The 62,742-nt window shown below is 49.0% G+C and overlaps 3 protein-coding genes across 3 annotated transcripts; 2 read left to right on the top strand and 1 right to left on the bottom strand.

Annotated features, from left to right (window-relative positions):
- Positions 1-12,448: 12,448 nt before the first annotated feature.
- IL2RB (interleukin 2 receptor subunit beta) lies at positions 12,449-23,597 on the top strand. The gene is made up of 9 exons (XM_086468787.1): positions 12,449-12,530; positions 12,862-12,988; positions 14,484-14,619; positions 15,818-15,926; positions 16,897-17,045; positions 17,467-17,650; positions 19,422-19,518; positions 21,311-21,395; positions 22,770-23,597. Exons 1-9 carry the CDS (start codon positions 12,449-12,451, stop codon positions 23,595-23,597), a joined length of 1,797 nt encoding a protein of 598 aa, XP_086324913.1.
- A 6,004-nt stretch (positions 23,598-29,601) lies between these two features.
- Positions 29,602-47,568, top strand: TMPRSS6 (transmembrane serine protease 6). The gene is made up of 17 exons (XM_009947996.2): positions 29,602-29,767; positions 29,941-30,083; positions 30,278-30,345; positions 31,573-31,757; positions 34,507-34,548; positions 35,508-35,712; positions 36,063-36,199; positions 36,776-36,888; positions 37,353-37,462; positions 38,507-38,652; positions 39,584-39,682; positions 41,683-41,796; positions 42,094-42,210; positions 43,000-43,168; positions 45,034-45,305; positions 46,557-46,693; positions 47,410-47,568. Exons 1-17 carry the CDS (start codon positions 29,611-29,613, stop codon positions 47,566-47,568), a joined length of 2,373 nt encoding a protein of 790 aa, XP_009946298.2. The 5' UTR covers positions 29,602-29,610.
- A 3,037-nt stretch (positions 47,569-50,605) lies between these two features.
- KCTD17 (potassium channel tetramerization domain containing 17) lies at positions 50,606-56,101 on the bottom strand. The gene is given in 9 exon segments (XM_009947997.2): positions 50,606-50,643; positions 50,646-50,832; positions 50,835-50,863; positions 51,107-51,179; positions 51,908-52,033; positions 52,394-52,489; positions 53,446-53,537; positions 55,288-55,396; positions 55,895-56,101. Coding segments are annotated over 9 exon segments (957 nt in total).
- Positions 56,102-62,742: the final 6,641 nt, after the last annotated feature.

Genomic DNA, 62,742 nt, shown 5'->3' with positions numbered 1-62,742 from the left:
GCATGTACCTGGCCCCTTGAGGTGAGATGCTGGTAGATTGGAGATGACTTTGTCACGCTTACAGAAGGTGAGGAGTGAGGGAGGAAGGAGGAGCGGAAATGTGTAGCCAGACCCTCTAGAAAAGTTTTCTGCAATTCAGTCCTTCAGCCTGCCTACTTGGAGAGGAAAGTGCCCCCTGAAGAGTCTCTTCAGCCAAATCCCTTGGGACTAAGATGCATGGTGACAGGCAGGGTCTGTAGCCGATGCCACCCATCACACCATGGATGCATGACTAGGGAGTTGCTGTAGGTTAGGCTCAGCTCAGGTAAGGTGGACCCTGCAATGCTGTTGAAGGAACGAGGGCTAGACTGAGTCAGACCAGCCCTGCTGCCCTGCCATTGGGTGCAGCTGTGCCCTGAAGGCCATGAGACCACCATTCACTTCGTTCACCCTGGGACTGGGTCCTTTTCTATGCAGTGGGGCTGCCCTGTGAATGTGAACCTTAGGTTGGTGACAGCCAGTACCTCTCTCCCCGGCAAAGCAAGAAGCATGCCCTGGGGTGAGCTGCTACAGCACTAACCCTGAGGCCATGCCTCTCTTTTCCCCTGAAAGACAGGTCCAAGCTCTGCTACAAAGGGCTCAGCAGCTGGGTCTCAAGCTTGTTCAAGGTATCTGCCAAGGGGTTGGCCCTTTAAACAGTCTTCCTGCAGGTTTGTGGTCTTGCAGGTATGAAAGTGGGGAGAGATATGGGCAGGATATGGTGCTGTCTGTGGGGAAGAAAGCCCATGTCAGGGCCAGCTCAGGAGAAGTTGAAGGCCCTGCAATAGCTCTTTGCCCTGTGACAGCTGTGGGAAAGGGGAAGAAAGAAGCAGGGCAAGAAAGGGAATCTAAAAGGGGACGTTTGACCCTACTGGGTGCACTCAGATGGGCACAGGTGGACATGGCTGCACCTGCAGCACCAGGGAGAGCAGGACTGCAGCATAGCAGGACCTGGCTCTGCATCTCCCCTGACCCTTTGTCACAAGTGGGGCAGCCATGGGAAAGGTCTCGGGCAGCCCCTCGAGCCTCGCCCCAGCTGCCAGCTGCCAGCAGCCAGCCATGGTGCAATGTCTGCCCCCCTGTCAGGGATTTGTGCACCATTCAGGGGGCTGTCGCACCATACCATAGCAGGTTTCCCCTCTGCTCCAGCCTGCTGTCCCTCCTCCGCTCCCAAACCACCCAGACAACCTGCTTCACTCACACTTCAGCCTTGTTTATCTCCCAGAGTCCAGGGAGGGAGAGTGGGAGAGGCAATGCCCCAGCCAGCATCGCCCAGGGCTGCAAGCAGAGCCCCTACCTTCCTCCATCCAGTGCATTGCAGCCACATGCCAGCGATGGGTGGAACCTGCCCCAGATCTCATTTTTCTCACCTTCCCTTTCCCATTGCTAGTTGGTAGCTGCTGTTTGGCCCAAAGGTCTGGATGTGGACCCTGCCCATGGCTGCCTGGATGATGGAGCACAGCTGCATTGCCAAGGGTGATCGTTTCACCGTCTTGCATGGCATGGCCCTCCTCTGACCACAGTGGGAAAACCACTCGGCAGATGCCGAGCCATGCTGGGCTTCAGAGGCCAGCTCAGTGCGCAGTCTGCTATGACACCCACACATGTATACACACGCACATACCAACCCCATATGGACATCTCTCACCTTCCTGCCAACGGAAACTGTTGCCCTTTGCAAGCCTGGCTCGCTCTGAAGATGCTATCAGGAGGTGTGTAGAGGGGGGCTGAGCCTCCAGGCCTCTTCAGTACAAGCACAGCTCCCCCACTTCATGACATGCCTCCCCCTTCTCCCACAAGCCCTCTGTGATCTCTCTCCCTGCAGTTATACCATGGTGAGTTCCAGGGCAGAAGGTTTAAATCAAAGGGTTCTGACAGTTTCTCAACCCACAGACCGTCTCGTCTCTTGAGTTTGTGTCACTTAACTCACAAATGACCAGGGAATTATTGCAAAATCTCACACCTTTCCCAGTCTCTGTTTGCAATGGCTAAAATGGGAGGGAGCAGGATGGAGTGCTCTTGGGCTGAAGAAGCTAAGGAGTAGGGGGCTCGCCATCCACCTGGGAAGGCTGGGATTCCAGTCCAGGGTGAGTAGGAGGTGAGGGGCTAGGATGTTTCTTGATTCATTTTAACTTAATTACATCCATGCCTTCGAGAAGTGAGGCTGACCTGCATCAACCTCAAAGCTGCTGAGGTGCCTCAGCTGCCAGGGAGCCCAGACAATACAGACTGCAGTGCACTTCTGAAGTGGGAGATGTGTCCAAACCTCACTGGTTGCTACTGAGGACAGTTGCAATGGTTCAATGGGGAAGAAAATGCTCAAGGAGAGGAAGGAAGACAACAGGTCTCCTGCCTAACTGACACTCATCCTGCAGGCATCATTTTCACTGTTCTGGTCCCCTGCTCTGAAGTCTTGACTACCCTCCAGGTGTTTGACACAACGATGTCCTAGAGCAAGACTTGGGCAAAGCATCTTCCATGGGGTGCCTGAGGCTCGCTGCATTCTCCTGTTTGCTTCACACACGTTTTTCTGGGCTCATGTTATTCTTTCATTCACCCCTACAGACACTTTTTTTCCCCCAAGTGCCCTCAATTCTTCCACTGAAGTAGTGGGATGGGGCAGATCACTAGAAAGGAATTCCCAGGCAACCGAGCCCTGTCCCCTGCAGACACGGGCAGCAATTCAGCAGATCTCTTTGGCCAAGGGCCCACAGAATTACCATTCCACACACAGTCCAAAATACCTCCCAAGCCTTTGCTTCGTCCCAATTCCCACTTCTCTCCAAGTGGTGTGCTGGTGGCATTGTTTGACTCTTTAGAAAACTGATGCAGGCTTTTACAGTTGTACCATGTTTCAAGCTTCGTCCAAAGTTTGTTTTTTTTTTTTTTTTCAATTCTGTTTGTTTTAAATTCTATTTGTTCATGATAGGCCAGAATCTAAAGCACTCCCCTGACCCTAGAACAGGGTTGCGTCTCCTCCCTCATCTCCAGCCCTTCCAGCTGTGGAGGCAGAACAGCTACGCCTTCATTACAATAGCTAGACCAGGCAGGGACAGTGGTGTGTTGGCTCAGCCATGACTCTTGTCCTGCAGGGTGGCAACTTGAGCTCTGGCAAATGGAGAATCAATGCATTACCTTCTCTTTGCTGCAGGGCTTTTTTTTTCCACTCCCCCCCTCCTTTACATTCCTATGCCAGCCCTCCTCACCATTTTGAAGCACTGTGCAGAGAGCTCTCTGAGTGCAAAGTGCAGGGGAAGCGGTGGGAGAGTCGGGTGAGGACTGAGAAGGGCGAAAGGAAAAGGTCAGTGACGCAAGCCCAAAGCGATGGCTCTCAGCTGAGCCGCTCTGCTGTTTGTCCGTAGTGTGCTATTTCTACTCGGCAACAATTCACACATCTGGGGACCACAACTCCTTCCACCGCCCACGCTCTTCCTCCCCCCTCACAGGGGCTGAGGCAGGGGAGGGGGGAAGGAGGGAGAGATACTGCACCAAACTGCCAGCATCATTTCCAAGACCAAAGGAGAAAAAGAACCCCGAGCAGTCCTTTTCAACAGCCACCTTCCCTCCAGACACTGAGCATTGATGATGAAGGAACCTGCTGTCTGCAAAGGGGGTGGAGAGAGTAGGAAGAAAGGGGGCATCCTTTCTTTTGGGGTGCAGGGATGATCATCACTGGGGAAATGTACTAACACCCTCATCCTTGAAACATAAAAGCAACAGTGCAAGTTTCCCCTTAGAGTTAAGGTCTCACCTGGGTAGATCAAGGCTAAGGGAAGGGACCCTGGTGCCTGCAGACACGTGTTGTCCTTGGCCTGTTTCCAGGGTAAGCATCCGAGTGGAGCCAAGCTCTTGATCCTCTCTGTGTTTCCCTACTCAGCTGCAAGTGTGTGCGTGTGTGTGTGCGCGTGTGTGGGTGTTTGTGTGTGCACAGGTGCAGGCAGAGGGCATGCATCCCCATGCCTTCTCCACAGCCTGCTCCCAACTGTGGGGCATGGCACCCTGCCTAAAATAGCCCTCCTAGCCTTGCGCTGCCTGCGAGGGCTGCAATTGCTCTTTTGAGCTGCAGGGAGAGGGAGGATGAAATTAAAAACAGCTTCAATGCTCTGTGCCCTTTCCTGTTTCTTATGCAGGAGGTACTGGAGCAGTGATATTCAAAAAGCCATTCCCCTCCTGTCCATGCATGCCACTCTCAGGAACAAAAGAGTCCCATTTCCACTGAGATCTCTGCTTCCCGTTTCCCAAGTACAGGCACAGTCAATGGGGCAGATGTGGTGAGATGTATCTTGGGCTTTGTGTTACAGCAATGAACGTGAAACATATCACATATAAAGGGTTGTGTGTCACATCTCTCAAGGAGCACCATCAGGCTTCTCAGAGACCGTAGTGGGGAAAGTAGTAATTTCCACACTGGTTGTTTTTTCTCCAAGTGGTCGACTTGCAGTGTTCACCAGGATCTGCTTAGTAGTCTCCAGTAACAAGCAGCCTTTCCTACTCCAGACTCCCTAGCCAGAAAACAGGCTCTTCAATTGATGCAGCCATACCTGAAAGCCTCATCAAGCTTCAGAGCTGCTCTGCTACAGGCAGTTCACCTCAGAGGAGGGCTCGCTAGAAGGAAAAGTGATCAGAGGAGCAAACCCACAGCTGAAACCCTGACAGAGATGGGCTCCCAAGAGGGATGAGGAGCCCTTTGGGATGACCTGTTTCACAAGGCAGTACATCACATGGGGAAGCGAAATGCCCTGAAGTCCTTGGGTCAGGTTGCGGACCTGGTCTTCACCCTTCCATTCCTTCCATCCAGGCACACTGGTTGTGGCTATTGCCTTTCTCGTCGTATCTTCTGCCTCCCAAGGTGGGGAAGAAACAGTAAAGTGCTCATGAGCAATGACATTAGAGGGGTAAAATGGTGGGGGCTGAACCTGGGAAACCACAGAGCAGGGGAAAAAATAGCTCTCCTGGCTGAGGCCAGGGGAGAGGCAGGAGCACAATTCCTGAACACCGAGCTGTGGGGAGACAGACATCTGCCTCCAAACAAGTCATTTCTGTTCAGGCATTTTAATGACATGAAAGGTAATAATTGCCATAGTCACAAATCAGTAACCCTCAGAAGGGCTTAAGCGGGAGCAGGGGGTTTGCCTTTGGACAAGCATGACATCATCAAGCATATTTTAAAACAAAATAAACAATCTAATTACTCCCTTTCTAGAAACTGCTCAGGCACAGAGATGAAGAAAATGGAGAAGGAGCAAGGAGAGCTCTGAGCAGAACGGGGGTGGTTGTTTAATGATTTTTTCCTCTAGAGAAGGAAGGGAAATGTGATTAAATTGGAAGAAAGCCTCGCTAATCAAAGTACCTGAGGGTTTATTCTCAAGAATCTCCTTGCAGTATCATGTGTTGCCTTCAAGCAATTTTGAATGCACAATAAATCTCTGAATTCTTCTCAATTTATTAGGTCTGGAAGCCATCATTGCTTCATATTAGCCTTGTCAAGCATTTGCACACAAGTCCCTCTAACTTTAAATAGAGATGTAACACATTCGCAGGCTGCAAAACAGAGCAGGTCTTTATCTTTCCAAGACTGTCCAGGTAACAAGGTAATAATTTCCCTCAAGGACAAGAGCAGTCACTGGTGCTGAATAGCAAATTGGCCAGCGTTCAGCTCATTATTTTGCTAAGGAACAGATTTGATGTAAGGCTGGTATTTGAATCCAATGCTGCCCTCCTGTAGATCATATAACTTGCACAGGTACTCCCTTTTTAATACAGGTCTGTGAGCAAATTCAGTAGGCACTTTGGCTGTGCATCTTCAGCATTCAACACTGGGGGAACCCTTAAGGACTTGCATAGACAGGTTTTAATACTAGAAGTCAAAAATGTCCCTACAGACCTGGGCAGTGGACACCTGCGTGCAATGCAAGATCTAGTCCCGGGTCTGCAAATCTCAGTTCTTGAAGAAGATGGGAAGATGTCCTTTACGCCCCTTTCTCTGCTGCGAAAATTGAGACACAGAGAGGATGTGAGAGCTGTACAAATATGTCGATAGTCCCATGGGTATGCCACCTTCCTTCCAGTTCACATTGGTGAGTTTTCCATTGCAGGTGTGCACGCTAAGACCATCTGCATACACAGAGACCACGATTCAGCTGACAGAGATCACTTGCCACGCAGCTGTGGCTTAAATGCCTGCTGTGCCTCACACACTGTGTCCACAGGGTCAGACAAGGGCACAGGTACTGACCTTCCTTCATGTTGCAAAGCCCAATGATACTGAAGGACACAGAGTGCCAGACCCAGGGTTACGTCCCAGATCTTCCATGAGTGTCTCTAGGGAAGGACTCTGGGTCTGAGCAGCCCTTGTGGCACCACAAGCAGCCATCAGGATGGCAAGCATCCACAACTAGGAGCTCTCTTAAGCCTTGAGTCTGCTGCGTGGGCTCCAGCCCTTCAGACCAAAGTTCTGACGCTGTCTGGTTCAACCCAAACATAATGAGGAGCCAGGGCTCAGGTCCTGAGCAGGGCCATCTCGTGACGGTCCCACGCTTGTGCTCATGAGTTCATAGCTGTGTGTTCACAGCCAGGCAGGCTAAGAATGAAACTGCTCAAAAGTAGCATGCTTCCCCTCCCAGTCTTGTTTCCCCACTTCTCTGAGCCTGTGACCATCACCGTCAGGGAGTGAAAGTGAACACCTCCTCCATCCCCTCCCACCTATGTCCCCAGACTTGCCACGGGTGAAAGTGCCTGCAAATGCCTCAGCTTCCTGCTGCTTTTATCTGTGTCCTTCCATAGCCTGCAGGGCTAAGGAATCCCTACTTTTGAACATTTTGTGTATTTATGTGTATATTTGATGTCTTCTGTTTTTATCAGGCAGATCTACCAGGACACTTTCTGTGGGACAGAAGTTGGAAGGGAAGAAACAGGAATATTGCCTAGTGTGTGCGTGAGCTTAACACTTGCTGCCTGGCATGGTTACTCCATTGTGGTACCTGATCCCAGAACTTAAAATCCATTGCTTAAATGCCTCTCCACTTAAACACGGTGACGGAGATTAACCTGAGGGCAGTGTTTAGCCTATAGCAGCAATATCCCTAGGGATGGTGGAGCAGGAGGAAAAAAATCCTCTTTAACGTTGGCCCAAGGTTGCCATTATGATACAAAGCAAAGCCTCTTCTAGGCCAGTAATGCGAACAAATTCAATGAAGAGCTCACTGATACACTAAACAGTGGTTCCCCGTGGGGCCATTTTTACAGTCTTTTTTCGGAGTAGAACCACAATATAAGGGGAAAATAACGGCAGATGTAGAACAACATTGTAGTTTTAAGAAGCGCACATATACGAATGGCAGGAAATTCAATGTAAAGGTTAGAGTTAAAACAACATTATTTGGAAAGTACCAAAAATAATTTACTGAACGTCTACAGATCTTCACAGTGTATCCTGTCAGGAAGCAAACTTTGGTGGTCATCAAGGCACCTCTGCTCTCATCCCCTTACCTCCTGCTGGCCCTGCACCCTTCCCACTGCTCTGGTCTGGAGTGTCATGGGGACAGGACACTGAGACTGATCTACTGACCCCTCCACTGAGCTCGCTGCTGGTTAGCTGTGTGGTCTGTAAACCATAGGCAAGGCATCCCAGTTAACCTGGAACTCCAGTCCCAAATGGGATCCAGCAAAGGGAAGGGATGTGCCTAGCCTAACAACAGCTGAGTTGATGAATCGTGGGATAATTTGACGTCACGCAACACTTTTGTGCTTCACACTTCTTCACTCTCTCTGTTCTACTGTTCACCTCTGCCATTCTGCAGAGGCTCTCAGTGGACACGCAACTGAAAATGAGAAGTTTCAGCAGCACTGCTCTTCTCTGATGAAAGCAGGGCAAGGGGAAAAAAGATGAGCCTGTGTGTAAGCATCTGCGCCAGCCTTGAGGATTTTTAAACCTTACATTGCCCCTGAAACACCGATCTGGCCCAAATAATGCCTTTAACCAAACCTCCAACACCACACTTTTACCTGCTGCTTTAACGCTGAACAACAATGCTGACTAGTGAGTTCACTCGTCTCAGTCACCATTATGGGGACAGGAAGGTAATCACAAGAACACGTCGCATGTGTCGCTGACAATGTGGTTTTGTTTGCCTTCTCACATTACATATGGCACCATTCCTAACAATGTCAGTGTAAAGGAGACAAAAAGTGCCGAATTCTCAGTAGCACGACATCCTGGGCAATCAGGTCTGAAAACTCTGTACTTATGTGTATGAGATGGGATCTGGACACAATTATGGTATCATGCCTGTGTAGGAAACCATTTCTTACTTAAGCCACACAGTTGTTGCTTTAGTACATTTTAAACTGTGTTTCCAATGGAAATTAAACATGCTGAGACAGTCTGTGTCTCCACACATTGCTGTTTGTGTTTGGCTGTCTGTTAGCTGATCCGTTGGACCATTTCCTCTCCCTCCACAATTTTGTAAATGTCAGTCAATTCCAGTCACACTTGACAAAGAGTTATATCCCTTACTATTGCTAAGCAAAGGTAGCTGGATAGAGGAGAGCTGGCTCTCCATTAGGACCCTCATTGGGTACATCTTCAATGTGACGTGAGTCCTTACTAGATATCAAAAAATCTGCATGCGAATCTATTGTAGAGACCCAGATCTAGAAAGAAACATCTGCAGTGAATTGGCTGACCAGAAAAATCCTTGTTTTCAACTGTAGCAGCTGCTCTTCTTCTCTAGGGACTAACTACAATTTAAGTTTTCCTTTTCCACTATTTCAGGTACCACAGTGCTCAACCAACCTCATCTGATTCTTACGCATTAAAAAAAAATGGGGAAAAAAAAGGAAAAAAAAAAAGAAAGGGAATCAGTGGCATTTTTTTTCCCTTGTTAAGCTGAACAATAAAAAATGGGTGCTTTGTGCTCTTGCTTTCTCAAAGTGATCTCTGGTCTGAAGGAAGGTGTGGATTTCTCAGTCTGAAGGACAAACAAAAAAAATGATGGTTAACACAAATACTCCATTGCAGCTCCAGAGCCAGTGATACCAATGAAGTTACTCACAGAGCACTTCATTGCTTCAGCCAAGGCCTTCTGCACCAGAGTAAGCAGCATTCATTTTAAGAGTTCCTGGGAAAGGCGGGCTGTGCCCTGATGATACATGCCATTACAGCTCCACCCTGGTGGGAGCCTCCAAGGTGCAACTACCACAGTCAGTGATTACCAGAGTAGAAGAGCACGCACCCCATCCTCTCCTCTGCTTCTCTTCAACAGAGGCTGGCTGGTCAGATTCCTCAGTTGCCCTCACAAAGGGTGGCCATAACAGGAGTCTTCAGATGACTAGCAAGAGCATCCAAATGCATCAGACTCCTGGTCTGTGTCACACATGGTGAGGAAAGAGCTGCTGCACTCCAGGCCGCTGTGTGCTTGATGCTGGATTAACTGCAATGCTCTCCCAGAAATGGCCATGAGGATCCACTATTACAACGTACTTCAAAATGGCTCAAATCACTGATTTGCTCCAACACTATTTCTTTTTTAGGGCTAATATCTTCTGAGATCCAGTCTCTGGGCTGCGTTGCTTGTGACTAAAAATTCATCCTCCTCCCACGCCCTTTTTCCTCTACCTGAAACCAAGATCCTTTTGTTGTTAAAGAAGACCACATCCTCCAGGTTTATAGAGTCCTCAAAAAGGAACTGCCTGGAGATGGGATTAGCCTCTGGCAACTTTTGGTCAGCAAAACTGCTTGCTGGATGTGAGCTTGGGCCTTGAGCTGCTCTAGGAGCGAAATGGGAGGAGCATAGAGCATGGTGACCACTGTGTGTTTAAAAGGAGATTCTCATCATCTGGCCCCACACCAGCGGCCATATTCTTGCAGCCCAGACAGGAAACATGATGTGCTGTGCTTCAGAGAATTGTATTTATGTATGGAAAAAGAGAGGTGTGCAGGCATGTGTATGCACGTGAATGCCTATCTGTGAACCAGGCAAACATCGGGCTGTGGATTTGCATTTGTGTGTTTGTCTTGACTTGAGATGTGAAGGCAAAGTGTTCTGGGGAGGGTGCTTGCCTGTGGCAAAAGGATCTTCTAAAATTAAAAGTGCTCTGCAGGGCCTGTGAGGGGTTATCTGTCTGCAAAGGTGAGGGCACATGAATCTTTGGAAGAAGGTGGGCATATTTTTTGCATCCCTGTCTGGCCTGTTGAATGGACAAGCCATGCCAAACAGGCACTGCAGCTACTACGGGACGGTGTTGCCTGTCTGGACCATCTGCAAGGCTCAGGTCGGAGGGGGTGGTTCTTCCTTCTGTGGAGCGAGTCGGGTACTCAGCTGGGTAGGGAGGCTGCGGAATGGGTGTTCCTGTGGTGTCTGAGGGTTGTGCCTCAAGCTTGCTCACACTCAGCACTGCCCTTGTTCCACTCCCGCTCTGACCCAAGATGGATCCTCTGAAACTGGGGCACTGATGTGGAGGCTAGTTTCGTTCTGGTGTCGCTTAGATCAATGACTTGAGTTACTTTTCACAAAATGGTCCATGGTATTTATACCGCAGATTGACTCCTATCCCTAGTTTCAAAGTGATCTGTGCACGTGTGCAGACCCTGAGAGTGATAGGAGCGATCTGTTTGGGTGTCTGAAAGAGGAAGCTATGAGTGTCTTGCCAGCGTCCCAAGAGGATGGGTCCTTCTCTCTCTCTCTCTCTCTTGCTTCCCAGCAATGGTTACAAACTGGTCCCAGTATATCTGAGCACTGCAAGATAACACCTGATCCCTCCACCCTTGTTTCTGCACCTATTGCTTTACCAGCAGGAAGTAGGACGTGGTTTGGGGCTTTTTATTCTCGGCCTCGCTAGCCTTTTCGATACTTCGGGGCCTCGTCTCAGTCTGACAAGGCAAGCAAGCGGCAGCTTCCTGTGCAAAGGTGAGAGGGAGAAGATAGAGAGACCACGCTCATACGAGAGGAACGGCTCTGCAGCAGAACTGCTGGGCTGGAGGCACCTTTCTTCTCATACCAGCAGCACTGTTTGATACCTGGACATGCACTGAGCTACGATATTCGCCTCCATCTCTTTCCCCCCTCCCTGTTCCCCTCACTGTTTGACGTCCAGCACCTGCTTCCATCCAGCCCACAACCTGGTCCCTGGGGACTCCCTTCGTCTGGACCACTTGGTGCCTGGAGCTGGAAGGTAAAGGGGGCGATGCCAGTTCTCTCCTACACGGAGGTGGCTGATCTGAAAAGTGTCTTGGAAGGAGTTTCGGTCTGACAAACTGAATCTCGCCGTTGGGGAGGGCTGAGCATGTATTTATCTCTCTGTCTCTCCGCAGCCCTCTCAAATCATACTCCACATCTCATACAACCACGCTGCCTGCTTTCTTTCCCTCTTTCTCTCCTCTTTGTCTGTTAATGTGTTGTCATCATGTTTTTCTTCCTCTGAACCTAATCTTTTATCACAATGGGAACCGATATTATGCCTCATGCCAGCCCTTTATAAACTCTCTCTTCCTGATCCTCTGGCAGTCCCAGCAGGGTCCAGCAGGACTCTGTCTTCGTTTGCTTAGCTCTGCCTGGGCTCCAGGCTTGCTGAGAGGTGAGGGTTGTCCTTTTTCCTGTGGGCAGAGGTGTCCAGGTGGATGGGGACAAGGGGAGGCTTGGATGAGAAGGCCGTAAGCCCAGTCTGTCTATTGTGGAGCACGGCTGTACAGGCTTTGTAAGACAAGGAGTCTCCCTAGGTGCCACAGGTGGATGAGGGGTGCTGCAGATTTTCCTAAGTACAAAGCCCAAATTTTCTGCTACTCTAAAAGCATAACTGTTTCAAAGACAGTGCAGTGTCTACTTGGTGAGAATGTTGCCTGGTTTGTGTGTGACTGTAATGTTTTGTGATATGGTAAAGCCTTGACTTTCCAGAAACTGGTAAACTCCTCCCCGTTCCAAATAAGCCATTCAAAATCCACCTCCTAAGCCGGAGCTCTGCAACTAACTCTTGTCAGTTGCAGCCAGAGACCCCTTTACTCAGCAAGCACCTAGTTATTTCAGCCCTAGGGCTTACCAAAAAAAGAAACTCTTCATAGCACAAGCCGTGTGCAACCAAGGCAGCACTCTCTACCTGAGTCAGCAAGCAGCCTGAAACTCCACACGTGGACTGCTGTGCACTCACATGCACATTTCCAGAAGGCATTACTCCTGCAAACAGTCTATCTGTGCTGCACTGCGAACAGTTTCAGTGCTGAGCAAGCACCCAAGGCAGGAAAACAATGAGGTGCTGAGGGAAAAGCACAGACTCCAGAGTGGAAGGGGTATGAGTTTCTGAGCCTGGAAGACTGGCACTGGCTTTGAGCCCTGCCCTAGGACAGTGGATGCCTGCTGTGAGATGACATTTTCCTAATTTGCATTGCTGAGCTATGTTGGGGGGGCGTCTTCTCTCTTTCAGTGTGTCACCAGTACAGATGAAGCCCTCTTTGCTGATTCTGTGTCACCTCTGGGTGTTCAGCCTCATGCCTCTCTTGCGGGCATCAGACTCGGCACAAGGTAAGAAGTGATTTCCTTCACCCGTGCCAGTTGGGCAAGCCGGGAGGGGGTCAGCCAGAGTAGTATGTGTGCTACGGTGTGCTGTTGTGCAATGCTCGTATTGTAACATGCAGCCAGAGGAGGCTGCAAGAGTTACAGGTCTCTTATGAGCACATCAACCTCCAAGGATGTAGAGAAGTGAGTGGCTCTGCCTTTCTTACTTGGAGACACTTATCCAGCAGAGGATTCAATCTGTAGTTTGGGATGGGGCTGAATTGTCTGGGGTAATGATTAGTGCCAAACATCATTGCTAATTCAGCCACATTGCTGTCTGTCTCTTCTCTGCTGGCAGGTGCCTCCAGTCTAACTTGTTGGTATGACTCACGGGCGGCTCTGTTCTGTGACTGGAACCCAGGCAGGGACCTGGTTGAAGCACCATGCCATCTGGAGATTTTATCGAAGTTAGCTTTTTGTGACAGGTGGGTGACTGGAAAGGCTGAGGAAAGCCAATGCTTTGAATGAATAGTGTCCTGGAAGGTTTACCACTTAACAAAAATGTAGGCTCCCCTTCCCCAGGCCAGGTGTAGTGGAGTTACAGAGCCGAGGGGCTTTGTCTTGAACTCTGTCTCTAACCCCATGTCAGCTGAGATGCTGCCCACTGCTCAGTGTTTGTCATCTGATGGTCCCAAACTGTCTAGCACAGCCCATCTTCCATCTCCATAGCTCTGACTGTGCTTCATTTTTCAAATAATCCCTCTTCCTTGGTAGCAACCCTCCAGACTGAAAGGCATTTTCAATGGAGAAGAAGGATGTATACAGATGGGGGCATAGGAGAGTGGAATTAAAGTTATACAGAGGCCATTTGCCCATTGCCAGGATGAGCTGGGATGTTGCACCCTGAGTAACAATAAATGAGGGAAAATACTGTTCCACTTATCTCCCCTGGCCCTTCTCGGCTCATGCTGTTTTCCTCTCCCAGCAGAGGGGTGGGTGTGTGGCCAGTACTGCCTTGGCTGAGTCTCTGTGGTTTCCAAGTATGACATCTCCAGCCAAGAGACCTACCAGCCTACCCCAGGGCTTTCCTGGGTGCCTTTCATAAGGAGAGGCTCAGTGTGATTCTGGCAATGGGTGGGTTGCTCGTGAGCGTGATAGAGACACCTCCAAGGGGGTGAGATGGGCAAATATATTCTGGGGCCTGGTGCATGGGGACCTAGAAAGCCAAAATATTTATGTTGCTCCATGGCTGTGAATCACAGATTCTGGGGCTGGAATTTGGGATGGATTTGAAGCTATGCCATTGCTCTAGGACACCACCTCTCCCCACCGTCAGCAAGTGCCAGGCTTGATCTGACCTTACAGCTGGAGCAGGCAGCTTAGTCTGATACCCCTCAGCTGCAACCCCATGGGTGCTCTCCCACCCTGTCAGCCCTTGTGCCGTAGCTCAGCTTAGGCTGTCCAGTCACGCTTGTCAGAGCAGAAGAGAGGTCATGGCGTTGTGCTGCCAAGTGTGACGTATGGTCCTGGCTGACTGGGATGTGACCTGGTTCAGAAGACACATCTTACTCAGTATCTGAGATCCTACAGTTCTGTTAGTGGCTTGAAGGAGACCAGTGAACCCTAGAGGGGCTGGAACAGGCACCTGTCTTCCAGGACCACATTGGTACAGCTGTGGGCAGTGAGTGTGTTTGGGCTCTGCATGCCCTCTGATACCAATAGGAACCAGAGAAGGTAGCCAGAGGGTTTTGTGAAGACTTGGAAACTGGAAACCTACTGTTATCTTTGGCTTGAAGTAACTGGGATGCATTGACTTTCCATGCGCCAATGCATAAAATTTGTCTGAGTGATGCAGTGGGGAAAGAAAGTGGGATTACATCATTGCTGTAACCTGTTGAGCAAATACGGTAGGACTCAAAATGCTTTCAAAGGCCTCTAGTGTTACATAAAGTTTGACTAAATACAGGACAGCCTCCCCAGCTCACTGGAGTTCTCCTGCTTAAAACTCAGGTTATTTCTCTTACCTGAAGAATTCAAGGAGCACTGTGAATTACCCAAGGCAGAACACATGATGGGACCAAGGAGATGCATCAAGATCTTCAGCAAAAACAGTAATGTGAGTAATTCATCTGGGATGTCCTGGCTAATGACAAGGTGGAAAGGATTTGTATGTGGATTTTGGGTGTATAAACAGTGTGACACCCAGGAGCAGTATAAAAAGCCCAGGCCTAATCCCTGACTCCAGTTCTGGAGTTTGGCTTGATGTTGTGTGTTGTTGATATGCATTGCCCTTGTGGGTTCCCCTGGAGGAGGGATTTGCTTCATTGTGAGGCGGGCCATATTGTCCTGACACACGCAGAACTGGTTCAGGACAGACAGATCACATGCAGTGCCCTATGTCTCAGTTGCCGGGGTTTGGCCCTAATCCCTTCCTCCAAGGAGGGATGGACATCAGCACCAGCTCTGAGGTCACCTCTTGACCTCATTTCCCTTGAAGAGGGCAGTACCATTTTCTAGATCATTAACTGCTGTGAAGTCTGGTTAGATGTATCAAATGCAAGATGCAACAGCAACACATCACTGGAGCTAATAATGGTGATGCAAATCCTCCAGCTATTATTCTTTATTTAAATCAGTCTTTTTTTAGATTCATTATGTACTTCCTTCAGTCACATCCAGAGTTACTGCAGTCCTTGTGTTTTCAGAAAAAAACCCACCCAAATATGAGCTAATTCTCCTTATTGATAAAGTCACAACCAGCTCTAATGACAGACCAGCTTTCTTACATTTGCACATCATGTGCAAAGACAAATTGCAGGCTTGGTAAACAGCTCCAAAATCTTTTCTCTTTAATCAAGCTGATTTCCCTATTGCTTATTTAATACAGTATGATGTATGTGGCCCTTTAGTATCTTTGCATTTCAACAGTCATATTTAATACTAATGTCATCTCAATGTTACCAATGAACACAAAATGTTTTAGTAAAAATATTTTTTCTCAATAAATGTCACTCATAGAAAGTAACTTTTTTCCTGCTTAGTCAGTACATACAGCAATCCTAGCAAACTAGCATATCACAGTATTTGGTGTCCTTCTCGCCAATGAACAAAAAAATTCCAACCACATGGATTATAAATGTGGAGTACAAATCTTCAGTTCCTCACTCACCACTGAGGCTTACGCCTTTCAGCCACAGATATTGTCCATATTTATTGTCAAGTATTCCTAAACCTTTTATAGAAAGGCAATACTTAGAAATATGAATGCTTATTGATGAGGCTTCAGTGTCGCTAATGGTAAATTTTCCTTGCAGACTCAATGCTTCACCACTGCAGACCGTCTTACCATGTCTGTCCATTGCCAGATTGGAGAAAAAAGGTCTATACCTGTGCAAATAGAAGATTTCAGTCCACTCTCAAACAGTGAGTACTCATCTGTCCTGCAGTCTCTTAAGCTTCCCCACGAAATGATAGCTAATTTCTCTTCCCTATCCACCTGTATGCAACTCATAGCTGATTTTAGACTTGTATCTTTTCCTTGTCCCCTGATACAACTAGCAGAAATGAACCACATTGACTCCTGCCCCTTGTAACCCTAATGTGCAGTGTCATGCCAGACACCTCCTGTCCTGTCCTGTCTCTGGGACACTGTTGAGGGTGCTTTGCACTAGGAGTTCTGGCTTCAAACAGGCAATGCCAGTTCAGCTGACCTCCTGAAAAATGCATGATGCAAGAAGGGAAAGTCTTGCTGCTCTTCCCCTGTCCCTCCTACCTGATACATGCTTCCACCCTCCTTTAAGCCAGTTTTGGCATGCATCAGCCTTGTTGAAAGGATTCAACTCACTAATCCAGAGGAAAAACATCTGGTTGAGTCATTTTTTGCTGGATGTGTGAGTTTACCTAGATCAAGGAGACATCCAATAGAGCTGCTGCAAGGTGAGGCATTAAAAGGCATGGCTGGAGTCAGGGTTTGGGAAGGATCAGCCTAGACAGTCTGTGTAAGTCCATCCCCTGTGGCTGTGGCTCTCTGAAAGAGCAGCTGGGAAGCAGCTGTCTCCCCAGCCATGCTTCATTCTGCGTGGATCACCCCTACAAGACAGGATGCTTGGCCATGTGGGATTGATTGCACTGACTGCAGGGGCCACTCTCACAGGCTCACAGGAGGAGTTGCCTTTAACGTAGTCTAGAGACAAGAGGCCTTTTGCCATCAGTGACAGTGGGGAAGAAGGAGGATCAGCGAGGGAGAACTCACTAACCAACTCACATGGCTGTGGCTGGCTCGAGTTTGTGAGCACAGCCAAGACACCAACCCTGCTGCAGTGGGGTTTGTGGTGGAATCCTGTTATGGACAGAGAGTGTGGAGGTATCAGCCCTGCTCCTTCTCTCTTTCCAGTAAAACTGAGGCCTCCAGGAAATCTTCATCTTGTTAGCAAAACTGGGAACACCTACAACTTAACGTGGAGCCTGAATATTTCCTCTCACTATTTGGATGGGAAGCGGGAATACCAAGTGAGGTACCGAACCATGAATCAGTCCTGGGAGGTGAGTACAGAATAGAGTACTGGGATCTGTCACCATACAAATCCTGGTCTTCTTTATATCACCCAAGACTTGCTCCTGGGCCTCCTCTCAGGATGAAACCAGTTTTGGTGAAGCTGGAGAGCAGATGACATCCCACACACTTATATCTGTGTCACCTGCTGCCAGTGTTTGGTGATGACGTGGAGGCAGACAGGAATCCCATTTTACTTAGTGCTGTCACAAAGAAATCCAGACAGCTCCAGGACAGACCTGAAAGGGATGAAAAAAAGCAAAGCAAAGAAGAATTTTTCTCCATGGTGAACGAGCGGTGCATGAGGTGTAGGGACCTGAGACAGGTCCTCTCTGAGGGCCTTCGAAAAGATGGGTATGTAAGGCTGTGAGCCAGGGTGTTGATGATGCTCTAATTTTGCCCTACTCCCAGGCGGCCAAGAATTTCAGCATTGAGCAGGACCAGATGTGGGTGGTGTTTGAGAGACTCTCACCTGACTTGAAATATGAGGCAGCTGTCCGTGCAAGGCCAAGGGCCTCAAGTACCTACAAAGGCGTGTGGAGCGAGTGGAGCGAGACGATACTGTGGAGGACACATGCTGACCGTAAGGATCAGAGTCAGACAGATTGACTTGGAGGGGGAAATGGGCGCTCACAGAAAACAAGGTAGAAGGGCCAAAGCAGGTGAGAAGCTGGAGGAAGACAGGTAAGGAGGATTGTGTTGACCAAAGAGCAACAGAAAGATTGGAAACAAGCTGTCCTTCCTAATCTGTTAGGTCAGGCTGGCTCAACAGGGCTTAAGGACAAAGACCCTCTAACCCCAGCAAAGCCCCTCTAACTTTCAGAAGCCAGGCAAAATCCACAATATATAAATCAGGGACTGCTTCCCCAGAGCAATAAGGCCCAATGTCTGATCTGCCTGAAGCAGTGGCCAGGACTGGCATTTTCCCAGGTGCTAATGTGACCTAGGAACATAAATCCAGCTTTCTAAAATGTCCCAGTTCATGGGAGCCATTGATCAGTGAAACACAGTGAAGCAGAGTACTCAGTTCCTGAACCAAAGGACACCTGAGCCCAGGAAGCAAAGTCTCATGGATAATGGAAGAGATATACACGTATGTTAAGTCCCTTCCAAAAAAGGTCTGCTGAGACATCAGTCATTTCCATGAACCACAGCATGGGGGAAACCTCCAGCCTTGAAAGACAGTGCCCTGAGCAAGTCTTTTCGGTGAGTAGTTAGCTGTGGTCTCTGTCATTTCTTTTCCAAAAAATAAGCAGATAGAGGATATTCATTCTCATGTCGCCCCCACTCTACCCCTGCTCAGCCCGTTGCTGTTGTGCCTGGTGCTGGTATAAACAGAGGAGCTATGTTTAGAAAGGGCACTGTGTTGCTGTGGCGATCAAATTTTGACAGTGTGTGATGTCAATGAATAGGATACAGCCGCAACCAGTTGTCATAGCAACCAAGACCCAAAGATAACCAGGGTACCAGAGGCAGAGGAGACAAAGTGATCCAAGCAGCATCTCAAGGACAGGCAAAGCAAGGATGTCCTAAAAATGTCTCCTCCTTCTTTTACTTTTCTTTGCTCCTTCACAACTGCTCCAGAGATGCTCTGCAGGCCCAGACCAAGGGACACTAGAGATGGAGGAAGATGAGGGGGGCAGACAGAGGAGACAGGCACCAAAATAGCAAGACCAAGCAAAGGTGCGCTGGGGAGATTAAGAAAAGTTTGAGATGATGCCAGACAAGCTTGAGGAGTGCTGGCAGCGCTGACAATGTGGAAACTCAGTCTCTTTCTCCTAACCCTACAATCCAAGTACTAAAATATGGTAGAAACTGTAACCTTTCTAGCCTCCTAAAGCTTTCCTATGCCTCTTCAAAGAAAGAAGCCAGCCCCTTGATCCCTGACCTTTTCTATCCTTCATCCTCCTGCCTTCTCAAAGACCCCTGTCATGACTCTGTCTCCCCCACTAACTCATAATGCTGTTTCAAGTCTCCAATCCCACCTAAGCTGGTTTTGGGACTCCCTGCTTTGCTTTGCAATGAGACAGACAGATGGACTTTTCAACCAGTAGACTGTGGCACCTCATCTGGCAACCCCCAGCTGTGGTGCTGTTATGAACAAGGAGTTCAAGCTGTTCAGCACAAATTAGCTATTAAGCAATGCCAAGTAGACTCTGAAACCCATATCAGCTCAAAGGCATCCTACACAACACAGCAGAACTCATTTATCTGACCTGTATATTAATAATATTATAATATTATATAAAATTATAATAAAGGCCCACTTTGATCACCTTGAACAGCCATGGAAGGGCTGCAGCTCCTACCACCAGAATTCTGTCTAAATTTTCACAGCAACTCTCTTGTTCTCTCTCATCTTGCAGAAACATCCAGGCCAGTCCTGCCAGCTCTTATAGTGAGCAGTTGCATCTTCGTGATCATTGGGACTGCATTCCTTATTAACTTACGGACCCTGAAATGGTAAATGAGAATTAAGTTTTCCTCTCTGTCCCTCTCCTGTATCTTGTGTATCTTCTCAAAACCCAGGTAATTTTCACTTGGTGTTATTCAGGATAGAGAATTACTTAAAAATATGGTTTATAGCCCAACTTTTTGAGGCTGACATTTGTCTGGGAACATGTATCACCACCCAAGATGATGTGATTTCATCATCATCATCACATCATGCCGCACTCCTATCATCTGGTGCCATGTCCTGGCTGAAAAGTGCTGCCTCAGCACTTCTGTTGCCTAGGGGTTAGAGTGGTGATTCCCTAGCAGGAAATTGCTTCTTAAAAAGAAGGCCACTGGGTTGAGCATTCCCTCAGCAGAGAGGACCAAGCAAGCCTAGGTACTGCCACCTTCTCATTTAAACATTTGAGTGGCAGCTCAGGCAGGACGTGGTGACATTTGGTCTGTAGGTAAACCTCCTGAGGAGTACAATATTCTTCCTCTCCTTGGTCTGTGCAGTCCTGAAGTGTCTTATCACATCCTGATAAACATCTACATGATGCCTTAAAGATCTCTTTGCCAGCATTTCTACCCAGATACTGCTTTTATTCAGGATTGAAACTGTCTCACAAGGTTATCCCATGCAATAATATGGAGAGTGACCTGTCAGCATGGTGAGGTCAGAAATGGCCACAGGTTTTCGCATCTCAGGACAGGGGCAAAGAAGTAGGGTGCTGATGCTCATGGCTGTGAGCAGGGAGAAGTTTTCTCGAGGTTGAGGCAGCAGAGGCTAGATTGCTTCTCTGTAAAGAAAGAAGCAGAAGCATGCTGAAGGAAGATGGATACTGAGAAAGCCACTGGTCACTGCATTTTACCTTGAGTCATAACACAAAAGTGAGGAAGTGCTAGCTATATGGCATAGAGAGATAAAAATGCCTCCTTTCTCCACAGAGTATAATTAAGCTGGGGGAATTGGATGGAGGATAATGCTGAGGTAAGATCCAAGGGAGGATTAGACATGCATGAATAAAAATAGCATCTGCAGCAATGTAAGGTAGTTTATATGCAAGAACTAGCAAATTCTGACGCTTCAGAGAGTACAATGATTGCCTACAGAGGTCAAGAGGGTCTTTCCTCAGAGCATCCCACAGCAAAGATTCAGCAAAGAGCTGACAGGATCAGCCAACTTCTCTGAGGGACTGAGGAGCAGATTAGATCATTTCATGCTGCCTCAGGATGACAGCACACTGGTTCCAGTAAGGTAAAGGCCTCTGAACTGATGCAAGGCATACTTAGATGGCTTGCATGGCCAGTGTGTCCTAACTAACTGGGCAGAGAGTTGTGGCACAGCTTTGTCAGTGATGGTCCCACTCGGGCCATGTGGTCCTCTGAGTCACTGTGGTGGCATCAAAGCAAAGAGGGGGCAACTCACAGCAGCTGGAACTTGGAAACAAGGAAGACCTTCCCAGCTTGTCATCAGGACAGGGGCTTAAGGGGGCAGGTGGAGAGGTTAAGCTGACCAGCCAAGGCAGGGAAGAAACCAGTGAACTGTTGGTTGTGCTTCCCCAGGGAAAAGGCTAAGAGCAGTATATTTTTCAATGCCAGGTTTAACTGCCTCATCTCTATATGTCTCATCCCTCAGCTACTGCATTTCAGGCCACTCAAGAGCAAGGACAGCCCTCAGGCTTATTCCTATTTTACCTCTCCCCCATGCCAGGCTAGTACCGGTGAGCTGTGATGCTCTCTCCTACCCCCACCATAGTGCCAGATTGGTCAGGATCAGGCCCTGCTTCATTCCTCTGTCTCACTCTCTTTTCTCAAGGTTTAAGAAGATCCTGAAGATTCACATCCCAGACCCTGAGAAGTTCTTTCCCCCACTCGTTTCAGTTCATGGAGGTGACATTCAGGTATGGGACTGGAGGTGAAGCCATGTGGTTATAAGGGAGAAATGAGGGAAAGGAGGGTCCAGCTGCACATGCCTGGGACAGACAGCTGGTTAACTGTGCACACACGACACATGTGCCTCTAGCAGCAGCTGCTGGGTTCTCCACTAGGGTTTTATTTTCTGACCTTCTAAATCCTGACACTCAGCTGAGGCACCTCTAATTACAGAACTGAGAAACGGCAAACCGCGCAAACCTCAGCACGCTGCTCCCCTAATGGGGAGCCTGAGAAAACAAGGGACCTGCAGGAGGGAGCTTTGCCTCTTAGATCACCTTCCACCCCACTTCAGTCCCTTTCTGCCTGTCCTAGGCTGCCCAGCTTTTCCCCAGATTTCCTGCTGTGATCCCCTCCTCCTGGCTGTGAGCCTTTCCTCTGCTCCTAATATGAATTGCCATCACGCTGGATAGTACTTAGCTGTGTTTTCTGCATTCTTGTTGTCTCTTTCCCTTCTTTCTCCACCCCCTTTCTCCCTTCCCCTAATCTCTCCGTGAGTATGGGCAGCTGCAAGGAGACAATTACCATTCTGTGCAGTATTAAAGGGAGTGTCAGATGCAAGACGTGGGAGGTGATCCCAGGGGGCATCTCACTTTAGGAAAGATGGAAACAAACTGCAGAGGGTCCAGAGGACAGCAAAGCTTTAGAAAAGCTTAAGTGCAAAAAAATTTAGAAACCTTAAGCAACAGGGGAAGAGTGCAGAGTAGAGGGGCAGGGGTGTGCAGCAGGCACTGAAGAGACTTTCTCAGTGCAGAAGGAGCTAGAGAGATTGGCTTTACTGGCCATAAAGGCAATTAAGTTGTATGTTATCAAAACCAGTTTATTTTTAAGGATAATGAAGAACTGCAGGCTGTCACTCATAGTGAGTATGGAAATGTAGGCACAAGAGGCCTGGAAGAGTACTTCAAGCAAGAAATCTGCATAGGGCCATGTAGATGTATCAGAAACTGGTTCAGCACCTAGGAAGAGGTTGCATGAGATGGATCTCAGTACTGCTTTTCATGTTTCCACCTTCACTTCATCTTATGGTCTTGTAATTTTTCTTTCTTCCTTTCACTGTAATCCTCCATCTTCCATTCCCCCCTCCAGAAGTCTCAAAAACATAGGCTTGCAAGATCCACTCTTGATTTCAAAGTGACAGAAAGATATATTCTCTCTGGAAATCCTGCAGATGAGATGACATGAGTGTGAATTCCCCTCCCCACCACCTCCAGCAACTCTTGCTTGGACAGAGAAAAGGTCACTTGATTACTGTGGGTGCTCAGGAGAAGAATCCTTTGGTTCCTCACTGAATGTTCTACTTTGGGCATAACAGTCTCTCTCCTGTGTTTCTTCCCCAACAGAAATGGCTCTCCTCCCCATTCTCCACATCTTCCTACTGTGTGAACAGCACAACCCCAGAGATCTCCATGCTTGAGGTGATGCAGAAGAATGACCAGGAATCCCAGTTTCTACTTTCCAAGGGAACCCTGACTCCCGATCCTCCCTTAGAAACCAGTGGGCACTCTGTATCCAGCTGCTTCACCAACCAAGGCTACTTCTTCTTCCACTTGTCCAACTCCTTGGAGATTGAGCCCTGTCAGGTCTACTTCACCTATGAGCCTTTCACCCAGGAAGGCAGTGGCAGCGAGGATGGCGAGTCTTACCATGCTCTCCCCTCCCCAGACCTCTGCACACTGGCAGAGGACATGCCAATGTTGTCCCACAACTTTCTTCACTGTATCAAGGCAACCCAGAGATTCCAAAACAGCTCCTTTCTGGAAGAGACAGAAGGTGAAGCCCAGCAAGCCATGGCTATTTCTGGGGCTCTCTGGTCAAGTGAAGGCACCTCATCAATACCAGTTCTGAAACAGGATGAGAAGGTGATGGACAAAGCACCTTCACAACCTGGTGAGGCCCTACGCCAGCTGGGCACTGACTTTCCTGACCTACCGGACCTGCACAACAGCGATACTATTGTTGTAACAGAGGGGAGTGGGAAGGCAGGTCCTTCGATTGACCCCTGTACAGGAGCAGCACATGTTGGCTCTTCTTTCTCTCAGCCTCCATGTCTACAGCAAAGCCAGGATGACAATCCATGCAGAACAGCCTTCTCCAGCCAGGTCCCAAACACTGGTGCCTACCTTTCTCTGAGGGACCTCCAAAGCCAGTACAGCCATTGCTCTGTCTAGGATCTGCCTGGAGGAAACCCACAGGTGGGAAAGGCCTTCTCTGCAGGGAAGGCGAGATGGACAGGGTTTTTTTCAGGGCATGAATGTGACTTCCGCATCAAACCCATTGGGACTGTTCTTTAATGAGACTGGAGAACACAGTTACTCTAGAGGACTGTGAAACCAGAAAAGGGATAGGATGGACAAAGTGTAAATTCATGGGTGGCTATATGAGTAGCACTAGTTCCCAAGGTAAAGTGTTAGTGAAACAGACTTCTGGAAATGAGAGGATATTTTGCATGGAGAACTGGGCTGGTGGGCAGCAAAGCAACACCTACGAAATGATAAAGGCACATGAAAGGTGTTCAGTGGCTACACAGCTAATGGAGACATAAAAGCCTGATTCTTAGGCATACAGGCCAACAAGGACTTACCTTCGTAACTGAAGCTGTTTCTTGGCTATTACTGGATTCGATGGCATAGAAAACCCTTCCCACACTGCTTGAGTGCCATCCTGAACCTCACCAACTTGTTTTATCCTTCCCAGCTCCCAGTAGAAGGCTGTGCCAGCACTTCCATGCTCTGCATCTTTGTGTAAAATAGCACTCAGCTTTGAGGTTGAGCAGGCACATGGTCCATTTGCCTTGTCCCAGCCTGAAAACCTCTAATGGGAGGGAGAAATGCCTGAAGAGGTGGATACGAGATTTTGTACAAGGGACAGTAGCACTGCCAGTCAGTGCTGAGGCTGATGATGAAATGGATCAAGACATCTCCTCCTGACTGACCAAGGGTGTAATTTTTTCTGTGATGTCCCCATTTCAGGTTTTAGTCAGATGTTACATTCTGAGCTACTCAGCCCAGCTTTAGACTCAAGTCTCTAAGGCCATCTCAGAGCCACAACTGTGTCAGCTGTCTAAGCAGTGCAGTATAAAAAGAAATCCCCATTATTGGGTTAAAAATACTGGGGAAATCCCCCCCCACCACCTTTCTTTCCCCCAGGTCTGATGATGGCAGCAAAAAGGACGCACACGATTTCCCATTCTTGCTGCAATATTTTTCATGAAATCGAAAGCCTCTCTGCCCTGCTGGCAAAACACAGTTATTTGACTACGATAAGCTGATTGCAGAAGAGTTCATCCCACATCCTGTATTAGTGGAAAACATCGCAACGGTGCTGCCCATTCCTTCCATTGCTCAAGGGAAACCATTGCCTAATTAGCAGCAAAGATGTGGTGAATGAGCCCAGAAAACTAACCCACGAATCAGCACCTTTGCTGAAAAGAAAACCTCAATCCACTCACAAAGAATGAGGATAGCAAAGACTACTTTTTTTTTTTTTTTTTTTTTCTTTTTCCTCTGCATTTGCTGGTCTGGGTTGAGAAAAAGCAGTACATCATGAAAGAAAAGTGGCAAGGCAAAGGAAGACAAGCTGTGCTGGAAACATCCATCCCTGCATTCAACATCTGTACTGTCTATCTGCTTTCTTGACATACTTCTGGACTATTCAGCACTGGGAAAAAGAAAATACTAGCCCTGTGCTAAAGATCTTTCTTCTAAGAGTTTTTATATAAAAAATGTCAAGGATATTGTTGGTACTTCTGTCACCCCTGTGAGTATCACCCAGAACTAATTCTTCCCTATGTCTTTCTGTACAAGTGTTGAGCTTCGCCATTGTCCTGGTCCCATACTGTCACCTGACCTTGCATTATGCAGCCTGAATATTATTATGAGTCCCAGCTACAGGGTCATTCACTGGCTTGGATTTCACCTCAAAAGAGCTGCTCAAAGGAGTGAGGCCTGTCTGCAGCTGAGAGGGCTGGGGGGGCTATACCTCTCCGCTGATCAGCTTTTTCACCATCTGCGTCAAGATGTGGACTGCTCCATCGTCTCCAGGAGGCAGCAGGTGAAAAAGACCCGACAGATAAAATAGCACAAGGCTTGCCCAGCTGTTTGCTGTACTTTGAGAATCTTCCCAAATGGACTTCAAAATGCAACACTGAATCTCTTGCCCCTGGTGGGCAATTTGCTATCTTACATGGGCCAAGGATCCTAGCTGCGCTGATGGTTATCCTGTCCCAATGTAGATCTTCATAAGCTTTTCAATTATTCTTGCTGCTAAGATAAGTACAAAAGAAAACTTTGCCTCTTTGTAAATAAAATAAATATTAAGGAATCTACAGTGGTTTTCTGTCCTTTGGGGTGGGGGGGAAAGGATTAACAGCTTTTCTAAGTAGGGGACTAGGCAAAGCTTTGCTTGGACCAATATACCTTTAGCCCTCTTTCCTGCTCCCTTGCTCAAGGGGCTCAGCCACCTAAAGCAGAAAGCAGAGTTGGAAGTGATCCTGCTGCAAGCCCTTGAGGACCATCCTGCTGGCTCAGTATTTTCCCCCCACCTTGTGAAAATGCTGACGGCTTTCGAGCTGGCAAGCTGTTAGCACTGCATTCGCAGCCATGCTGGGTGTGAATGTGTGACACACTGCGGCAGGAAGTGCTCAACATCAGATCTGGCGATAACTGGACCTTTCTTCCAGGAAGACAAGATTATGCGGTCTCATATGTGAGTAACCCAGGTTCTGAATACCAAAGGCATAACTCTCTCAGTGGCACAGGGACCTTTCTCTGCTGGGTCCCCAAGAGCTCTTTGGAAATGTCACATGGGGAGCAGTCCCCTCTCAAGCTGATGTGAATGCACAGTGTGTGGTTCACAAAACCACAGAAAGATGCTACGACGGTGTCCATCAGTACCAGAGGCAAACCAAAACTGAACACCAGCACTGTGTGGAAAACATTGCACTAACAGCCACAGACATGAGTCGTCTCTTTATCTTAAGCCAGGAGACTGTAAAGATAGCTGTCATATCTCTCATCTCCCTCTTTCCAAAATACCTTGTTCGTAAATAAGCAACATCACTTACAGCCTCCTCCCACATCGCTTCCTTATTTTTACTGTGGAGAAGCAGAAAGTAAAGGGTCCTTGCAGTAAAGGAAGCCAGATGTGATTAAGCTTTTGGGTCCTTGGTTGATTCTGCATGCCTGTGGTGACAGTTGTGGTATGCTTGCTTAGAGAGATCAGATTGAAATTCTATATTTTTTTGTTCTGCTGAAAGCACCAGAGAAGGAGGATACTTCTTTCCCGGAATGTTGGATACAAAATAGTAAGGTCTCTGGCATTGGGAAATACCCTCAGCTGGGTTCTGACCTGCTATGGCAAGCCCTCATAATGTCAGCTTGGGAAAGCCATATATGAATACTTATATGCCTAAAGATGCAGCTAGACCCCAGTTATCTGGAGAAAGTTTGGCTCAAAATAACTTTTACAAGTGAAATCCAGTCTCTTAAATCTCTTGAGCAGTTCTGAAAAGATTTCTTATTGTCATTGCATGCCTCAGTTTCCCATATGTAAGGATAACCATACTGTAGCTTTTCATCCACATTTATCTACTAGAATCCACGATGAGGCAATTACAGCAATGGCTTTTGATCTTCATGCAGTCCTGGACTAAACTTGAACAAGTGGCAGAGCTGAAAGCAGATCTGAAAACAGCTATCCCTGCCTGGCTGCCAAAACAAGCCCAAATGAGCCCTGGCCCAAGTGAGCTCAGCCCCAGGTCAATGCCACTGGCTGGACCTCAGCCCTAGGTCAAGAGTCATACATGTCTCCATCCCCTCCACCCATTTATTGACAGAATAACTCTATTTACTCTGCTCTAGCTGGAGCGTGGTTGCTTTTTGTGAAAAACAAAGGGGAACGTACAGAGCTGAGGGTCTGTAAGCAGAAGGTGGTGCAGACAAAGTAGGTGAGGAGGACGTGGGGCTAGAAGAAAAGCAGATGCTGCAGGGAGGAGTAAGTGGTGGTGCAACAGCATGCAGGAAGCCCAGTGTCAGGCGACTGGGCAGTGAGAAGTGCAAGAAGACCAGAGGGAGCCTTACAGGTCAGGACTGAGAGACACCGTGCTTTGCTTCCATCTGCATGACCACTGCGGTAACCAGTCCCGCTGTCTACTGCCATCTTTCCCTCCTTCAAGCTATATACACCTGCCAGCCAGTGTCTGCTCCATCCCTGTGCTGGGAAGCACACACCCTGCGTTTTGCCTCTACCTCCAATGGGACCGAGGAGGGTAGCTAAGAAATACAGAAGTTGCTCAGCAACTCCCTATCCCCTGAGAAGGACAATGTAAGCTATCTGCACCAACCTCCTGAGTTGTTCTTTGCACAGCTGGAGGTGCTCCTATCCTGATTTTTTCCAGGCTTCCCCTGCTCAGCCTGTGGATCTTCTCCCCCTGCAAGCCTCTGAAACCTCCACTTCAGAAAAGAAAAAACCCATTATACGGGGTGCGCTGACCCATCACGGCAGGAGGGTGCAGGACAAAGGCCGAGCTGAAGGGACATGGCACCAGATTATTGATCGCTGAGGAGACCTTGAGCTTGGGTAAATAGATGTCCTCCTCTCTCTCCCCTCTCCATGCGTGCGTGAGATGGCTTGCGTAGGGGGTGTGGGCCAGGCCTCACAGGCGGCAGCAGGCTTCAAAGGTAGGTCTGCAGCTCTGGGGGAAACCCCAGTGCCTACTATCAAATCTTCTAACAAAGAGGTTCTTCTGCTGCTGCTTCCTGCCCTCCTCCCCCCTACCCCTCCGTCTGCGGTTCTCTGCTTGTGTATTTCTGAAGGGATACTGTGAGAGCAGAGAAGTGCCCTCGCTCTCCTGGACCACCCAACTTGGTTCATTGGGGAGGAGATCCTCCCCAGGGCACAGAAAGGTGACCCATGAGAAGCAAGGGAGAACAGTCTGTGCTGGGCCTGCTTGTACTGCGTGCCTCTCTGGAAAAGTGCAAGCAGATGTGTAGCTGATTATCTGAGTGCTAATGTTCACCAAGCTGGGTTTAATATTCCAGAGTGAGTTACCTGGTGCAAGCACGTTTCCAGGTTGCAAGGCAGCCTGGAGGGCTTGGGGCTCAGTAATTGGGGGAAAGCAAGGAGACTGAGAAGCCCGCTCACCCCTGTTGTGTGAAGCCTCCGTGGCATCCTCGCTGGCTAAAATGTGCATGAGGCCAACCATCTCTTCCCACAACTGCAGCAAGTCCCTCCCATGCACTCATGCCCTCACACACATCATTGAGCATGAAGATGACTCACAGACACGAATTCTCCAAGACCTCTGTGCCCTCCCACGTGGATGCATTCACAACCCTTTCCTCTCCAGCCACAGAAACACAGAAAGCTTTTGGGGACAGCCTTGAACTGGGTGATGGAAGAGGAAAGGAGAAGGAAGGCGGGTGAGATTACCAAGATTAATGTGACTCTCCTGGGCAGTGGCATTTCATACCCTCAGAATCTGGGGCTGACAGAAGGGGAGCAGTCAGGAGGAGGCAAAAGAAGTGGCCTGGGAGAGATGAGGGGCAAAGGAAGACAGAAGGTCTGGCACAAGCAGAGAGTGGTAGAGGGCTGAATGTTTTTTAGGTGCCCTCTCCTCACTATCTTAGCTAGCGAGTCAGTGTCAGCATGGGCTTAGCCCTTGGGACACATGGTATGGTGGAAATGGCAAGATTTGCTTACTTCTAGGGACCAAAAGCAAAATGGCACAGCAGGCAAAGTGCAACTTCAGGCTCCCAGGCAGTGGTGTTTTGTGCAACTTCTGTGTGCGTTTGAGGTCATGGATTTTCTTTTGCATTGATTTCTAGGTCAATAAAATACCAGTTTTAAAACCATTCCCAGCCTGGGAGGACAACACTTCTGTCTCTAGAGAAATTAATTATTGTACTCATTTGTGGTTTTGTCAGAAACAAAACCCAGAGAATGTCTTTCAAAACTGAGGGATTGCCAGGAGGCATAGACAGGACAGTGTCCTGGAAGCCTGTCTCCCACTGAATTTGAAGTTTTACTCACATTTGCACCAAGCAAAGTCTTTGATGGTTAGCACACAGATCTCTTGGAGCTATAGATATTGGGAGAGGAGCACAGAGATGGCAGAGCACCTACAGAAACAGATATAAAGGGATGTAGAAAACCCAGCCTGACCATGGTGTCCTCTGTCACTAGATGCCCCTGATGGAGGCCGAGGAACAAGATGAAGATGCCAAGTCCCTCTCAAAGGATGAATCGGAGACTAGCTCACGTGACTGCCTCCGCTATGTGCCCCTGGGGATGACCTTTCTTTTGGTGGCTGGAGCTGCTGCAGCAACCTGGTATTTCCTAGGTAAAATTCAACATGTTTTTTCCCTACACAGAAGGTGGATGGGGTGTAGTCAAGGCGTTGCCCAGCCCAAAGCATGTTAGTGACTCTGGATGATCTTTATAGATTCATACATAGGGGTAAACTCCTCTCTCCTACTATCAGCAAGGTAATCCAGTAATGTCTTCTGTTGGCAGACTACAGACCGTGGCACCTGGAACCAGCTGCCCTGCAGTTTTACTGTGGCAGCCTCCAGGTCCTCAATCGCCAATACTCCCCGGACCTTGGGCAGGTGGAGTCCAGAGCCTTCTGGTTGGAGTCAGCTAAGCTCCAGAAGATGGTGAGGGCAATTTCATGACCAGAGCTGGCCCTGAGGCAGTTCAGTGAGTAGAAGGAGGAAGGGGTCAGGTAACCCCATCCAAGTGACAGACTTTGTGGGTCTGTACAGCAAGAGGGGTGAAACATAGGGTTGGCCATAGGTCCTTTGCCACTGTAACATTGCACAATAGTTATCAGACAACATTCTCGTTGCAGCTGAAGGAACTGATTCGTGCCACAGAGCTGGGTCGATATTACAACTCGAGCACAGTCTATGCCTTTGGGTGAGTAGCACCCACAGCATATTTGCTTGTTCGTGTGTGAAAGCTTCCAGTCAATTGTACTCTGGTTTCTCTGAAATCTGCCCATGACAAACTGCTGCAGTCCCCACCATGATCTCTAGTCTAGGCTGGGCAGTCCAGATCCAGAATGGTTCCAGCATGACAGAGCTGTGGATATTTTGATGTTCATGTTCAACCGAGGTCATGATGAGAAGCCAAAACTGAGAAATTTTTCAGAGAGACAAAAGGTCGAGAGGAAAAAAAATTCACTGGGAAGAACTGAAAAAAAAAAAACCCAAAACAACTTAGCTTAGCATTCTCAGTAGACACTAAGCAGCTGAAAACGAATTTGTCTAATTCAAGAAAGTCATTTCATGGCCTGATTCCAGGCACCAGAAGGGAGAGGCCAGAATGCACCATGGAAAAGGTATTCCAGCCATGAAGAATGGTCCACCTAGGAATAGGGTACCAGTGGGACAGTTGTGGGACTCCAGCTTTGCAGGTCATCACTGTCGGTCAAGAAAGCAGGAATAACTTCCAAACTGACGTATACATTTGTTTCTGATTTTTTTCCATGGAAAACTACACCCCTAAATTTGTCCCTCAGCTAAGGAAAACTCCAATTTTGATGTAATTCCATTTTCAACTGGGGAAAGAAAAGTTTCACTTGCCATTCTCCCTCTAGCCTTTTATTGAACAAAGGTTTGTTTCAACATCTCTTCCCCTCCCCCAGCCAATTTTCTCTGCCAGCTGGTTGAACAGAGCTTTCCCAGTCGCAGTCTCCTGCAGTTTGAGCCTGCCTGGCATTAACGTCTTGTGGTAAGGTACTGAGTCATAAATCATCCACTTGTCACCACTGGGAGGTGAGACAATGAAGTCTTGAGTGTTTCTTTTCAATCCCTGGTCAGTAGTAACCAAAGGTCATTTCTACCTGAAATGAGACTACTCATTACAGCAGTCTTGATTAATTATCACACTATTTGACCATGTACAGTCATCACTAAAGGCAAATGGCATAAAATGGCTTCCTCCCCCAAAGGACTGAGCATTAACCAGCACCATGGACATAGCAGCTCTCCTGCCCCACTCAGAGTGGTTCCTCTGGGTCACAGCAGTGAGCTGGAAAGTCCACACAGATATATCCCTTTTGTGGAAAAACAGCAGGGGGTTAATCCCTGGGGTTTGCCTCTCCAGTGATTCTGGATATTTAATGTGCTCTTTCTCTGTTAGGGAGGGGGCTCTGACCTTCTTCTTCTGGTTTGCCCTCCAAATCCCCGAGAATCAGCAGAAGGAGGTGACTGCTGAGAGGATAAACACGATGCTCCACCAAGAGCTCTCCACCAGCTTCAACAGCTCAGGCAGCCTGTCCTACCAGACGGAGTACAGGGTCAACCCAGACTCACTGGTTCTGCTGGGTGAGTACCAGCTGCTCAGCTGTGGCCTGAGCAGTCAGAAATGCTCCAAGATTTATAAGGTGCTGAAGGGAGGTTAGGAGAAAAGGCCAAACTCACTTCTGAAGGGGATAGGGGAAACATGAAGAGGATAGGGGTAAAGTGAGGATCAGGAGACACAATTACGTGCATTTCTTCCTGATACAGGAGAACTGAATTTTGATTAAAAAAGCATTCTACCTTTGAAGGATTAAAGATAATTTGAGATAGAGCTGACAATGACCAGCTAGGTAATTTTTTTTTTTTTTTTTTTTCTCCTTCTCCCATCAGCTTTGGCTCTGTGGAGTAAGATCTTACACAGGTCATGACTTTGATCAGCTCAGCTCAAAAATAGCAATCAATTAGGTTTCCTGCTTTCCTTTGGGAGACTATTCCAGGCTACTTGATTGAGAACAAAGGCAAGGTACCTGAGTCACCACTAGTCTTCCTCTGAAACAAAGCATGGTTGCCACTTCAGTTAGTGACATATGATTTTAAGGATTATTTATTGTTGCCCACAGTGAAGATCACAGGCTGTTTAAAAAGCCACCCCTACAGAACTGCTCTAAAATAGGTGTTAGGTAAGGGATTAGGGATGTGTCTACATTCAATGCATCCAAGTCCAACGGAATTTCTATCTTGTCTTTACAACAAGACTTAACTTCTCAGCCTGATTTGATCCCTCTTACAGATCCTCAAACTTCACAGGTTTTAAAATACCTTGTGTTTATTCTTTCCCCTTGGAACTCGCATTTCCAAGTTTCTTCTTCCCATGAAATGTTACATCTTCAAGTTTTTTTCCCCAGACATGTTATCTTGTGTTTTTCTAAGGTGAATCTTATTTTAATATATTCCACCCATATTTTCTTTATCTTTTCCCCACATTTCAATTGTTTTGTTTTGAGTATCATTTTTTTGATGTTCCCAAAGAAAATTTGGTTTCCTCAAAATGATTTTCACTCCCTCATCCAGACCATCCTGTTAAGATCTTATTCTGAAGCTGCATTAGCATCTCATGAAGACATCTCCTCCTGCAGTTACCATTAGTCACTTACTTCTACTTATGATTTGTTTGCAGCATACCAGACCTTATGCTCAGCCAATTTGAATTAACTTTCTTAACATATCATAAGATAATAGGCTAAATGCTTCCAAGTCAGCCCATCTAGCATTTTCTCTTTATTTATTCACTTCATAATGACACTCATAAACAAATAAAAATGATGGTGCCATACTTTTAGCTCTTCCCAGTTTCTTTTTACTGCCTGTGCATCTGTTTCACTGTTTTATTCATTTCAGCAGACCACACTTCTTTCTATTTTGGAATTAACACACCAGTTGTTTCTCCAGCTCCTTCTGCTTTCCCTAGTCCTTTCCACCTCCCTCTCCAGTCAGAAGTACAGTCTAGCAACTAAGGCAAAAGCCAGAAACCTCTTACACTGCCGGGCCAAGGTGACCTCAAGCTGGTGACTTAACCTCTGGCTACATTTGCTCTGTAAAATTGGAGTGAAAAAATAGCTAGCAAATAGCAAGTCATTAGCACTTCATTGCTTTCTGACAGACTCATTTGCTGACCTGCTTAGCTCTAAACATTAAGTCTCGCTGCAGCCTGCCTTAAGACACACAGCTGCAAACCATTGACTAGCACAGGAACTTCTCCAACCTCTCCAATTCTTTATTTTTACTAATAGCTACTCTCACCCCAGGACACTAGCTTCCCCTTTCCTCCAAACAGTTTCAGGACTTCCTTCTCCTTGCAGGAACTCAGTTTTATTACCATCAGATAAAAGAGTACTTCATATCAGATCCTTCCCTACAGCACATGAACTTCTCTAGGAGCCTGCTTTATGCCTGTAGGATCACCCTTTCCACAACATCTGTTTTTGCCAAGAAAAAATTGCTCAGCTTTCCCCACAGAATTGCAAGCTCTGCTTAGGGAGCCACAGAAGACCAAAGCCCTGACCTAGGCAAGCCCCCAACAGCAATTCTCACACCCAGCTGACCTCACGGTGCCTTTTATTTTGGCAATTATTCCCAGTAGCACCTGATCTTTGGCTGCTTCCAGTTCAGCTGGGAGGCTGGAGCAAAGCCCAGCTCTCCTAAAAGTATTATCCATCCTGTGACTCCATTTCACACAGATTTGTAGTCCTTGCTGGTGGCCTTCTCTGCATCTCCCTTCTCCAGAGGTGGACTCTGGTGTTGAGTAGCTCATCAACCAGTGATCATCAAAAGAGACCTCTTTCCCCACCCTTAGTAATTCCCATACTTTTCAGTGAGGGCTATTTAAACTGGGAGAGCAGACGAGGGGGTGAGCAGATGGTGAAGACTTTGGGAAGTGGGATTGTGTCCTTTGATGTGGCTGGCAGAGGAGGGGGATGGCTGCCTGAAGCAACGCCCAGCCCTCCTAGGAAGGGGAAGAGGTCCGGGAATAGCACATGAAAACGGGCAAGAAAAAAAGGCAGAGGAGCCCGTGGTGGGCTGGAAAGCATGAATTGGGGCTGTTGCATTTTGTTCAGAGGCCAGAGGGATTTCCCAGAGAGATGGGGTAGGGAAGGCATGACTGAAACAGGTCCCTGAGAGCAGGCAGAGAAGTACCTGGAGGATGCCCCGTGTGAAAGTTGTAAGTGAGCCATTTACATAGGAAGGAAGGGTGTCATCACCTGCCATGCTAGCATTCAGACACTACCAGTTTAACTTTTTGTTTATCTTCCTTTATATATTTTCTTTCTAACAGAATCCAGTGTGAAAGACATAGTAGTGCTGAAATCCACTCTGGGTAGGCCATATTTTCCTTTCCTTTTGAGTTTGTGACTTTATGGGAGGGATTTTTACAGGGAACAGAAAGCTTCTTGTCTTCCTGGAGTTGTAAATCCTGGGAAGGGGAGAGGAGAACAGTAGCAAGGGAGCGCCAGTGCCACTGCTTGCCAGATCCAAACTACATGATGCAGCTACATGCTGGACTGCTGTGAGCATCCTGACACCCCTGCCCCAGTAGCATGCCACTGTGCAGAGATACCAGCTCTCAGGGGCAGTTGCAACCACCTTAGTCTTGTCCCTGTCCTAGTAAGTCCTGTCAAATAGCTTGGTGTACCAGTACAATGGTGCTAATTCCAGGCCCTGTGAAAGTCTTCTGAGTGGGGTGGGGGTTTTCCTGCGTGGCTCCGCACTGGATGTGCTGTCAGTCATTTAGGAGTCTGTTGTCTTAGCGATGTTTGAAGATGCTTTTAATAATTTCAGGCAGTGTTGTAAGTGCTGTGGCTGGCAGCTTGCTTAGATATGCTATTAGAAACTCACCTTTAAGCTGACTTTTACTTAAAAATCCTGGTCTGGAAGTCTGCTGAAACCTGGAAAACAAACGAGGGGGATGTAAAGCCAGGAAGAATATGGGGATGAGAGGAGAAAAAAGTGAAAAAGAAAATAAAGCCAGTGAAAGATAACTGTGCTCTGCTGATATTTAAAGCCTGAGGTAGTACTAGCTTAACCAAGGAAGAGAAGACAGTTCTTAGAGAGAGAAACTGGGGCAATGGTATGAGATGACCAGTGCCACCATGACATATATAAAACTAAACTGAGATCACTGGGATGAGCCAGCCTTACCCTGAAATAGGGCTCACACTGATATTCCAAGTGACAATCCCATATCTTTAGTTTGCTTACAATCACCCCTAAGCCCCCCTTTTCCTCTATTTACATCACCCTGTGGTTTAAATTCCTCTATCTTTCCCCTGGATTCAGGTTGCTACAGGTACAGCTATGTCCAGGAGGATGATGTCCTAAGGCTGGAGGGCCCTGACTACCTGGCGTCCAGTTGTCTTTGGCACCTCCACAGCCTCAAGGGCTACATGATCAAGCTACGCCTGGAGTGGACTCTCCCGGACTGCAGGGACCGCCTGGCTATGTACAACACAGCCGGGCCCCTGGAGAAACACCTCATCACCTCGTAGGTAGCTCCTGAGCAGGGTGAGCACAGCGGGGAAGCCAGGCAGGATAGCACGCCACGCCACAGCAGGGGAAGGTGTTAGACTACATCAGAGGAAATTCTCTTTGATGCAGAACCTGCCTTTTGCTGATCAGCTAAAGTCACTGATGTGGGATATCACACAGCCAGCCATGCAGTCAGAGAGATAACAGCAGCATGAGCTGTCTCTTTGCTGGCCCTTTATTTAATTCAGCTAGTGCCTTACAGCAGGCATGTGCTGTGGATAACCCAGACCTCCATTGTCTCTCGTTCTTCTCTTTTGTTTATTTGTTGCTTGCTTCACTCCCACCCTTTTATCTCTTTCTCCTGAGGATCTACGGCTGCAGCCGGCAGGAGCCCGTTGTGGAAGTCCTTTCGTCTGGCCCTGTCATGTCCATTGTGTGGAAGAAAGCCATGTACAGCTACTATGACCCCTTTATCCTCTCAGCGCAGGTGGTGCCCCTCAAAGGTAAGGAAGGCTGGAGAAGGGCATCCATAGATACAGGAAGGAGACAGGCTATCTCCTACAACATCACAGCTCCTAGAGGTGCTCCATCCCCATTAGGGGCAGGGTTCACTCTAGATTGCAAGGCTAGAGGTGGTAAGTAAAAAGCAGGTTACATGTTGCTCCCTCACCTGAACTCATACATTAGCATCTGTCTCGAGTCTTTACAGCCCAGGCTCTGGCAAGCAGAGCCTGAGTGATCATAATACTGTAAGAGAAGACCAAGCTCTCATGCATGGACAGACCAGATGTGGCCTGGACATCATGTCCAGATGCACTTGCAGATAAATGTCAATTCAATATAAGAGTCTAAGGCAGCAAAATACATTACTGTTACCCTTTTCTGGACAAGAGGAGGAGGCTAAAAGTTATGCCAGGTAGAAATGGCTCCTTGAAGGGGGATGGTGGAACATCCCAGTCGCACTTAGCATCAGGTCTTAGAGCCTCTTTTCTCCCCTCCTACAATGGGATGAGTACATGGCATCCCCGGGTTGAGATTTTGCTGACAGGTAGCAGGGCTTTGAATGTCTGTATTTACAGCCTGCGAAGTGAATATAACTCTGCGGGAGGGCCTGGAGCTGCAAGGGAAGATCGGCACCCCTCACTACCCCAGTTACTACTCACCCAACACGCAGTGCACCTGGCACATGACGGTAAGACCCAGCTCCCCACAAAAGCATCCACCCCATCATTGAAACCCACACGGCACTCCGCATATTGCAAGGGGTATAGCAAATGCTCAGTCAGATCATCATAAGACGCAAGCAGAGGATGGCAGCCTGCTTATCTTCCTCATGATGTGTGTTTCTGAAGGGGAAGGAGTTTGATATTGCATGCAGGAGATGCCATAGCTGAGGAGGAATCTGAAATCTGGCCTCCAGAGTAGTTCTTCAAGGCAGAACCAGATTGCTAGAAATTGCTAGGAATTACCATGCTTTGAGACCAGCAGCAGAGCCACCCAGGGCTGTGGCATGGCCACAGTTTAGAGGGTGCTTCCTTCTGGCCTGCAATGTGTGAACTGGCAGCTCTCCCCTTCACATCTACCCTGCTCATTTCTTGCCATATGGAGTGGGCTGCAGCACTTACTACACTCTCCTCTGGACCCTCTTGCCTACAGGTCCCATCCCTCAACTATGGGGTCACCCTGTGGTTCGACGCCTATGCACTCAGCAGACAGAAGCATGACCTGCCCTGTACCCAAGGCCAGTGGATAATTCAGAACAGAAGGTGTGTGTTGGGGTCCTGGTTTCTGTATCTCATTTCCCACCTGGGATTACACTGGGATTACACCTCTGCAGGTTCCCTGCTCACTTCAGGCACCACGTCTGAGGAAGGAGAGCCTATTACCACACTCAGTGGCCACTGTTTGTGCTGGTGCATGTTGCTTTTCTATTTCTTTTTCAGCCTGTCTTGTTCACAGGCTCCCCAGTGAGCACATTTCTTACAAATTTGGTTCGAGCTACCAGTCTGCCTTCTCTGTCTTGCTGTTTGCATCAGGCTTCCTAGTTTTCTCCTGTGTGTGTAACCTTGGTGTCCTCCCACGTCTCCTGTGTTTGCAAATCTGCCTGTCACCACCTCTGCAATATTATCTCTGTGTGCCATTGCCTTGCATCCACCTCCCTACAGATCTTCTGCCTAGCTCCATATCCTCCTGCTTTGACTGCAGCCACTTCCTCCTGCACGACTTCCCAAAATTAGCATCCATATGTAGCTAGGGCTGCTGCCCACCGCTGCCCAGGTGCAAAGGACTGAGAGCTGCTGTGCTCCCATCTCCTCAAAGCAGGCTCTGAGATGGATGGACCTACAGCTTTTGTTTTTCCTCCCACTTACTGCAAAATTGCCCTTTTCTCTCCAAAACTTCCCCCAGCCCATCTCATTAACTTCCTCTCCACTGCTCCTGTGGGGGTAACTTCTTTTCCTCTGAAGGGTCTGATCCAGAAGCTATGTTGCCCTGGCTTAGAATTTCCGTTTTTTCTCTCCCTGCCATCCTCTTTCAAACTGTCAGCGCCACAGAAGGTAAATGAAAGAACTGAATTGCTTTGTGTGGCCTGAATTCAGCCCTTGCTGAGAAAATGGGAAATGTCTAAAGATAGTAGGGTCACTCTCGATCTCATGCCATATCAAAGGCATTTTGCCTTGCTGACTTCACCCCCCTACACCCAGTCCATGTGGTTCCCCTTCTCCCGCCAGCCCCACCAAGCCACCAAGCCCCACTTTGTTGTCTTCTCCTCACTCCCTGCCCAAGACATACTGCCTCTGTTTGCTCCTCAGGTTGTGTGGCCTGCGGACCTTGCAAGCCTACGCTGAGCGGATCTCAGTCACATCCTCTGCTGACATCACCATCACCTTCACGTCACAAATCTCCTTAACTGGGCCTGGCGTACAGGCAGCTTACAGCTTGTACAACCAATCTGACCGTAAGTTCAGGCTCCTCCCTGCTCCTTAGTGGGGTGGTGGTTACCAGCAGCCCCTGTGCACTTGGCTTGTGTTAGGAGAAACACAAGGCACATCCTATGAGCCCTGGGTGCCATCTGCCCTTCCAGCACATGCTTACAAATCAGTGATGCACACACTACCGATCTCCCAAAAAGTAGAGGCATTTACGTGCAAAGCTGCTTCTGCTCACATGTGGCCCTGCCTTATGTTGCCAGAGCATCCATGAGCCAAAATGCAAGGTCAGAGAGTTGTCTACAATCTTACCCCCGTGCCCACATCGTGGACTGGCCTTGGGAATTCAATGAGAGACCATCTCTGGCTTGAAGTGACTTTTATTTCGATTATAAGCTGTTTCCTGCTCACCTTGGAATCTGTGTAAGTGAGAGACAAATAAAACCGCACACAGACACACATACGCGTGTATGTAAATGCACGCCCACCGTCTGTCGTTCCAAGGTTTCTCCATTTCCCTCCTAAGGGGTGCCTGTAATACATACCAGTCCCTGAATATGTACACCTGCCTACACGTATCTAACACCAACCCCTTCAAGGCCCCAACCAAGTTTTAGTAACACCTCCAAAGAATCTCTTTCAGCTTTCCCACAGCATTCAGGAGTCATGAAACAGTGCTAAACCAGAGGTATAGCATGCCAGTTGTCCTGGCTCTTGTTCATTGGGAGGCAGGGAAAAAGCCTTCCATCACCTGGTGCATATACTGGCTCCATTTGCCCTTGTTCAGAGCAGATGACGTGGCAGATTTTGGGGAGCGCAGCAATTGCTGCCAGCATGCTGCAGCAGCACACGTGTGGTCAGGAAGGTGTGCAGCTCCACGCTCCACTTTCAAGCCACAGTGCTCTGCTGCAAGGAGCTTTCCAGTCACTGGGGACTAACTACTCTCTGGTGGTTTCACAGCCTGTCCCGGGGAGTTCCTGTGTTCCGTGAATGGCTTGTGCGTCCCAGCCTGTGACGGGATCAAAGATTGCCCCAATGGTCTGGATGAGAGAAATTGTGGTGAGTGATTTCTTCTCCCCGCCGGCCCCTGGTCTCAGCAGGACACAGCCCCTTGCTTCTCCAAAGGTAGGGAGAGATGGGGAGGATTCAGTTGGCCTAGGCACAGATTTGTACCTCCCCTCCAGGAGCTTAAATCTCTGAATCCTTAAAAGCCTCCTCCCACTGCCGTATGGCTTCAGCCTGCTCGGGAAGGAGCAGCAACTTTTCTTGCTCCTGCGCACAGCACAGTCTTCCTGGGAGAACCCCCTCGTACCCGTGCACCAAGACCTCCAGGCAGCCTCAAAGAAGCCCCCTGCCTAGACTGTCCCCCCGCCTTGTCCTGCTTTCCCCTCACCCAGGCCCGCCAAGCAACCTCAGCCCTGGCCTACAGCCCCTTCTGCTGTCATACCACTCAGCATCCCCCTCCCAACCCTCCCACCCTGCCCACACCTCGCCAAGACCACCTACTGCCCTGCTTATCCCCCTTCCGCCCCTGCCCGGCCATTTGTGACACTTGATCTGTACACATCCTCACCCATATATTGCACCCCAGTTTGGAAGCATCTAAGTCCTCGATCAGCCATCAGTTCTTCATGCCAACAGCAGTTAGTGCTGATGTAGACACCATCCCCAGCATCACAAGACTCCTGCAAGGCCCCATTCTCATAGGAATAGCTGTTCAGGCTCAGGCATGACACCTAATTCACGTGTTCTCCTATCCCTGGTTGAGTGGGAGGCTCATCACATTGCTGCCACTGCTGATTTTTCATTAGTTGTCCCCTACAGACAGAAGGATCCCTGAATGACTGGAGCCAGTGGCCGATTCTGAAAGGTTCAGAGGAAGGTATAGAAATGAGAAATCTTTCTCAAGGAAGTTTTAATTCAGTGCTGGAAATGTGAGAGCTCTCACAAGATCACCATTGTAGGGTTTTGTATTGTCTGCAGTCTTGCTGATGGTGCACTCTGTCCCATCATCCAGCTCTCTGACATCAGGGCTTGCTTGCTTCCCTCATGCAGACATGGATACATATGCATCCTCATGAATATCTAATCCTTTCATGAATCCTGTTAGCTTCTTGGCCCCAGGGATGTCTTGTGACATTCAGTATCACAGGTTAACACAGACCAAGACTGAACAAAACAAAAGTATTCTTTTATCGGTGTTTTCAAACATCCCTTTATATTTGAAAAAGAAAATAGAAACACTGATTTCCTTCCTTTTGTACACTCTTGCCACTGTTGCATCTCTGTTTATTCACTCCATGTCTGTATATAACACTCCCTGTCTTTAAAATCAATGTTCACATTGCCTCAGACTTTCATGTGTCTCACACTAATTACTGAAGAAATTATAGTCATTGCAGTAAGAAAAGGCCCCGGAGCTACTGGCGCATCATGCTTGGTGTTGCACATCGATACACACAAACACAGGACGAGTTCCTGCTATGAAAATGTATAATCAGAAGTCAGACTCTGTGATGTGTAGGCACCTTAGGCCCATCTCCATCCTGAGCAGCTATCGGAGCTTGGGCACATCAAGGATTCCATTGTTCTTCAGGACTCGCCTATCAGAGAGCAAGGGGAGCTGCTCTGCAGGTGAAGGTGACCCATGAGCTGAGGGTGACAGCAAGGCAGGTGGAATGGTGACCTCACCGGACAGGATGCAGTCATACAGAACTTGAACAAGGCAAGCAGACCAGGTGTGGTGATGGTAACCCAGGGTCAATGAAGAGTCCAGTAACATCAAGGCAAGTCCATAGTGATAAGGCAGGTCTAAGGCCAAGCCAAGAAGTCAAGGAAAGTTAAATCAACACCAGCAAAGTGTAAGACAGGGTGCAGGCATAACTGCAACATAGGTCAGGCAAAGGCTACACACCTGCACTATACCAGAGCAGGTCTTAAGCACACCTTATGAGGTGGGGAAGAAGTTGCAGAGCCTACTGGTGCACTTAGGATCCTGGTGTCACACTTGATGCCTTGTCTTGCATGCTCTAATTCCTGGGTGCTTCCCTCCCTCGCAGTGTGTCCTGCAAAGTTCCAGTGCCGAGAGGACAGCACTTGCATCGAGTTCAGCAGGGTCTGCAATCAGCAGCTGGACTGTGTCAATGGGAGCGATGAGGAGCAGTGCAGTGAAGGTAGGGAGGGGATGGCGCTGGGCTGACAAATACCTTCCCCTACACTCGAGCTGAGTCTGTTGGTAGTGTACTTCCCTCTTGTGAGGTAAGGACACCAGCTGGGAGTTAACATGCCCAACCTGTTCACAATGTTTGCTCTGTTTGTAGCTGACCAAGCTTGCTCAGGAAATTCCCTGTCATCACTTACGGAGTTCCCCCAAGCTCTATGTTGCCTTTTTTCCCCCCACTCAAAGGACTTCAGGCTGCATCTACAACCTGCCGCCCTCCCTCAGCCTCGGCTCCCCTTCCTCTTTGCAGGGGTCCCCTGCGGTCCTTTCACCTACCGCTGTGAAGATGGGACCTGTGTGAAGAAACCCAACCCTCTGTGTGACACCACTGCAGACTGCAAGGACCTGTCCGACGAGAAGCGTTGTGGTGAGGAAATACTCAGTCACACATCAGCCAGGCAGGTTCAGGATGCCATGTAGCTGAAATTCGCCCCATTTTCCCCCCACGACCCCAGCATAAGCACCCATCTGCCCTTGTTCCACCACCTTCTCCCTACCTCAACCTCATGGCAGCAGTGCCACTGCTCCATCCGGCGGTGGCAGCGGCAGCAGCAGTGGCAGCAGGAACAAGCCAGCAATCTATGCTGAGCTGTGAGCAGGCGTTGGCTCTTTGGACAGCTGCTCCCCATCTCCTTCAGGCAGAGGCATCAGGCCAGATAGACCTGTCTCACAGGCCAGGTCCTACCCACGGGCTGCCTGTTGGACCACTGTGCTGGCTTATGTGAAGTAGTGCCATCCTACAAGGCTCCAGCCAGGGAAATCACCCATGCCTGCATGTTCACTGGCAAAGAGAGAGCTTGTGTTTTGATTTCCCTGCTTGTTTTTTCTGGAACCTCAGTGGGCAGAGAAAGGGAATGACTGTGAAGGTTCCCTGACAGGACAGCAGGTAGCACAGCCAGCGTGCTGCCCCAAAGGCAACCCCAGGCTGCAGCTGGAGGTGGGGTAAGTTTGTGGAGGCATCAGTGGGGACACATGCTGGGAAGGACTGCTCACTAGACCTGTCCTAGACAGTACATAAAGCATCTTCTGGCTGGCTAAGGCAAGGGATTAGAGGTCAAACTCTTCAGTCAGTTAAGTAGGAAAGGAAGGGCAGGCACAGTATCCCATGTTCCCTTCCTCCCCTGAAGTACCTGCTGTGTCTCCTCCTCCTCCTCAGACTGCGGGCTGCAAGCCCCTCTCAGCAGGATTGTGGGTGGTGCGAATTCTGTGGAAGGTGAATGGCCGTGGCAGGCCAGCCTGCAAGTTCGGGGACGCCACATTTGTGGTGGAACACTCATTGCTGACCGCTGGGTGGTCTCAGCCGCACACTGCTTCCAGGACGAGAGGTAAATGGAAAGGGGAGAGTGCTGGACAGGAGAAGGGTTTGCATTGCTTTCCATGTCATGCACGTTGGGAGGATCATCCAGCTTGTCAAAATGTCACAGGGCAGCTGCACCCCTCATCTGGCACGCATGCCATGCTTCTCTGTGGCTTGGAGCTGGAGAACGGGTTATTGATACACGCACTAGTATTTTGAGTGTGCATGCAGGGAAAAAGGGGCAGTGCTGGGATTCACAATGCAGCTTTGGGAGGGCAATGGTAGTGGAATACACTTCACAGCTCCACCTTTGCTTTGGCTCTGCCTTGTCCCCATGCTGTCACAACCATGGAGGTGTCAGCATGTGCTAGGATGGGACCAGGATAGCATTTGCTGTGGAGAATGTTGTTTGGGTCCCACACTGCCCACCCCTAGGGCCTGCCCTTTCAGGAGGAAGCACGACCTCTCCCTCAGTTCCTTCCACCTCATGTACATACACAACAGTGGCAGTAACATACAGTTATGGGGATTCACTCATTCTTTCAAACTGGGAAGAAGTGAGGAGGAGGAAGGTCCACAGCTGTGCTGGGTGACAGGGCTGGGTGGGGGAAGGAGTGTGCACACTCAGGCCCAGTCTCCACCTCCTCCAATCTCCCCTTTTCCTCTACCAGTGAGCTGGTGGGGATCCCCCGCTTCCCCAGTTGCTACTACTGGACTTCCCCTGCTGCCCTTCCCTCCTGGTGCTATGTCAGCTCGGGGAGGAGGAGCTGCTGGTCATCCTTTGTATGGTGACACCAACCTTAGTAGGACTGGGGCTTCTTTGCTGTTGCACTTCTCACCTCACCCTGCTTCTGCCATGCTCCTACCTATGTCCTACAACCCTGCAAGAAAGCCCACCAGCAGTGGGAGCAGGCCTTTCAAGTGGTCCATGCGGGCTGAATTTGGCCATTTTGGAGTGTTTCAATGCAAGATGGATGGAGCTAGCACAGCCCTGTTAGATGGCATATGAGTGTGCCTGTCAGGGAGAGAATTTAAGTGGTGTGAGAGATAAGAAGCAGGGGGAAAAGAGGAGCAGAAGAACAGCAGCAGCCTGGGGTGGGCCATGCTATGGGCAGCAATCTTTGCAGGCAATAGGCTGAAGGTGAGTCCTGAAGGGGAGTTTGGAGCAAGAGAGATGGTCAAACTAAACCAGGGAGTTTTTCACACCCAGAGGGGCAGTATGGGAGAAAACAGCATGTGTAAGGCAAAAGGTGGACAGGACTCTGAGTCTAAAACCAGCTCTCTTCCTGCTTCCTCCTGCTCTGCTCCTCACCCTCCTGCTGGAGACAGGGCGTCCCTTGGCTCTTAGTTCTTAGCTGTTCTGTTCTCAGAGGTGTCATCTTGTTAGGCTGTCCCCAGCTGTGGCCCCTGTTTCTGTAAAGGGCTGTCATACCTTTTAATGCCCTCATCTCTGAGCCACTTTTCTCACTTCTCTCCCTCTTAGAAATTTCTCAGAGCTTGCTCCCCTTCTCCATGTCTCCTCCTTGCAGCTTTGCTTCACCAGCTCAGCTCTTGCTCTCTGACCTATCATAGTCACTTGCACATGACCAGCCCCACTTGCTTGCGTAACCTACATACACATTTCAGTCTGCTTTGCTCAGGAAAATAAGAAAATATAAGCAAGTTGCCTGTGTGTATGAGTGTCTGCCCAAAGCTGGTCCCGCTGTACAGGCATGTCAAGGCATCAAAGAGATGTCCCATCTAGTTTTTTGAAATCGGTAGCCAAAGAAAGAGGCCCCTCTGAAGGAGATGATCATCCATATCAGAGACTTCCCAAAAGACTGTGAAACAGCCAGGCTCTGCCCATCCTTCTCTGTTCATGTGATGAGTTATCTTCTCTGCTGCATCCTACAGACTGGCCTCTGCTTCCATCTGGACCGTTTACTTGGGCAAATATTTCCAAAATGCCACGAGCCACACAGAGGTGTCCTTCAAAGTGATCCGCCTCTTCCTCCACCCTTATTACGAGGAGGACAGCCACGATTATGATGTGGCCCTGCTCCAGCTGGACCATCCTGTGATCATCTCACCTTTAATCCAGCCCATCTGCTTGCCTGCTCCTTCTCACCTCTTTGAGCCTGGCCTTCATTGCTGGATCACTGGCTGGGGAGCCCTCAAGGAAGGCGGTAGGTGCAACACCTTTGCTGCTAGCAGAGCCGAGGTGGAAACATAGGTTCAGATGTGAGGTAGGCAGAATAGGCTTCTGTTCAGCCTGAAGCATTATGCCTCCTTCACCCTCTCTGATTTTAGGTCACAGGTTGGCCAAAGTTGCCTGCTGACTGCCTTGAAACCTCATTCGGCGAGGCAGGCGTGAGAGTCTGTAATCTATATGGGGACAGCGTATGTTCCTTCATACAGAGACTAGAATAGCCCTTCTATTGTCTAGTGGCTATTCAGCCATGGTCACAGCATGGAGCAGCCCGAATCCCAAAGCCCAACCTCATGGTTACATAGACATGTGGGATCCTGTTGGGTTGTTTGTTCCCCAGGGACAGTGCCTGACTGGAGAGAGCTGAGAAAAAAAACCCTTCTCTTAATCAAACCAGGACTAGGTCCCCTGGGGACACCTGTCTGTGGCCCCTGCAGCAACATTTTCCCTTTATCAAAGATCCTAGGATATGGGCCCCCTCAGCAACACCGGTACTAGTGAACTCAACAGGAGCAGTGCAGGGTCCCCTGAGGATCACACTGTGTAATTGTTAGCATGCACTCTGGTACCATTTGACCATTTTGACCACACAGCTCCCATACACTGCTGGGGAACAGCATGGGCCAAGATCTGTTCACATGGGGTGGTATGGATGAGTCCATTCTGTTTTGTGAGGAAGAGTTTAGCTGCATGGGTATGGACCCTTCATGTTTCCTCCCTATATGTTCAGCAAAACAGTTCCAAGATGTTCTCTAGTAGTGCATGGCACAGGAATATAGATGTGCTCACCCAGGTCAGTACCTTCACTTGCTCACACATTTGCTCCAGCTGCTTCCTAAATGGAAACACTCTGGGGTCTGTCCAGAACTAGACACTGCTAGTTTGCATATTTAGCCGGTATAGCTCAACATCCATTTCAATGAGAAGCAACCCCAAAACTCTGATGTCCCAGAGGTTTCCCCAAACCAGAATCCCCCTCATCTCAAAAGCTGAAGTGCCTAGAACGTATCCCTGTAGGGAAAGGAACTGAAGGAGAATGTTACTCCTTCCATGCAGGTGAAGCGCTCTGCTGAAAGTCAGAGACTGTGATACCAGTGGAGAGAAGAATAGAAATTCACATGGCAGCTTTCAGCATGCAGTGAGATGGGCATGGGCTGGGGAATCATGGTAAAGGGTGGGAAGATCCACCATTGTTCACCTGCACTGCTTTTGGTGCTCAACCCCTCAGGGCACATCAGCAATGTTCTGCAGAAGGTGGACGTGCAGCTCATCCAGCAGGACATCTGCAGCGAGGCCTATCACTACATGATTTCTCCCAGGATGCTGTGTGCTGGGTACCACAAGGGCAAGAAAGATGCCTGCCAGGTGACAGAGGAGTTGTGGGATGAGGGTTGACTACTGGAGATGGGGTGCGTCCCAAGTCTCCCAAATGCATTCCATAGCCTGAAGTGAGGGTGAAAAGACCATAAAATGTCCAACTTCCCCAGCACTTCCTCTGATCTAAGTGGCCAACAACAGCTCTCAGGATGATTTCTTCCCAGCATCTTTGCCTTAGACAGGATCCAAATACACTCAAACTTCTCCTTTTCTCATTTCAGCCCATTCTCCACTCTTCACCTCCCACTTTCAAGTCATGTGTCTACATCAGTCTCTTACTCCCTCAGCCTCTTTAGCATCTATCACTTACAGTAACTTGTCTACTCTTTCATTACTATCAATCTCAAGGAGTTCCTCTGTCTCCCATCCCTCCAGGTAGCCAGTTAAATTCCACCAGTTTCCTTGCTCTTCACATATTTAGAAATGCCACACAGAGCAGAAGGAAACAATACAGCTGTCAGCTTCTTGGGATCTGGCTAAGGGGAAGAAATTTTCATGATGAAGCAATGCAACAACAGATTGGATGTTTGCACTGGAGACTGTTTTTGACATCTGCCTAAGGTACAAGGAATGTCGCAGATGTCCCAGGCATGAGTTGAGGGGATACAGGGATCTGCTTACAGAGGGACTCAAAGTCAGTGTAATCATCCAGCAGGAGAAGCTGCTGGGTCACCATCACCCCATTTTTCTTTTCCTTTCTCTAGGGTGACTCTGGAGGTCCACTGGCCTGCAAGGAACCCAGTGGCAGGTGGTTTCTGGCTGGTTTGGTCAGCTGGGGAATGGGATGCGCACGTCCAGATCACTATGGAGTATACACCAGGATCACCCAAGTGCTGGGCTGGATGAACCAAACCATGAGCTGAGAAAAGTGCATCTCTGCCTTCTCCCCATCACTACACTCACACGGCACTACTTCCTGAACTTGCTTACTTGCCTCTTAGAGAAAAAGAGTTTCTGTGTGGGATGTTGTCAGACCCAGGATGCTCTTCTGAGCAAGGTAAAAAAAGCCTGCTGTGGGGACTGTAGAAAAAAAGCAGGCAGACCCTCTTCCCCCTCAGTGCTTCACAGGGAGCATCCCAAGGTGTTTTTAGACCATCCATCCAAAAGGGGGGTGAGGGGGGAACACGACAATGACATGACACAGCAACAGTCCCAAGTTGATGGTTTCTGAGGAATGGAATAAGGGGAGTTGAACTTTCCATGAACCATGTGATTGAGCCACAGTCTTATGCTGGAACATTTGCTGAAAGAAAATGTGACTGATGTAGTTAGAGATTCCAGTAACTGTGAAATCAATCTGCCTCCCTCTTCCTTCCTGCTGCTCGTCCTTCTTCCCCCTTCCCCTCCCATCACTCCTCCTCTTCCATCTCCCTAATTGCTTCTTTTCTTAGCTGGCATGTGCTGTTCAATGTGCTGTTCAGCTCAGCCAGGCAACTCTTCACGTCTCACTGACTCCCAGGCACGAGTCCAGCATCACACCCCCAAGCGCGTGTCCTGCCTCCTTGCTGGAGCAGCACCCAGCCTCCACTGCTGCACTTTCCACAGGAAAAGGCCCCGGTCCTCAGTAAAAACATTGGGGCAGCCTCCCATCCCCTTCCCTCAGCCCTTCTGAATACCTTTAACATTTATGCGTCTTCACTGCTTCCATCTCCTAACTCAGATAATACAGGAGGTGAAGGAGAAGGCTTCAGGGCACAGTGCTTAAACAGCGACTGCTATGGGTTTGGATTTTTTACTTAAGGTATACATATATATGTGTATGTGTGTATATATATATAATGGGCCACTCTCTGGAATTAGAAATAAAATTAATCTGAGGGGTTTTTTGGCTCTAGTTTGCCTTACTCTGTTAAAAATTATCTTGGGGTTTGCATCTTTTTGACCAAACTCCAACCCTGGCACTGGCAACTGGCAAAAGCTTCCACACCCCTGCCCACCCTCTCAGCTGTCCCCCAGGTGCAGTGGGGTCAATACACTAGCTAGATAGGTGAGCCTGGCTTATCATTATGATTTATGGGTGCAGATTCCAATAAGAAAACCTGCTCTGTAGCCCAGCTGCCTGCAGCGGAGATGCAGCACAGATGCAGTGGGAAGTACCTTCAGCCCCCAGAAAACAGGTGCCGCACAAGCAGCTTCTGGTGCCTCCAGGTGATGAATCCAAACTCCTCTTCTCCAGCTCTCATCCCCCTCTACCAGCACAAAACTTCTGCCACTTGAAATGAGAGGCGGCAAGGAGGAACAGACTGTGAATTTTATTCAGGAATTACAACCTGGTGTCCTCAGACATAGCAGTGAAGCAAATGCCCCGCTCCCTGAGGCAGGGATCTCCTATGCTAGCTGACATGACATCATGTTCCTGGTACCTGGGCAGCACACCCGTCTCCTCCTCACCCTGCAGACACAGGGCTGCTTTAGGGGACGGGGAAGGAGGGACCAAGGAGCATGATACCCAGCACAGGGACATACCACGAGCACTGCAGGTGGCCCAGAAAAGGGCAGTGGCTCTGCATTTGCCCTCTGGCCACAAGCCCAGACCAGGTTGCCTGCAACAGCGCAAGAGTAAGGACTGGTTCTTGCACAGCTGCCACCACATCCAGGGTGTTCAGGAAGGAATCGCAGGCTGCAGTGGCTGATTACTGATGTCCCCAGCAGGGGCCACTGTGACATTAAGGAAAGCCAGCCTGCTAGGCACGGGAGGGGACCGTGGGTTCCAGCCCCTACAGCAGCCCAGGGGCTCCATGGAGCATCTGCCCTCGTCCAGGGCTGGAGGCTCAGGCCTCCGAGGTGAGTTTGTAAAAAAGAATGGCTGCATGTGAAGAGTGAAGGGGGCTGGGGGGTGTCACTGTGGGGCGAGGGGCTGCCATACACTGCAGTACAAAAATAAAGATATAAACAAGAAATTAAAAAGCTGGAGTGGAGTGTCGGGATCACATCCTCAGACCTCTGGCTTGTAACAGCTAGAGAAGGAGAAAGAGAGAAACAAAATCAATGGCAGGAAAAAAAGAAAGCAATTGAGCATGGAAGGGAGAGTGTGAAACGAGAAAAGGAAAACGACAGAGGAAATGAGAACAGAAGAAAAAGAAGAGATGAGGAGTGAGGGTGGGAGAACAGAGAAAAAGGAAGGAAAAGCCCATGTGATTAACATACACTGACTTTTCAGAGAATAACACTCAGGTCCCACAGCCATGGACAAGGAGGCTCTCCAGCAGAGGGAGAGAGAAATGTCAGCCAGCTAACAGGTGCCTTCCACCAGGACAGAGAGTGGCACTGACCACCTCTGGTTTAACAAGAGCCTCACAGTTTTCCAGTATGAGAGAGGGATCTTCCTCCTAAATCTTTCTGTGCCCAGCCCGAAGCACACCAGCCAGGCAGCCTCTCTGAGCAGGAGGCAGAGCGCAGAGGCTCATTTTGCACACAGCTGCGAGAACACCTGGAGTGGGGACCGGCCACTTCCACCCTGCCTTCACCACCTTCTCCCACCGTGCTCTCACCCTGGCAGAGGCAGCGGGGGAAAAGCCCAGGGAAGCCAGAGCAGGGACAGGAAAATAACTGCTCTGGGGCTGGCAGGCAAAGGACCTGCGGACAGCAGTCTGGAGAAGCGATTTGGCATGCGTGTCAGGCAGACACGTGGCGGACTTCCCCCCCCCTTCCCCGTGCCACCCTGCCTGCTTTGCATTCATCTCCCCTCCTCTTCATTTCTCCCAGCTGCACTCTCCTTTCTGCTGCCAGAGACTCTGGTCCAGAGCTGTAGGGCCTGCTTGGCAGGTAAAGGCACACATAGGATGAGAATCGGAAAAGCCACCTTAGGGATGAGTCAACCTCCCCTCCCTCCTTCCCCTCCCCAAGCTCTACAAACCAGGGCCATACCCACAAGAGGGAAGTGAGTCACTCATGCAGAGCTCAGGCTGGCGGGAGCTGAGAGTGCAGACAGGTAACTACCTGCAGAGGAGGAAAAGTGAGGAGCAGAGAGAGACAGGGCCCCAGGCAGGGACCACACTGAGCCCTGGGGGGGAAAGACAGCAGAGGGAAGGATGCTGGAGGCTGGGGAGTGGTGCAGGGGGGGAGGTAGGTGACAGTGCTGGGATGGACATGGAGGGGAGCAGGAGGGAGGGTCCAGAGGAAGAAAGAGTTTAGTGCAATCCCGAATAGATGGACAGTCTGCAAATAAAAATATAACCGTAAATAAACCAAACAGTTTAAAATACAAAGCAGCAGCCACGGTAACAGCTCTCCCCTGTCAGCTTTATCTCCAGAGAGACGCCTGCTCCTGGAGAGGACTGCCCCCACACCCCACACCTGCCCTAGTCCTTCCCTGCTGCTAGCTGTGAGCTCTCACCAGAAAGGTGGACGGGTCTATGCTTGGGGGCTTATTTTTATCATTTCCTCAAGGATTTGCTGCACCTTTCTCCTCTGCTTCTGCTTCTGCCTCCTCCTCCACCTCCTGCTCTTCCTCCTCCAGGTCCTCCTCTGTGCTCTGTGGCCCAGCATGCAGGACAAAGGGAAGAAAGAGTGGAGATACTTGCAAGATGGGCCATGGCAGTTCTTTCTGACACACAAGGGAATAAAGCAATGGTCATGACACTGGAATAAAAAGGGACCTTTCCCCACGGCCAAGACAGTTCTGGATCAGGGGGCAAAGAGACTTGGCTTCCTCTGGAGCATCACATCAGGGATATCTAACCCACTTACAAGTGCTGTGATCCCACCGCCTAACAACTGCCATCAGTCGCTAGTGCTCTTTCCCTTACCCTAGGTGTCTACAGGATGTCACACACTGCCACACGTTTCTGTTCTTCCATCAAAAGGGGAGCAGGCGATCTTCTGCTCCTAAGGCTGGGACTCAGCAAAAGGAAAGAGAACGCTGCAAAACCTTCAGCGAAAACACCCCCTAGAGGCAGAGTGACGCACACAGCATGGTCGTGAGGAGGCATGAGGGGGATGTTAGGGCAGGGGATGAGAAGTGCCAGGTTCACTTGCTAAAGCCATTTGCCACACACAGCTGGACACCACCACTCTCAACACACGCACTCCTCCTTTTGGGCAATGGGTGTAATACCACGGTGCTGAACACCAGGACAAGCCCTGTATTTTACCACTGAGGTGCCCCACAGTCACAGTGGAAAGAGAAAAGAAAGAGGGAGCAAACAAGAGTGAAGGATCTCATAGGCAATGGGAGCAAGGCCATAGCAAAGTTGCTCTCACCTTGGCTTTGTGGCTGGGCTCAGAGCTCAAGCCATTGGGGGAGTTGTACAGCTCTTTGGAGACCACACACAGGAACTCCGTCTGATCCTCATTCCCATAGCTATAGGATGAGCCAATGTTCACAAGCTAGAAAAGATGAGAACCAGAATCACAAGCACACGTTACTGCAAACATCCACTCCACCGGGGGAGCAAGGCAGAAAGCCCACCATGTAGCATGGAATCCAATCCATACCTCCAATAGAAAGGCCTCATATCTAAGCTGAGGAGGCAGCACAGAGAACCATGAGTCAGCCAGGATGCAAAACACACAGAGTATCCGCTAAACCTCCAGAGAAGGGGCAAGAGAGACCCAGTGTGATAGCCCCATCAACGGCTGACCCAATATTCTCAGAGAGGGAAGGTGCCTTGCCTGGGGACTGTATGGTATCCATGATCTTTTCCCCAAAAGACAACCCCTTCCCACCCTCCTCTACCTTCTCCATACCTGCTCAAAGCGCCATCCATCTGACATAGTGGAAACCATCTGAGTGAGCTCCTCTTCCTGGCACTGCAGCACACGGTAGACATGCTTAGGAGGCACCTGACAACAAAATTGCAGAGCATGTTGACAATGGTCAGATGCTAAAGGCTATTGCCCTCCTGCAGAACAAAGTGGTAGTACCCTTCCTTCCTTGGCAGACCCGTCCTTTTCCCCATGTCCCAGGTTAAAGGGAAGTGGAAATCACAACCCAAATTTCTACTATGCTGTCATGGGAAGCAAGAACAACAGTATCTCTTCTGCAGAGGAGGGACTGAGCTGAGCGCTTCCTGCATTGTCCCCAGAAGATGCTGGGCTCTTTCGATGGGGAGTTTGCATTTGTTGTTACAAAGTCATTTATGTAAATGCCACAAATGCTGATGGGGTTTTGCGAGCACAAAGTGACAGTGTTGCTGGAGGCTTACAACCTGAGGCAGACATGATGAAAAGTGAGATATCAGCTCAAGAGACCCCAGAAGACAGATTTTAAAATGTTTTTAGCCAAGACAAGGTGTGATTGTGCCATAGGATTGATTCCTTGTGCCTCATTGTCTGCATTTAACTCTTCCACAGACATCACTTCACCTGTTCCCTCCAGGTTTCTCTACAGATGTCCCCATGCTCTTCACTGTGATTACACTCCCAGGACTCCCCATGCCAGAGCCCTCCTCCCCACAACAGCTTTGCTCTCCTCACAAACATTCTTCCATATCCCACAGCAACCAGGTGCCTTCTTCCAAAAGCTAGAGCAGCTGATGTAGTTTCAGGGACTACATGCAGCATTACTTCTGGGGATGCAAAACAAGGTTGTAACTTGTTTATTGTAACTCAAATGGCGGTAGACTGTCACCTGCAAGATTTTGCTATGTAGACATCAGCACATAAACTCTAATTAGTTGCTTCTTTCCATTCCTTGCTGCTTCTTCAAAGTCTGCTGTCTGTGTAGACTCAGCTCTCCCTTTCCACATTCCCTCCTTCACCCACCCCACTCTATCTTTCCTTGCCATTTCTCTCCATACCTGAGTTACTGTGTAGTCCTTCTCCTCTAGTCGATCCTTGATTATTCGGATTAAAGGACCAATGTTATAGAACTCAGCTTCTTCTAGGACCCCTGAGAAAGAAGGACCACAAAGACAAAACCAGCCCATCTTTGTTTTTTCTCTTGCAAAAGATCAATTCTGAGCTTCCCAAGGTCCACAGGGAGAAGTAACACTGCAGCCTCACTTTTTAACAGGTTTCTGTTGCTTGAAACTCTTACTACAGAAAATTGAACCCTGGCTCTCTGCATTGTGTTTCTAATGCTCACCCCAAGATCCTTATGCTGCCTGCTACTACAGAAACAGGCACTATCAGTGAAGGCTTGTGCTGAAGACTGCTAGTACCTTTCCCAGATAACTGGCCAAGGAGAATAAACGTAGGCTTCAGCCTCCCTCAATGAGCAGTAGTTAACAGCTTGTTCAGGCCCTCTTCTTAAGGCAGAGAACCACAACTTGTTCTGACCTTGTCACCAAAAGACCCTAGAAAATCCCAGCTTTCCTCCTGGGCCAGCTGGACTTGCACCCACCTTGCAGCCCTACAAGACTTCAGATGATCTTTGGCTCTCTCTCCCATGCTTCACCTCAAAGCAGGTAAACAGAGAAGTGTGGGGTTTTTTTTCTCTATAGTGTCTGCATCCATCACCTCCCCTGAGACTCACTTAAATGCCAACAGGCCTTCAGGGACAGGGAGGTGGGTTCCCAGAGGGTCAGTGAGGGAAAGGCAGCTAGGAGCCCACACTCACATGTCCCCAGGGCAGTATATAGGCAATGCAGGTGGGGAGATTGATCCTTCACTACCTGACACACTTAGACCTCTTCTGACTCCCTCATTCAGCCATGAATCATCTAATGGGTTAGTTTTATGCCAGCCTGAGTGTCTGCAGCAGGAACAAAAGGCAATGTTAAGCTATGAACAGGACTCCTGTTTTTATGCTTCAGATTTTATTTTAAAACCTGTGGATGAACTCTGTCTGACCTCAGGATTATGAGAAATGTCAAGTAGGAAAAAACTCAGAATTGTGTTTATTACAATTCTGTACCATTCCTTAGATATATTTTTGGAATGATAAGAAAACTTTCCTTGCATTAGGTAAAAATATGTAAGAAAGAGAGGCAAGAAGACTAATGAACATGCAGAAACTGTGCTTGGCAAGGGCTGGACAGCACAGCCTGTCTTTGGAATTGGCTCCTTGTTAAACTCTAGCATCCAAAAAGTAACAAGGCACTGGGGACTCCTGGCTGGTAATACTGTGATGTTACTGAGTTATGGTACTGGACTCCCTGACAGCCTCAAATGAGGGATTGGTTTGTCTGGCTTGCTCCACTAGAATTGCTGCAGTCCACAAACCATCAGAGTACTAGTAGCATACATTGCGTGTCACTGATTAATGATGGTCTTTATTACAGTCAGTAGAAGAGATGAGTTTGGTTTTGTTCAGTCTTCTGGGTTTTCATTCCTAATTAGAAACCCTCAGTCATTAACAGGAACCTCAGGCACTGAGCCTGGTTAAAAGTGGACCAGGAACAAGCAAAAATTGGTTTATTGAGGTGGAGAGATCTTGCCTACTTCCATCTTGGTGAAATCTCTGCTGAACAAACAGTGGTGAAGCCACACCACCCGTAGAATGCCTTCCTCATCTACTCCAAACCCTCTTAGTAACGAAACATCGGTATGCTTTCCAAGAGCTGCACGGTTAGCCCTCTCAAATCCCGCCCCCCCATCAACCTCTAGGAGGAGAATGAGACAACATCAAAAACAAGTACTACTGTGTTCTGGCTACCGCAACAAAGTTACGTGGGAAGTTTCTGAGCTCCAAGACTCACCCTCTTCAGCCATATCTTTATCCAGGACCAGCTTCCCATGACGGAGGAAATTCAGGATGGGTCCAAAGTAAGTGGGGTCCCGGTCTATTAGGTATGCACCAGTCTCATCCTAGCAACAGAGATAGACCACGAGGAGAAAAACCCCATGGAAAACTTGTAACCAACCCTCAAATGAAATAGTCTATAAGAAAATGCAAACCTAAGCAAAAGTGTCCACTATTTCTAAGTCTCCTTGGAAACCACGGGTCCCTGTGTACAGGCCTAGTGTGAGAGAGCAGAGAGCCCCCTCATAGGGGACAAGGCTGAGTCAGGCAGACATGGCTGGGAGGCAGACCCAGGGGATGTGGGGTGCCAGAGAGGTGGGAGAGCAGGGGCGGAGGGGAAATGGCCTCTCTTTTCCCCTGCTCGGGAAGACAGGTGCCAGGCTACAACACAGCAAGGTGGGATCCAGCAAGGGGAAATCCTTTCTCTGAGAGTGGGGAGAAAGAGCAGGCATTTTCCACTCGGTTACTCCTGCAGCCCTCTGGGTCTGGCTCCATCCCTGCATCCCTCCAGCCCTCCCCATGCTCGCTGGGGCACGGTGCGGGAGGCAACCCAGCTGCCTTACCCGGTCCGACTGCAGCTCCTCGCCCTGGCACAAGCGACACAGGAAAGATTTCTGCTCCCGACACAGGGTCTGCCTGGTGGTGAGGAAGATGGTGCCCCCCACATTGAGCCTCACCCACTTGGCCTGGGTGCCAGCGGGTGGTGGAATGTCCCAGGTGCAGCGTAGCCCCACGGCGCCCTGCTTCTCCTCCCCGCCCTCCATCCTCATCCTCACCCCCCACCCACCCTCCAGCGTGCAGGGACTGCCGCAGGTGCTGCCTGCCGGAGAATGCCGGGATCTGTAGTTTATCTGCCTCTCCCTCCGCAGCAGACGTGTTTCCTGGGGGCCAGGGTCCTCCCTGTGACCACCAAGGGAGTCCCGAGGGGAGGAAGGATGCTCTGTGCTGGAGGATACCGCTGCGGCTATTAGGGGTGGGCAAAACCACAGCTCCACAGCCCTGACGCTCCCTGGTTTTCGCCTTTCCTATTTTCACTAAGGGCCGACCAGCACTGCGGAGGTGCAGGGTGTTATGCAAAAATCGCTGGCATTTATTTCCACAGACATCCTCTCTGGCTCATTAAAAGGTTCTGGGAACTGTAGTTTGCAGGGACAAGCACAAAAGGGTGCTGGGAACTGTAGTTTACCCAGCCCACTGTCCCTGCAATGGGGATGCTGTAAAAAAGGGGGCTGCACTGTACTATGTGACCCCAGCCCTGCCACTGGTAGTCTGCCTGCTCCCAGTCCTGGGTCTTGCCTGTAAGCAGGAAGAACAACTTGCTCCCTGGCAGCCAGCAGATTAAGCCCATCAGAGCTGCACTCCACAGCCTTTCCTTCAGGTTTGCTACCCCAGGCTCACAGCTGCATCAGTTGCCATGCCGTTCTTGCTGCAAAATGTGCAGATCTGTATGAAGTGCTGGCAGGGGGCAAGAATAATTTTTCTTTCAGGTTGGAAGAGTTGCTGACTCAGCAAACTACACACACACACACACCCCCCCCCCACCCCCCCCGCCCCGCCGCGTGCCACCCTACCAGCACAAACCATGCCAGAGACCCCCTGCATCCTTCCCCTCTGTTCCTGCCACTGTTCCTGCCATTTGTGTTTGTGTCTGGGCAACAGAAAGCTCAGATTTTAATTTAGCTCTGTGTAGTGTTTTACCTCTGCCCCAGGCACATATCACCTGCTGAGGCCGATGTGCCAATCCTGCTGTACCGAATCTAGCCCTGTCTCTGCCCCTTGCTCCTGCCAGGCCAAGCCTGGAGCTCAGCAATTCATGTCTCATGGGACTCTGTTCAAATGCACTCCTTGGCATGGACACAACCTGAATGAGCTCTCTCTCCAGCAGCTCTGCTTTTCCCACTCCCACCTAAGCACAGCCGTGCTTGCCAGCAGCTCGAGCGTATTAGGACTGGAAAGGAAAGGCTGATGTTTCACCTGAATATGGCCCAAAGCCTTCCTTCACCTAAGCAGCTTTCTGGCTCTTCCTTGCCAGGGCAATGCAGCACTGCAGAGACACCATGGTGCCTTGCAGACACTTTATAATCCTTGCACCTAGATCTTTGTGTCTTCTGAGGTGGGGGTTTATTGGGGGAAGAGCGTGGATAAAGAGAAACTTTATGTTTTATTCTTACATTCCTTTTTCTCCTTGTCCCTCTCTCTTCTTGTACTTACAAATCACTCCCTTTTATTATTATAGGATGTGAAGTGTCACCCTTCCCCCAAATCACCCAGGACTTCCTTCACAAAGATGATATAAGTGTGTACTTTGCTCCTTCTGTGGAGAAGTGCAAAGAGGAGGAGGGGAAAAGAGGGTAACACAGAAAAGGTTTCAAGATTGCTGACCTCCAGCTAATTTAAGCACAGGAACAATTCAGCTGCTGGAGGGTATAAATTCAAATAACTCTGGATCTCCTTGAATTTATATCAGAAGCTGGCCAGCACTAGAGTGACCGACAACAGGGAGATGATGAAAAATTATTTTTGCCTACCTATATGGAGAAGTCTCTGGCCCAAATTAGTACCCAGCCCTTGGACCAGTCTCCACCGAGCACTGGTGTGCATCAAAGATGCTCAGACTAACACTGACCCGAGCTGAAGCACCACACAGCACAACACAGCTCTGAGCTGTGGGACTGTTGCCCTTCTACTTCTGGCTCTGAGTCAAACCATGGCAAATCTAAGAGCTTTGCCCTGCACTCTGGTGTGCAAGGGACACAGGACCCTGTCTGCGCTGGCCGCAGCTCCAGCAGAAAATTCGGGTGAGGGCTGTGGCTCCCTGATATGAATGCAGTCGTTGGGTGGCAGCCTACAGGCCCTTATCTCCCCCTCCAAGAAATCTGCCCTGCCTTAGTTATCTTCCTTCTTCTATCAAGGGTTCACCCTGTCTCCCTTTCCTTCTCTCACAGCCCCTCAGCCTCTTGCTCCTTTATAGGTTCATCTCTTGTTCTCGACACCTTCTTCCCAACCTTTCCCATGCCAATGCTGCTCAGGGGTTAGGGATGGTCTGTATTCAGACCACACCTTCCATGAACACCAGCCTCCATCTGTAGTCAGCATTTCAACTCCTGCTCACCCCAGGGCCGTGGTGTGAAAGGTTAGCTGGTAAATCTAAGGAGGTATATTATGAGTAAGAAAGAGCTCAAGGCACACCAATCCCATCCCCAGAGCCTTCTTTTCTGCAACATACAGCACAAAATTTACTGGAAACCTCCCAGGCCAGGACATTCCCCATAGTATGTGAAAATCCTCTTTAGGAAGAAGTCAGTCTGGGGTGAGTTACTAACTTAACTGCCACAATGTGTCGGTAGTGTGGGCTAAATACATGCCTGATTTGTACACCATCACCAGACATAGTTCTGAGATGTAACTAGCATGCCCTTGTTAACATCCATTAAAATCAAGCAACAGAACAGAGAAGAAATAAATTTAAATAATCTAACGGCTGTTCCTCCTGCTTTGCTGATAACTCTGTATAAAACACATGCACAGAAACAGAGAGACAGGGGCAAGCAAGAGCTCACGTGGGGCACTGTGGTTATGTAATGCTGTCCAGCCCTCCTGAGTACCCAGTTAAATCATGCGGACAACTGCACAGACTGGGGGCAGGAAAAACTGGACAACCACTGGGTAGATCAGTGATGGGGCCAAACAAGAGTTGAGGAAAACAGAGCAGGGGGTAAACTGCAAGTTTCTTGGTTCAGCAGCCAGCAGGCCTGCAGTGCAAACCTGCAGTGCTCCATACATACGTTGCAGCCTGACAAGTCAGCGGGGTGTGCGGCATGATGCATCGCGGACGTTGCGGATCTGCTCTTAGGGAATTGTTGCATTGTGGAGCGGCAGCGGGAGCAGGGATCACCATGTGTTGGCACAGACAGTGCCACCACTCTGGCAGGCTGGAAACACATGTCTGGGATTAAACCTGTGCAATCATTTAGTTAACGAACACACTGTGGCATGAGGCACTGGAGAAGAAACCATCTCCTCTCTCTTCTCTATAGAAAGTGGGGAGGGTAGGACAAGTAATGCTTCAACACTTTGCCATTAAGCCAACAGTGAACTGGGCAAAGAAAATGCCCTACACTGGACTTGGGGGTGGGAGGAAGACAGTTCACTTGTAGCCAACAGAGCCCAGCTTGACTGCCAGCTAAGCTGGTCATATTGGAGCAGGAAGAGAAAGGCCCCATGGCATGCAGGCAGGCTAATCTTTCTCCAGCTCCTTGTGCTTCATGCAGGCTGTGACCAATGCATCTGCATTCAAGACAGTGTGTAAAGTCTGCGTGTGTATGTGCATCACTCAGCACCTCTGCTGGAAGAGGGCTGGGAGGAGGAGAGAAGAGTCACGTAGCACCCAGTTGTGAGCTGGGACCAGGAGAGAACTAGCGATCACCATTGCTCATGCAGTCGTCCTTAGTGCGAAGGGACAGCAGAGGAAGCGCCGCTTCGGAATTTGGGGAAGTTTGCAGGAGAAGAAAAGGTTTGCTGGGAAGTGAAGTGTGAAATAGTGCAACCTGACTGCTAGGCAGCAGTAGGGAAGGAAGAGGAAGGCAGGGGACGAAGAAGACATGTGAGGAACAAGGGACTGTGGGATTACTTTTGGAGAACCATTGACCAGGCTGTTTTCACAAAATCCAAAACCACTTCAGGACAGAACTATTGCAGATGGTAAAATATACCAATAAAACAACAGTTTACATGCTAGCCTGAGATTCTCAAACTTACATAGAGAGCTGTAAAAACTCCAGGCTCAAGTTAGCCACAGGTCAACATGACCCTCTTCCTACATCAGCGCTGGTTTTTAGGCTACTATTTGGCCATCATGAGCCCTACTCCACCAAAGGTATGCTATTCCCCTTTCCCTGTGGCAAATTTCCCACAGGAGAGTCATGAACATTAGTGATTTGCATTCATATCCACTTCTCCCCTTCCCAGTTTCCAGTTCCCATAGGAAACCCACCCACTGAGTCAGGGACATAAAGATCTGCATAACATTTATAGTCCTGGTGCAAGTCCCCTCAGCTGTTCCATATGTCCAGTAGCATCTGTTATGGCTCAAAATAGGTTTTTGCAGTCTCCAGGCTTTGAAAACATTGCCTCAGTCTCCACAAAGTTCCCAGTGCCTTGCCTGCAGTGTGAGAACAGATCTCAACCAAAAGCAGGGAGAACATCCGAAGACACTCTCGGACAGATTTTTGCTATGTGATGTAACAGGGCATACCCCAGAAAGACAAAGTGTCTTCTTGTGGGGAGGAAGTTCTCAATTTCTTCTCTGTGGGGAAATCAAGACAAAGCTAAGCATCTGATAAAAGATTTGCCAAAAACTGGGAAACTGAAGAACCACTGACATTTTGTGGTTGAAAACCCAGCCAGGAGATGGGCAGTTGAGTAATGCCAACCTTGGCACACATACCAGAGAGGGGGAAGGGCCCTGCTAGATGTCACGGAGCCACACAGCAAAATGTAGAGCAAGGGGAGAGGGAAATCTTTCACTTAGTTTGCGATGCCCACATGGATGGCTGAGCTGCACCAGACACCTCCCTGTGATACACAGGACAGAGAAAAACAGCTCAGTCTCAAGAGGCAAAGAGATTCCCACTGACCCCAGGGACTGCTGGGGTCAGTGGGAAAAAAGAAATGCTTAAGCTGCATTGACAAATGCAATGTCCAATGGAAGGACAAGAGCAAAAGCCTTTGGCATCCATTGGAAGTGATTAACAAAGTCTGAAAGAGTATGTCAATTTTCTCGAGTAACTAAATTTTCCTGAAGAAACAGAGCAGGCACAGCACTGCTGTTTGTACACAGAGGCCTTAGCCACATATTCACAAAATCAGCCTCACCTCCCAGCCGCACCCAGGGTGTTAAACCTTAATGACCCACCACGTGAAAGCCTCTTAGCTTGCCTGATGGTGAGAGAAGCTGGAAATCCTGAAAAGGAGCCAGATGCTGCCATAAGATCTCATACTAGACAACGCTATCTGTGTAAGTATCTTTAAAGTGCCTTAAAAAGCAAAACTCATGTTGCTCAGATTGGTAGGCCTCTCCACAGAGAGTTTAGCACCACTTGCTGTTCCCAGCCAGACACCCCAGCCCGTGCCTATCCTTTTGTTTTCATATCAATGCCATACTTCAGCTTAAAAAGCTTGGTTTTAAGTGCTCTCAGTTGCAGACTGCAATCAGACGTCCTACGTGACATGCCGACTAGTTTTTCCCTTCCCCCTGCAAGAAACAGTTGCTGGAAAATTACCCCACTTGGGACAAACCAAGGTGCTGCTACCAGCCTTTACAAACACAGTGATTGCCTGGGTGGGGAAATTCATAAAGCATGGGAGCAGAAAACCCTTCCCTAGCAGGAAGGAGAAGAAAATTAATTAAACCATCAATTAGATCCAGAACTGAAAGTCTCAACAATTTGCAGGGCATGCTGAAACCTGCAAAGGAAGCCTTTTCAGGAAGTCTAAGCCCAAAGAACTAAATGGAAGCTGGCAAATACAAAGGTTTATTATTTTATCCGGATCTGTGTCTTGCACCGCATACTAAAGGGTCCCTTGTTTCAGACCCCTGCACACTCTGTATGCTCAGCACTTGCTGTAATGCCAGCCCCAAGTCCCTGAAGATCTAGGCTGTTAGACTGGATGTACATAAGGAAATTGAATGTCACTGGAAATGGGGAGAAAGAGGGATCAGGCTGTATGCGTGGGTGGGAGGACAGGAAGAAATCATCAGGACAGTGAAACTCTAGCTCCACAGGAGGTGAGCAGAAACGGAGCTTGTGTGCATGCACATCAAACCCAGGAAGAAGCCTGGGCTGCAGCCAACAGAGGCCAAAGGAAATGTGAAGAATAAACACTCTCCAATAGGAAAGGATCCAGCCCTTGTATTCAGCAGCTAGGAAGAGACCCTACAAATCTGTGACCATAAGCATCCATAGCATCCCCTAGAAAGGACAACTCCATCGTCCTCAGATGTCCACAGGTACCTGTTGCTGCAAGCCCAAGAGCAGAGCCTGTCTCATTAACTCTCTAAGTTACCAGTGGGCCAGAATAGGTGTAGGCTGCTGCCTTTTTTTTTTTTTTTTTTTTCTCCCAGAGAAAATCCTAGAGAGAATGAATTCTTAAACATTGTCAGGGATACCCAGGAGGATTTCAACTCTCACACATAAGACAATGGTCTTGGGGAAAAAGACGTGTCACTGTGCTGTATTCCTCTGTAGGTCTCAGTTCCCCTACATTTAAGGTTACATGATAAATCTCATGGAAAGAACAGAAACATCTGTGCAGTCCAATTCTCACCATGTGAGCTGACATCTAGTCTTCGAAGAACAGAACTGTGACTGACTAATGTGGAGTTTTAGGGCAGAAAGCAAGTGGACAAAGA

Source organism: Leptosomus discolor, chromosome 1, assembly GCF_034619465.1.
Source record: "Leptosomus discolor isolate bLepDis1 chromosome 1, bLepDis1.hap2, whole genome shotgun sequence".
NCBI lineage: Eukaryota > Metazoa > Chordata > Aves > Leptosomiformes > Leptosomidae > Leptosomus > Leptosomus discolor.
The sequence above is the reverse complement of the archived record's forward strand: the minus strand, read 5'-3'. Positions and strand labels throughout refer to the sequence as shown.

Coding starts and splice junctions, on each gene's coding strand:
- IL2RB (XM_086468787.1), top strand. CDS start 12,449: ATGAAGCCCTCTTTGCTGATTCTGTGTCACCTCTGGGTGTTCAGCCTC. Junction 14,620..15,817: donor TCTTCAGCAAAAACAGTAAT/GTGAGTAATTCA, acceptor TTTTCCTTGCAG/ACTCAATGCTTCACCACTGC. Junction 17,651..19,421: donor TGCTGACCGTAAGGATCAGA/GTCAGACAGATT, acceptor CTCATCTTGCAG/AAACATCCAGGCCAGTCCTG.
- TMPRSS6 (XM_009947996.2), top strand. CDS start 29,611: ATGCCCCTGATGGAGGCCGAGGAACAAGATGAAGATGCCAAGTCCCTC. Junction 37,463..38,506: donor TGGATAATTCAGAACAGAAG/GTGTGTGTTGGG, acceptor TTTGCTCCTCAG/GTTGTGTGGCCTGCGGACCT. Junction 38,653..39,583: donor CTTGTACAACCAATCTGACC/GTAAGTTCAGGC, acceptor GTGGTTTCACAG/CCTGTCCCGGGGAGTTCCTG.